This window comes from Trichoplax adhaerens, genomic scaffold (genome assembly GCF_000150275.1).
Source record: "Trichoplax adhaerens TRIADscaffold_25 genomic scaffold, whole genome shotgun sequence".
Classification (NCBI taxonomy): Eukaryota; Metazoa; Placozoa; class Uniplacotomia; order Trichoplacea; family Trichoplacidae; genus Trichoplax; species Trichoplax adhaerens.
Window position 1 is genome coordinate 433,524 of NW_002060966.1, and position 68,255 is coordinate 501,778.

The following is a 68,255-nucleotide window of genomic DNA, read 5'->3' on the forward strand; positions in this document are numbered from 1 at the left end:
CCTATCAATGCTGTGTAATGATGACTTTAATTTCATTACTTTCAATTCTGATTTATCTTCTAATTTCTAAATTCATTAGTGCAATTGCATTAGTATTATATATAGCACCGTTTATGTTTATGTCTCACTAGCATGCTCATCTGCTAATATTCTGTTTAGAATCGTTTAGCAATCAAGTTTTAAGATCGGATAATTTTTCATTTTAATTCAAAAATACGAAGGCTAGTTTGCTATGTTACACGGCCTTGAGGTTTAGTTCTGTTAAATAAGCAGTTCTATGAATCCATTAGTCCAAATGGCGTGTTGCCATGCAAATTGCATTATAGCTATTACTGCGTAACAGCGTACACCGAAATTTTTTAATTAAGTAAATCATCTAATTTCCATTTAATTATTTAGTGGGTCTAAGGCAATGTCCATGTCGTCTGATAATTGTAATGAAGACTTTTCGGTTACGGCAAAACTGCCCCATAGGCGACGAGAACTACGTAAGTTTCACATTACGCGCAATGTATGTATCTATAACTTACTGCCACTTATTCTTCCTTGAATGGTTACTTGGTAAAGTTTTCGGGATACATTTATCTGAGACATCAACAGAGCTGTTTAGAGTTACTCTATATTTTATGTTGACATACCTTATAGCTATGCTCATTAGAGCCTAAATATTATTTTTGCATTAAATTTCTTGCTCTGTAACATGAATCTTTAAAGAAATCGGCTATACTAAATGAATCAATTTTTAAACCCTAGGCACTTAACATTTGCAGACGTCTTTTTGAATAGAATCTGTTATAGTTATATAATTCATTTTTCTTACATTTTCTAGGTGGTAAAGAACTACTGGCCGACAAAGGTATTAATTTGATGGCCAATTCGTTTACTGGATTATAATGGAATAATTTGGGATAGCGAGACAAATTAATAGCTTATTGTAGTAAAGTTGCGCTCATAGATATAAATTACCGAATGATACGTTACCATATCTCTCTACAAGTACATTTATTAAAGCGAAATTATTTCTGTGTTAATGCTAGCATAAGCTAAATAATTATTGAATCTCTCAGCTGTAAATTATTGCTCTGTTATATCCTGGATAATCATTCATTAGATTCTAGGCCGCACGGATCTTCCAAGATTGGTACAGCTTACTGACTATCAGATGACATCATATTTATTTCTATATAAATTTAAGGCATTTTAAAGATTTAGAAGTAGCTTTTATTTTCCTTTATTTGAAACTACCACATCTACCTATTGAATTTAGAAGCTGAAAAGTATTTACCCAAGTTTGCTAGCCTATCTTCGAAAATGCTTAAATCCAGTAAGAGACTAGGCTTTTGTTGATTTTATTCATTGTTTGATTGTCGAGCCAATGCTAACAATTATTCGTGTTATTTTGTATAATTTTTACCGCCAGTAGAAGATTCAAAGCCAACTGAAGGTAGTTACTACAAAATGTATTGATTAAACAATGCGCGAAAAGTATTTTTGTTTTAATCTAGTTTAATAGCAAGAGTTTTTTGGACTTTAAATCCGAAAAGCTCTGACAGAACTTTCTCTTGGAAATTTCTTGCTGAGGATTTCTACTATTACAATTTAGTTTCCATAGCAGTATTATTCTGTATTTGTAAAGTAACTTTAGTTATTGGATTTTTAAATAAAAAATTTCACTGAAAGCTTTGCAATTCAATTAGTAAATAGACACATTCTTATAAAACTTAAGATAGACTTGATATAGTAAAGGACAATCAATTCTTTACTAATTTTTCATTTAATAGATTCTAAGAAGCGAAGACGTCGTAAAGTAATGGATCAGTCATCAGGTATTCTGTTATTGACAATTGCTGTAATGCGATGCTCATAGAATAGGTATATGTGCAGGGTAATTCGGAATTTTTGCTAGTAAATTCGTGAAACATTTTACTAGAGTTATTGATCAATACTTTCTTTTGGATTTCAAATAGCAGCAAGTCTTACTATGCCACTTATAACTTTCGTTTATATAGCAGTGCTAGTCTCAGTATCATATTGTTATAATTAACAATAGTAATATGGTGGATAATTATTTTGAGTAAAATGATTGCATGATAGATATAAGCATTATAAGTGTTGCGATATTCCATTCTGCCATCGGCTTGATAGATTCTGTAGCATCTAAAAGTCTTTTTGGAGGCACTGAGTCTGCTGGTTACTGTTTCGGTGCCGATACTCTCAACGAAGGTAATTAAAACCGAATTAGGAAAGTATAACTTTATCATTTCTGTAATTTAATTTAATAACACTATTTCTAGAGCTAATAGAGTATGAATTCTATTAAGCGCTAAAATAGTGAACTCCCACCAACTACAACAGATTTTTATTACTTCATGGACTCTCTGTGCGGTCGATATGATGTCAGTCATATACGGCAATTGCGATTTGACATTTTACAATTGGATTAATAGATTCTACGATATTTAAAGGTCTTCTGAGAAGTGCTCAGCCTTCTGGCTTAAGCTTTGGAGGACGTGCTGCCGGATCAGGTAATTGTAGCCGAATTAAATGCTACATAGTTGTAATGCCGATGAGATAAAGAAATAGCCCTTTAGTTGCATCGATTTTTTAATGAATTTTTTTTCCCTTTGACACCTATCAGATCGATAGCTGATTTATGATGTTCGATGCAACATAATAATTGTGATCTTCATTTCATAATTAAATTGTTACGTTTTACAGCATATGAAAGTCTTCCTGAAAGAACTGAGTCATTTGGTTTTAGTTCTGGTTCGGGTATTTTCATCAAAGGTATTTATATCTGAACTTGAAAACGTTAAATGTGTTGCTTTCAGTTTGTTGTGACGGTATCATTTCTGTGATTAATTAATTTCCGGTGTCACTAAATCGTGAAGACATTACTACACATGACATATAGTAATCACATACTAATCACAACAGTTTTGTATGGCGAATATTATTTTACGCCTTTGATGGCTATCATTTTATGTATTCCTCATTCTACGTAGTTCAGAATTCTATTCTTGTTAGAATTGTATATCGTAGCTAAAAATTAAAAGCTAGTACACTAAATTTGGCGATATACCAAAAGTACCAATTTGCAGACTTATTTTATAAATAGCGATTCATTTAGCTCAGCAAATTATTCTATTTTATATCCCCAAATTTCCTTACTTTGATGGCTTTGATAGTGATATCGTAAAGCATTACTCTTGAAGGTTACTGAATAATTTTATGACTGCATTTCCAATTTGTAGCAACCAATCTCGCTAAACCATTAACAGCTTCCGATGATAGCGGTATCAATATTATTATTACTGTACTAGAAATAGGATTTACAGTAACTAAATGATAGATGAATCTACTTTGTGTATTGGTTTCCTTTTTGATGCATTAAAGCAATTAATCATATACATCGTAATTGGTATCATGCTGCAGGTCCCGCAGTGCCAAACATTCTTAAAAAACGTGGTTGGCGCCCCGACTTTGCTACTGGTGCTGCCAATTTAGGTAATAGCATCCAGGATTCGACGGCTTCAAATTCTTTGAAAATTTTTGTTGCTATAACACTATTCGCAAGATAAATTTACTATAAGTTCGATTTCTATAAGGTAGGATAAAATATAATACGTCGTATGTAAGGCCAATTTTACCTTTTAGTGATGCCAAGACAAATTCATTGCCAATTTCGTTTCACCTCTTTGATAGAAATCACTTTTTGTAGTTCGTATTCTAAGTACAGTACTTAGAATCTTGAATTGTATATACGATATTTAGTATACAATTGCAGGACAGTAAAGGCTACTTCCGTAAATTAGCTATGAACTTAAATCTATAGGATAGTTCTCTTAGTAACATATCATCGCTGTCATGAAATCATTCTCTGCTATGTATGTCCCTCAATATATCTTTACTTGCTTGTAAAGTATTGCAATCCCTTTTGAATTAGTCTGCCTAAATTTTTTTACTTAGGCATAATTTAAAACACTACACACGAACTAGCCGTAGTTGTGAACTTACGCTCTCTAATTGTACTAACTATAAGATAGTAATAGACATAGTACTACAAAGAGGGATTTAACAATCATAAATGTCACTTTTATGATTCCTTGCCTCCTTTGCGCCAACGGAGTAAAGTGTTTAGTTGCGTTCACTCGTTCGGATTGCAAAATTAGTTTCCAATAATAAACAATTTTTAGCCTAATGTTAGCGAAAACCGAAACTGTAATTAATGCAAAGTTTTTAAGCTATTATCTTGAAGTTATAAAATGCTTAATAGCTGCAGCACCATTGGAACACTCAGAGTATCCGCTTCTACCGCCGTCTCTACCATACAACAGATTGCTAACTTCTGACGATCAAGGCAAGTTAATTTATGTTACTATTTAAGAAATTGATCAACTATTAATTCAATTACGCTAGCAAGTTATGACCCATTTAGTGAATTAAATAAGATGTTTAAAAATTGATGCTATAAACGTATGACTTAGATGATAATTGTCATGCATGAGTATTTGGAAGAGGATTCACCTGCAGCACTCTCTATTTATACTTATAATGTATTTTCACGTCTCATTTATTATATCGAAGTGCAATATTAAACAGTATCTATATCTATATTCATATCGATGACAGATAGAAACCGATGTACTCAGCAATTCTCAAAATAAAGTATATTATATATGATATTGTAATTAATGATGCACCCAGTATTGTGTTACTAGTTATTTGAAATTAGTAGTGGCACGTGCAACTTACAAGTATTATAGCCTGAGGTATTAGTAAATGGCTATTAAAGTGAACCGTAGTTAAACTAGTCACTAACGTTGTTCGAATCATTTGCGTGATAATCAATTAGTGTCAATGAATTCATCAGTGCTCCCTTCCCATTAATAGTTATCATAAATAGATTTTCTAATATCAATAAATATTGTATCTATTTTCTCCTTGCTCATTGATCGTTTGTAATGAATGCTATTCGTAGTAGGTGTGAAGAAAAAGATGCTTTCTCCAAAGTCAATATCGATGTTTGCTAAGTCTCAGCAAAATAGTACCGCTTTTCCTGTAGAGAAAGAAGTACTTCGTGATAGTCGCCGCAGTGATGACGTAAATATCGGAAGTGAGCTTTATTCTGCATCAACCGTTTTTCTACCCCTTCCCCCCGCTACCGCAGCTTTGAATCGAACAAGAGGTCAAAAAAGCACAGCATTTAGGCGTAGTAGAGGTATGGTAGTTACTAAAATAAAATTTTGTATCATATATATGTACGTATTTACATTTAAAAGATTTAGAACATTCAATAATCGTGTTGTGTACGTTAACTGAACTTGCAGAATAAATATTATAAATAAGAACGTATCTTTAAAAATTATTCATTTTCAATAAAGCATCAGTTGTAATAGAAGCTCAAATTTACAGGCATCAAATTAAAAGAAATAATTTTTTATATAGGAAGGAATTTGCAACTTGCTAGCATATTTTTATTAGTCAGAAGGAGCATTTAACGTTCTGATTTAATTGTTTTTTAGTTTTAGCGAAAGCGCTAATCGATGAAGTTGACGGTCAAGATAAACCTCCGACGGCGCTACATTTTGGTAGTATCGGTACGATCCCCTCTTTTAATTGTATCGTTTATCATAGATTAAAGTAAACCGTATTATGTTTGTATTACAGATCAAATGGATGAATTCAGCCCATCGCAAGGTTTACTTCAAAAATACTTGTGTCAATAATTTTACGCGTGTATCTGTAAGATTTTAAATTATTCTTTATTGTGAATTTACTATTGATCTTAAAATTTAGAAGCACACTTTGTGGGTGACTATTCACCTACATCACCATCAGGTATGAAGATAATATAGTTATTAATTAAATCTTAGTTGCTAGTTATACGCTGTTACAAAATTGGTATTGTTTTTGTTTATGTAAATCATTAAACTTTTGAAGCCGAAGGCAAGTGGACAATTGATTTACCAAAGTCACCGGAGCCCAATTACGAACAGGTTTCAGAACATAATCTAGAAGCTATGTGCAATATTAACAGTTTAGGTTGATGTAGGAGGTTTTTATTCAATTTTTTGCTTAAGAATAAATTATTACGGAGTGAAAACATAAAACAGTCAATTAGTTTATGTCCGTACTTAATAATTGGATCTAAGTCACTTATTGCCTATGTGTAATGTTTTAATCAATCGCTAAATCTATGTCATGATGAATCATTGGTTTAAATAATGAACTACAATCAGATCAAGAATCTACAGTCTAAGGTATGTACGTATGCTATGTTAAGGGTTATGGTGATAAGTTAGTCTATAGTTTTACGATCAAGGTAAATCGGCTGGCTACCGTCATTTTATAGGAAGGATATTGGGATTTAACGGATGAAATTGCTGATGTTATCAACACAACAAAGGATTATCTACGATCAGTTCTTCAGAGTTGTGGCATTCAATCATTTGGTATAGTACAACGAGTATCGCTAATGCTGGAGTATACTTTGTTGCATCTGTACTTATATTAATTCTTCTATCGCAATATTTATATGCCTATTAAAATTTGAGTATAGAACTCTGACACTCTATATGGTCGACTACTTCAATGATATAATCGTTGTTTTCGTTTATGTAATATCGATGTTTTATATGTGCATTGTATTATTAGGTCTAGCGGCATATAATGACATTGTTCGCATGGTTATAACCATGCTTATTATAGTCATGTTCAAGGACATATCTACGCTGACTGAAAGTGTCCATCGAGGTAAGAAATGGTTTACAGGCATGGACAAGAGATATCCATCGCTACTCTATCGAATGGAATTGGGTCAAAATTGGGAAAGTGCAAAATTGAAACTAATTGGTAAAGCTTAACATGCTCTAGCAACAGTACCGTCGTGTACAATGCATAATTCAAGTAGATCGTGTGACCAGAATACTACATCTTGTGTACTGTTTATCGCGGCCGATATCAGGTTTTTAACCGTTTAATCGATTCAAAATTTAAAAATTGCTATCGCTGCACATTTATCGAATAAGTATTTAATCGTTGTAATAGTCAATATGTCATACAAATATGCTGAGTAAAATATAACAGATACAATGTGTAGATGATTTACTATCGATCGACGTAAGCACCATTAATCGTATCAAGGAATTACTTGTAATAATGTGATTTAGTAATTATAACGACTGGTGTTCATTCTAGACTATTTTATTTTCTATTAACTCTCCTAAGGGTAAATGTTAACTTATGATTTGGAAACTGAAGTTGTGAATTTCATATTGTAATGAATACGTATGTAAAACTGATTTTCATTAGCTACTTAAACGATATATTTCAAGTTTATAAAATTTAAGTTATGGTTATAAATTAAAGAGACGAAAAGTAAGAATTTGACTCAAGCGTAACTCTTTATAATTAATTTTATTCAATGTAACAATGAAAATACTCATAAAGCTACTTATTTTTAGTTATTTATCACTAACTTGATAATCAATTCTTTGTGATACCGTGTTAAGATATTGTATTGTTACTTTATCTAATTTTTAAAATTTTACCTTGAGTTTTAATGAAGTTAGATAAGAACAAACCCTGTACGTTTATTCTATGATTAAAACTGGGAATATTGTACTAGATAAATATAGTCCTTGTAAATATCACTAACGAATGGCAGAGTGCTACATCTTATCCTGTAAACAATAAGGTTCGTTCTCTACCTTCTACTGTATATATACTGTGGAAAGATGTCGATTTGGAAGTATAACTGTTATACCGGCTGAATATACGCCCATCGCGGAGCACTCTCACGCCATTGACTTGATGAATTGGAAATAGATTGGTATCGAGTAATCGCCTTGTAATTGAAGAATTTAAGCCTATATTCATTTTGATCGTATTTTCTGCTGGAATAGGAATCTTTTCAAATTGCACCTTTACATAATAAATAACTTATTAGCTTACTTCTAAGAAGAAACAAAAAATACATCGATTAATGGCCGATCATCGTAGTACCTTCCCCAAATTAAAAATCAGAGGTAATAATATAATCGTCACCCGGAAGTGAAAAATCTTCTAATTAAAGCAGTGTATACCCTATATGGATGTAGGGGTACAATCATTAATTTACATTCTTATTTCAACTTTGAGATTTACAACGTTATCATTTTCTATCAAATCTTCTAATATTGGGTTCTCGAGTTTATGTTTCCGTGTAGAAATGACCCATGAATATTTTCATCATTTACGGCATTAAGTTAAAGCACTAGCTGAAGTAAGAATGGATCACTAGAAGAGATTACCTTATTTCCTCCAGTCTTCATCGGCTACTTGAATCTTTGATCATAACATATTGCAGTAACTTATAATTGCTCAATATCAGCGCTATATCTACGCGTCTTAAAATATAAACTATTTTTTTTTTATTGACAATCAACACTAGCATATTAAATTAAAATTATTGCGTGAAATCATCAACAATCACGCGCACCTTAGAAGAAGAAATTTATCTAGCAGTTGCGTCAGTAATTCTTTTAGGTGCTTTTTTATCTTTATTGTTCCTGATATAATTAAATGATTTTCCCCAGGTTAAAATTAGAATTAAAAAGAAATTGCTCACTGTTGTAAAGCCCAGTTTTAAAAATATTACAAGTGCTAACTATATCATTCTGTGTTTTTTAAACTGACTATGCTTGATTAAAGCTAACATCTGTTACTTTGTAGTCTAATTTTATTAGCTCCACCTCTTACTATATAATATAAAATAATTGTGTACGATTTTATTGCCACGGTCCTATGTCGTTCCAATCAAGTTGACATGAGTGTTTCTGATTGGCTGAAAAGGGATTACCGTCACTGTAAAAAAAGAGCTTTTCAGAATTTACCGCAAAAGCGAAGAGTGTACAGAAACTTTACTGTTCAATTACGGGAAAATGCCTTTTTAATCTGAATCATCTGTATGATATCCAAGCTACTAACAAGGCGAGTCTTGTTTTTTATTACAGATCATTATATAAACAGTACAATCCTTGCAATCTTATCTAGATAATTTTCATAACTACTACATTAAGAGTGATTATTATGGTAGGATATTAATGTTACAATACCACGGTGAATACCATTACCACATAATGAAAACCCAAAATATCGCAAATTAATCAATTAAATTAATCTATCATTACAGTCACAATTTTGTTTTGTACTGTGTTACACAATATCCAGTATACTGTACTGTAATATACCTTACATTCTTTATATATTATATATATAATAATTCCACCCTATCTTGTAACAATCTAGAACCTTAAGTTTGCCCAAATTTTTGGTTATTTATTAAAAGAATTGTGCTTTACTTCACAATAATTAGCAAAACATACTTGTACATATATTCGTACACTATAATAATCCTGCTTTTTTTAAAGTTTACGAATATTTTTTATCCTAAATTTTGCAAGGAAAAAATTTATATTGAAGTGTAAAAAATGTTAAAGAAAGTACACAGCAAATTATAATAAAAAAAATCGTCTATATAGTACGGAATAAAATAAATGTTTGTCTTTACAGCGAACACTATCTTAACTTCAGTTGTCTATAGATTGCATCGTAAGACAAACATACATTTTTAAATCTTGCACTACCTTATCTTTAGTTATCTATTAACTACATTATTAATTAATAACAGTTAGTAGGTAAACAGTTAATCGACCGAAGATCAATCGATATAGTACAGTTTAATTGAATACACTTATTATTGGATTTCTCAAAACACATGAAATGTTAAAGCAGGAATTCAGATGAAACTAACAACTACGTTCGGTCGAATATTTTATACATTTTAAACAAACGCATGTCATCTTTACGCTAACACTACTATACGTTTAGCCATTTGTAGACCATATTATAAAACAACCGTCAGTCTTGACGACTAAGACTATTTTCCATTCAGTCGTTCATAAGTCGTCTGTAAACTTCATTAGAAATAAATGGATATCTTTACGGCTAACACTACCTAATCTTCAGTCGCTTATAGACGGCATTATAAAATGAATGCATATCTTTAACGCTAACACTACTTTTAGTACCTGTTATGGAGCCAAGCTCCAAAATAATAAAGGCCTTGTTAATTAAAATATATAATATAAATTGTTGTTTATACCCCACTGGTCTAATAAGCGTTAATGAATACATGTTTATTGATAAGGTTAATGTCTAAGTAATTAAATACTAATACCTAAGTGTAAGGCGTAATTTATACTGAGCCTCAAGGCTCTAATTGGCACAAATAAATTTATTATTCTTAATTAGCGTTAACTTATACTGATTTATGTTAACTTCTTCTATCTAAATTCCTACACTAAACAGCGTAACTAGTTATGTCTAAGATACTAACATATGCACCATCGGCGGAGGCCGAGACTATATAAATTCGAGCACTAAATTAGCTGTTCAGTTCCTTTTAAAGCATTTTTAGATTCACTTAATCATTTTTGCTAGGAGTTTTCTTAGGATATATCTCAATAAAGTAAATTCCTGAAACCTATTACCCGTTGGTAGCTTATCTGTGTAGTCGAGAGTTAGTTCAACTACGATAAATCGCCTAAGTCAGTTGGGGACACGAGTAGTCGTGACAACAGCGTTTAAGACCTCTTCGAAAAGGTAATTCGTAACAGTGCCATACCTTTACATCCTGTTACGAATTATAAAATACGAAATAATTGACAAGTAAAGTATGAAAAATGGCTAGATAATAAATCAACTGATAATTAACATTATACAAGAACCAAAAAATCTCTTCCTGAGCTGAATTTCGGACATTAGCCACAATTTTATCATAAAAATAAAGCTACGGGTAGGGCAACAAAATCTGTATTGCTCGCTTTATACAACATGTAAATCACACTAAGAATAATTGCATATTTTATAACTGCTCTCTGGTGATTTGATTAGTCAAAAAAGTTCTTTATATCTATAGCGGAACTTCAAAATCGAGGACGAACAACAACACTCGACGGCGCTCTATTAGCACGATACTTAAATTGTTTACAACATACAGATTATAAAATAAGATGAAGTAAACTTGCAAAACTAAGTAAGCCTTTTCAAATCTAAGAATCTTCTTCTACTCACTATGTTAACAATAGTATATTTTTGAAACAGCTTCACTACTGTTAGTCAATTGCATAAAAATGATCAAATTTATAGCAATAAGATAAATATTCGGATATTCATATTCTGATCGTTGTTAGTATCAACACGATTGGTAATTTGTTACCTATTTTGGGTTTGCAACAATGGGACTTTTGGCGAAAATATTTCCAATGCGTTAATAATTTAATAATCAATCGAGATGGAACAATGGAATATTAATATATATTAGAAATTTCTTGTTTTATTCATTATAAGTAATTTCAATAATGATCTATAATTGGAGGGAGATCAGTCATTTCTTCCTATAACCGACTTGATAGATCGTATTGTCTTACAATCAATGAATTGGTTGTCAATCACGATCAGTAATGAACAAACTTTTATGATTGAAGTGTAGTTCCCACATGATACAACAATTCGCAGAACTTTCAGACGTATTGTTTTGATTCCATATTTAAGTAAACGTATGAAATCATGTCAAGTATCTGATCCTACGGGAGCGGTATGTAATATCTTTCAAATACAAAAATACACGATTCGAAAATTATTAATTCATTAAATCGCTTAAGGCTATAACTTAAGGCATATCATGATAGTCTGTTCATATCAGCTGGACTGTTGGTGCGTTGACGCTGTAACGTTTAGTAAATGCAAGCATCCGTTTCCGTGTACCATCCTTTTATTTGGCAAATAGTCATCAGTAAAGCAGTAATTAAAAAAATTACAGATAAAATAGACTCTACAGTTCAAGGTAGAAATATTGGAATTAATTGACAAGAAGAGCTTGCAGAATTAGCAATCCATCGACAAAACTTTTGAAATTGATTCCTCTTTCTTGATTTATTTACCACTAACATCGATATTGCGGTATTCATTTATGAAAAATTTAAACATTTTAATAGCAAAAGAGCATAACCCTACCAGAAAAGATCAAAATAGCCAAGCAATCGTGTGAAAAACTTAAAATTGATTGTATTTTACGATTAATATTGATGATTGATACTGATATTGATAATTCATTAACTGATATTAGACATTGATATTAATTGGCAAGAAGAGCTTGCAAAGTTAGCTATCCATCGCTGCTGGGACTTTCGAAATTGATTCCTCTTCCCAGATTCCAGCTGTAACTAATATTGATCTTGTGTAAGGTATTCATTTCGTAAATTTGGACACTTTATTACCAAAAGAATATAACCTTACAGGAAAAGAGCGAATATAATCAAACTATCGTATCAAAAACTTGAAATTTGTTCTATTTGGCGGATAAATATAGACGACTGATACTGATTTTGAGAACCCACTCAGAGCACAAAGAATTTGATATATAAAATGAACGCTAGCTTTAATGACTTTATTAACAAGACCCAATCATTTTATAGTAATATTTGGAGCGATATAATTAGACGCACTGAAATCATGCAGCCGGCTTTGACTGTGATGGCCTGCTTATATATTATGATCATGGTTATAGCTATACCTGGTAATTCATTAATCTTATGGATTACTTTGGCCAATAGGCACCTGAGGACACCGACAAACTTGATGGTTTGTAATTTAGCCGTAGCAGGATTGTTGTTAGCAAGCATACAGATACCATTTAAAATTTTTGATCTTTTAAGCCCAATTCAGTCAAGATATTACTATCCGTTTAGCGTTTCTGTATGCAAGATGACTCTAATGATACCTGGAGTATGTGTTACAGCAATATCGTTTACCTTAATGGCTATTTGCGTCGATCGATATCGTGCGATTGTAACTCCGATCAAATTTAAGTTGATAACCCATCCAGTTAAGGTCGCCATTTTTTTGCCATTATGTTGGTTATTTGCTTTCTCGCTTTTGGCGCCTTATGGTGCTTTTGCAACCATTCACCCATGGTTTGAACAACGCCAAGTTTGTGTTGTAAATTGGATGACTAACCACCATTTGGATATCATCTTCGTTAAAAATAGAATAGTGTACTTTATACCTTTCTCCAAGATGATCCTCTGGCTATTATTTATTATTCTAGTCTTTCTTGTGCCAACAATCATTATGACAATGTTATACAGCATTGCCGCTCGAGTGTTGTGGCGTGAAGGGCTAGAAAAGATGCGAATGATGACTTCGATGAGTCTAGAATCCAGTTCGATTAGCCGTGAACGATGTGCTAGCTTAAGTTTGGATGAGCATCGATTAAAAGCTCGAAAACGAACTATTAAAATTTTGATAGCCTGCTTTATCTTGTTTATTGCCAGCAATTTACCGTATTATACTTTGCTCACGTTGTTTGAATTTAAATTAATTCAACTTCCAAATTATTTCGTACGTTATGGTCTGATCAATGCATTTGTGCTCTTAAATTATACTTGCATTGCTTATAATGCCATTATTTATGGCTACTTTAATTATAACTTTCGGCGTAATGCTCCTCGATGGTTTCATTTGAAGAATTATTGTTCACAGTGCAGATGAATTAATGCACAAGAGCCGTGATAGGGATTCTATATTGTGGTAGAATGTCAACAATTTGCGGTTGATCAAAAACTACAGATAACTGAAAGTATCTAATGCAACTATATTAGATGACTAAAATAAGTAAGAGCTTTTAAATTGGCAGTAATTTGAATTTCCTTACTCTTTATTGATCTTATGTTTTGGTATTGAAATTGAAATAGAAAGCTAAATCTTATTATACGATTTCAATGATACTACTCTTTCGAACACCACCGTAACTGTATTATTTAACTAATTGATATCTTTAATTTGGAGATGGTATGTTGATTCAAATAATTGCGACTTAGTAGTTCGTCGATGATGATGACGAAGTGAAAATAACTTCGAAAATTAACGTAAGAAAGCGTAATTTGGGAATATTGAATTTAGTCAATTGCTTACAGTTAATCAGTGTTGTATAACGAATGTTAATGACAATACAAAATGTTTTCAGCTCAGTAAAATAAATTCTCTAGACCTATCTGGAAAATGTCGCTAATTCTACGTGTTTTAATTAAGAGTAGTTTTTGCTTGGTTGGTAAAGTAAAGTTAGCATTTTATATTCAAAAGAGCAAGAGAAAATCTATGATCATTTGAATAAGTAAGAAATCTGCATACGGTATTAATTCTTAATGTTTAAACTATCGGAAAGATGAAATTATCTAGTAGGAATAAAAATATCTAATCATTGTATGGAATTCAAAGGAATCTCATTCTTGCATGATAAATTAATGAATTGCTGATAGAATTTCCAAAACTTTTTGGTGCATGGCTTTTGAATAATGAAGCGATAATTACTTCTTACACGACTTGATCGGTTGTGAGATTCTAGCCAATCTTTCATGGTCGATGGTAGAATGGTTTCGAAAATGTGACAAACAAATTTTAAATATAACAGATAATTAACTGATTTTGTACTAGGAGTTTATCGACTAAGATACATTTACTCTTGCATTTAAAACTGATTCATAATTTAGTTATGAGTGCACTGATAGAATAATCTATGCCGTCTATGCCACTAAACCGTTAACAGACTAAATAGTCTGTAGAGCAACAATATTGATTTTAGTTTTTGAAGTAGTTTAAATTTTCTAGTTATAAATTTCCATTTGTAATAACAGTATTAAACGATAGCTTAGAGAGATTGGAGATATTAATTAATTAACATTTAATGTAACTTACCAGTAAACTATGCTTAAGAATACTGTTTCTTGTTTTAGTTATTGCTAACGTTAATACTAAATTTTGGCTACTTAAAAACTAATGAAGTAAATTGTAGATGGTGAAGATTTTCATTTATTATAGCAATAGAAAGAAAATACTGAACGCCAGTTAATAATGTAAATAAGTAAGAAAGCACAAATAAAATAAATAGGGTTGAATCAAATTGTCATATAGCATTAATAATCGTTATTAGTGCAAATGATTATACGCGTATTTCAATTTAATTTCTTAATTTAATAATTGTATTTAGATCCTTCTTCAATCATGTTAGCAGGTTTTGCTATATTTGTGCAAATACCTCGAGTGCATTACCAAGTAGGTAATTAATACCGGTATGTAGTAAAGGAATATTAATTTTGACTGACTGTAGGAATTTCTATGTTTTATGAGCTAACTCTTAACAATTTCAAAAGTAGACTTAAATTTGAGATTACTCGCTTGCTTACGGTATGTCGGCGATTTGATCATTCAAATTATTTTAATTGATGTACTGCATAAGTTGCTGTCACAAAACAGCTTTGCAACAAGATAACGCAATGTACGATCAATAAGTCAATTCCTTGAACCACGTATCAAGGAACCATATCTGCACCATCACAAACACTTTTGCTCTACTAGCAGACTACATAAAGACTTAAACGCCTCGTATTTTACGTTAAACACTAAGTTTGAGAATTCTCTTTATTCCAATATATACTGCATTTATATACTATTCCTCAATAGTTCATGAGTCATAGTTAATACAATTAACCTCGGAATCATTTACTGAATTAGATATTAATTTTAGCTACTGCTCCCTTAATGCAGACAACAGTATTTACGAACATAGACATGTAATGACTAATACAGAATAGTCAGATTACGATATGTCCTATCACGGAACATTTCCATGATAATTTACAATCTGCCATAAGTAAATTACAATCACAATGATTCGATCTGTAAGTAGATGATTTGCATTCCCTATTATAACTATTAATTTCAGTATGTGTATAAGTGTCACTGTGATAAAAAGTCAGTGCTATATTAAAACACAGTATATCCAAATCAGAAGTTAACTAAATAAGGATAGTCTAATAGAATTATCCTAACATAGATATTTCTACTGTAATACAGTATTTAACACTATAACAGTTGCCAATTAAGATCAGGTGCGAACAGCTTTGTAATTAACTTGTGAAATACAACGATAGACAACGCTGAGATTATGCATTGAATAGGCTATATTGTGATAAACTATTTTTCTCAAAAATAGTAAATGAATTATAGTTTACTGTTATGATATATACAAATCACGAGATTCCAAATTTTAGAAAAATAAGGGCTTTATTGAATCTTTACAAAGATTAACTACACACAGCTCTACTTTAGCCGAATACTACTACTAACGACTTCTAGAACGAACTAACAGAATAATCTGAAGTAGCATGCTTTTATACTTTTCGTAGCATTCGTAGCTACAATCTGTATGGCAACCTTTTACCTTATATTACACATAGTTAAATTATTCTTAGTAAGACTATTCTACTGCGGACCATCATTAATCCAATATGGATACGACTACAGTACTTACGTAGACATTATTTACACCAGCCAAAGTACAATGAATTAACCATATCCTAATATATGATTTACAGTTCTATTTTTACCTAAAGCCTAATTAGTAACTCAACACCTCACCGTATATAGTCATGTGTACTCTAGCATAGAGTCTATACCACTACAGTCTATAGTTATAGCTACCAAATATCTGTTAGGATAAATATCTACCGTATATTAAACTTGGCTAACAGTCTACAATCACAATACTAGTTACATTACAACTGTAAACTTGGATTCACAACCTATATCTGGTTTATCTTACACTTATTCATATTGTGGCTTCTAATTGAATTATCACAATGTGAATTTTATACTGCTAACGCAAGCTATATATAGTATATAACATTAAATAAAAATTTTTATGTTTTATTAACGATAAACAACTTGAATAATAGACCTCCATGTAAAATCCATCGTTTATTTGCGTTACCTTTCTATTAAATCTCATTGGTTTAATTGATAAATACGTTGTCAATCACGATAAGGTATGAGCAGCTGGTTTAAATTAACTCCCAAAATATGAATATATGTAATTCAGAGATTATAACTCTATAAATGATTTGAAGCTATAAAATAAAGCTAATCACAATTATCTTTTCATATCTGTTTGGCCACGATACATTGTAATTAAAAGTAGAATCATACGTTTTCGTACAGTGATTATTTTATTATACAGAAACATATTAAGATAAAGAAGACTCTGTTTTGAAAATTTCGATAGACTGACTCTACGTTTCATAGCAGAGACATTGGTATAAACTGACAAGAAGAGCTTACAAAATTAGCAACCCATCACGGAAAATTATTGCAATTTATTTCGATTTCTGGACTACTTTTGCGACTTATAATTATATCAATATTGTGAACGGCATCCAGTAGCAAATTTAGATATTTTGTTATCAATAAAGTATCGTACCATCTTATCAGAAAAGTGCTAAGGCCAAAATTAACTAATCGTCTTAAAAGCTTGAAATTTATAAAACTTTATGATCAAGACTCATCGTTAATACCGATATTGAATATCCATTTAGAACACGAAGACTCTATAATATTGAAATTATCTATCATTTAGACAAATATCACTAAGTAAATCATCAAAATGAATAACAGCATTAATGACTTCGTGAATAACTCTCAGGCAATCATAAATAATATATCCGGTTATATTGAAAGAATTGAAGTTATACGAACAGCTTTGACCATAATAGCCGTCATATACGTTACGCTAATACTTATAGGTATTCCTGGCAATTTATTAATTATATGGATTACTTTGGCTAACAAGCACTTGCGGATACCGATAAATTTATTGGTTTGTAACTTGGCCCTTGCTGGATTGCTAATAGCAAGCTTACGAATTCCAATTACAATTTTCGAACTTTTATTCCCCATTCAATTTGCTAATCACTATCCGTTTACTCTTTCAGTCTGCAGATTGTCTGAAATTGTGCCAGGTGCATGTGTCATAACAATATCTCTTACGTTAATGGCTATTTGTATCGATCGATATCATTCGATTGTACATCCAACAAAGTACAAACTGAGAATGAATCCAGTTAAGGCCATTATTTTTTTGATATTATGCTGGTTGTTCGCTTTCTCGTTTTGGATACCATATGCATTTTTTATTAGGATTGGTAGCTCTACGAGATATCGCTATTGCTACACAATTTGGCCTTCAAGTCCGTTATTGGATGTAAGAATTCCTAATTCCGCTTATGGAAATATCATAATACCATACTCAAAAATGATTTATTTGCCACTCTATTTCATTCTGATCTTTCTTATCCCAATTACCATTATGACGACATTATATATCATTACTGCTAAAAAATTGTGGCATACAAGGCCTGAACATATGTTAACAACAGCGCTTAATAGTACAAAACCCAATGCGACTACTAGTAAACGATCCGATAACATATCTCAGGATGGACATCGACTTCATGCTCGAAAACGGATCGTTAGAATTTTCATAGCTTGCTTTATCTTATTTATTTTCAGCAATCTGCCATATTACATGATCACAATCTTAATTCAATTTGGATTAATTCCAGTTTGGAGTGGTAACAGTGAATTTGTACTGTATAGAGTTTTTATTCTCTTGAATTACTCCTGTGTTGCTTATAATGCCATTATTTATGGCTACTTTAATTACAACTTTAGACGTAAAGCTCCCCGATGGTTACAGTATAAATGTCCGCAATGTAGATCAGCAAGGCTATCAGCAAAGTAGAATAATGCCAACAATTTAGTGTTCATGAATTGTTTTCGCAAATAAAATCACAGCAGAAGCGATAATTACAGGATGAAATACATCAATACCTATTTTTAATTCATAGTAGCTTAAAGTGAGGAGCTGCTTTTTCCATGCTTCACTATTTTAAGCTATTTCAACTTTGCCACTTCTTTCACGAACTGCTATTTATCGGTATTGTTTAATTAATTTATGAATTCCTCCAATTTTGTCTTAGTAGGTTATGTTAAAGAAAAGGCAATGTGATTATCACGATTATGTGAAATTAAAGCTAACAATATGAATCAGCAGTTGCAATTTGCGGACATTAAATTGCGTAGAACGCTTGAAGTTAATTTATTTTGGACAGCTCATGTATAGTTCAATGTAAAAATGATCTCAACTCAATTCAAGCAACTAGACCAAGCCTTTCAAGAAAATACAGTCCTTTTTGCTTTCTTAATTGAAATCTCCATTTAAAGGCATTAATAAGTTAATGACTGCTAATGATGAACATGAGTCAGCTCATATCTAAAGTAAACTTGAAACTTGCTTATCATGTAATTCCTAATTTCGTAATTCCAATAAATAGGAATTATCTATAATAGCATAATAAGAATATCCAAGTATTGTATGTAAATGAAAAACCTAATTCTTGCAATATAGATTGCTTAAGTTCTGATAGAATTTAAAAAAGTATTTGCTGCATAGTTTAGAATAGCACAGTGATAGGTACCGTAAAATACTTTATTGGCAACAGTGAGAATCTAATGTATGCTACCCTGGGCTTGACCTGAGATACAAGCTCCAATTGGCATTTCTTAATGATACTTCTGGCACAAGTACAAATAACAGATACATTACAAAATCATATGCTATCACGACTAAAACTGAAAATAAATTATGTGTCGGCAATACGCCAGTAATATTTCGATACAGATGAGACAAGTGAATTAACTTATTCGATAATATTGCTATTTAGCAGCAAGGGCTTCGCTGAAAATAAGCTGTGTGTCCGTAATACTCAAACAATATCGTCGATACAAAATAAATATAAGCTACTTAAAGATAATTTACATATCAATCGGTATTGCTGTTTTGTGTCTCAGATTTAATTGAAATCAAACTATGAATCATTAATGAACGAACGATATTGTCTAGGCAAATGAGACAAGTAAATCAACCTACTTGGGTAATATTGCTATTGGCATCACGAATTGCATAGAAAATGCGTAAACTATGTGCTGATAATGCTGTAACTTAGATACAAATAAGACAATTGGTTGACATTTTCGGCAATATTTTAAGTATTAAGCATTTTACCTCTAGAAATGAAGTGGTAATAAACGGTGCAGTAATGCTTTAGTAAAATCGAGAAAAATATTCAAGTTAAGCAGCAAACATAACAAGGTTGGTATTGAAAAATTATCTCGTAGATCGTTAATTTCTGCAAGTTTTCAATTTAAATAGTATTTTATGCTAGAATGGCAAGCTTTTCAAATGATACGCTATGAAGAATTTTACAACGACACATTTTATGAGCCTTCTTCAACCTGTTGAGGTACGAGTAATAGTATAGCTAGCAAGGATAGCTGGAAAAAGATTACTTACAACAATATCTGCTCTTAGAAATTAGGAACTTAGAACAATACTCTAAAGAAAAAGCGAAACTGCTAAAATATGAAATTAACGTTGTGTATATCAGATTGTGAACAACATCAATTAAACTTTCAGAACTTAATTTGCACCGGAGATTCTATGATTATACTTGTACACTAGCCTATCTAAACAGCTTTACTACAGGCAGTCAACTGCATAGCAGTTATCAAATTCATAGTTTTCGGATAAATTGTATTATGCGAAACTCGTATTCTGATATTAAAACGAATTGTATCCATATGAAGTTTGTGGTTGAGGCGATATATTACATTAACATATTGATAAATTAAATTGTATTTCAAATTTAACATCTGGCATTCTGTAGACTTCCATTCGACTTAGTTTACCTATTTGCCAATAAAGAGCTATCATATCCTCCTATCTTTCGTGCATCTGTGATAATATTTATTAGGTTAAACAGGAACTATTAAGACTAAAGATATAGATTTGACAAACAAGAAGCTAAATATGATATTTGCACCGATGTTGCTATTGATGAAGATGAGCATTGAAAAAAATACTACAGTAATTGAGCGTTGTGCTGTGATATTTAAATGGACAGATGACAACAAAATGTATACTATACTGCTTGTATAGATAACACAGCTGTTATGGAGTTTGTTACGATTATTTACGGTTAGGTACGATATTATGTAACGTAATTGTCCATTAACGGTCATGGCTTTAATTAATCCGAACACAAACTAGTCCAGTAGTATAGTACATATACGCATTGAATATGTATGGTAACAGTTTATATAGACGCATTACTTAAGGCGTTACCATCATAGCTATCTTAATTATGGAAATATTCAGGATCGTCAGTAAATGACATTTAACGATACTAAATATTTGCCTAGATAAAATACCGGCTTTCTTGTAAATAATTTATAATTTCTTACTTGGTAATCCCTGATCTTTAATATCTTAAGAGATCTCAATTTAAATGAAGTAATTTAAAGGGATTTTCATTGATTCTAGAGCACGGCAGGTTATACTGAATAACTTAGTTAAATAAGATGACCAGGAGAAAATAACCTTAGCAGTTAGAATCAGGAAGTGTAATTTGGACATAGTTAACCTAGACGATTACTTAGAGTTAATTGATATTGGGCAGCGAAAACTAACTACAATATAAAAATTTGTTTCTTAGCTCAATTAAATAGACTATACTACAAATTTAAAGAAAATATTACACTTTATCGGTATTTATTTAATTCAAAGCCCAATCATAATATTTGAAACAGTACAATTAGCAAATTTGTTTGAAAGGTCGAAAAAAATCAACTTTCATCTAAAAATAACCGGAAATCCATATACGGTTGTTATACTTCTCTTACTCTCTGAGACATAGACTCCTTACAAACCCCAGCTTTTACTCCAGCAACACAATACGCAAATCTTAGAACTTTAAAATCGCCTTTTATTCACGTAGCCTTTGTAATGAAATGAAATGTGTAGGAATCAAGCTACAAAACTTTTAACTAACTTCTGATCCTACTTTCTTTGCACTCTGGTCGACTTAATAACACTTTGACACCTAATAAAATTGGGTAAACAACGGATCAACAATTTATTAAGAAAATGAGTGATAGACTAATCAAACAACCTTCCAAATGCTTAATTCTAGGTATTATCAATAACGAAATAAAAAAGCGACAGAACTGATACTGTCAGCAACCAAACAACCTAACAAATAGAAGAACGCTTTAACTTATATCAGTTCGACCCAGAAGGTCTTTAAAATTTAACTAGTTCTTCAAATAATCATCTTTTACTCTCTACCTTAAATTTTCTGATTGCACTATTATTTATAGGCTTCACAGAGCCCCTGGTGGAATTTAAAACTAAACATTTACTAATCAATCATTCTGACGATCCATTTTAGATAACTACTTTGCACCGCTTAAGAAAACAAAAATTATTGAGACACAGTCTGCTCTACGATTCCTTACAAAACACTATAAAACCAAACAAACTATCTATGAAATACTCTAAAATTCATCAAGCTTCACTTTCAACATAATTTGTAATCATTATTTCGGACTTTACTTAATAATTCCAATTAGCAGATTACAATATTACAATTATAACTATAATTACAATTTCAATTAGTATTATTATTACTAGAATCATATTATAGTAAATTTTGTCAATCAATTCGGCTTACTATTGACAAACATGTAACTTATATCATATCTATCTTGTCCAATACTTGTAACTGATTTAATAACTGGTCTATGATTTACAGGCGCTAAACAAGTAATCATCTAATTTGATGGCATAGAGGTTGTTATAGGACCAATACTACTGCCCGTTACAATTCTAAATTTGTAACGGAAAAATTTCATTTTAAACCTAGAATCTAAATACTACCCATATTACAATTCCAAATAATGGCGATCATCCATCGCCAGGAGGAACAGCAATGTATTTATATAGGAAAGAATGTATAATGTCATAGATAAGACCATTCTCAATAAATATCAAAGGATGTTATCTCTAGCGGAAATAAGATATGCGTTACTTATCAAAAAATCGCTAAGCGACAGCTACTGTATATATTGTCAGATATTGCTAAATTTAGTTTCTTTTTATCTTCTTTTACAACCTAGATTTATGCCATTAGCTGGAGACATAGTTATGCCACACCTTAATGGTAAGGGAACATCTGTTTCTTCAGTAGTAATTAATTCTACACTTCGTAAAATTTTCACAAGGGCCAATTTAACCTCTAGCAGAGCCAATCTCTTTCCGATACAATTTCGTGGCCCGTTGCCAAATGGAAGAAATGCGCAAGCTGCGTGCTTGGATTTCTCCTCCGGCGTAAAGCGTTCAGGCATAAACTGCTCTGGATTAGGCCATAATTTAGGATTATGATGAATAGCATAGATAGGAATAGCAATCATAGCCTCTTTTGAGATCTGATGACCATCAATTGTAATATCATTTTTGCATTTTCGAGTAACTCTAAATGCGGGTGGATAGATTCTTAATGTTTCCAATATAACCATTTCTAGATAGGGTAAGTCCGATACACAATCATAATCTAAAGGATCAGTATCGTTAAGTTTTGTTTTAATTTCATGATATAATCGACGCTGTATTTCAGGGTTTGTTGCCAATAAGTAGGTGGCAAACGCTAATGTATTTGCTGTCGTTTCGTAACCTCCCACGAGAAAGACCAAAGCCTGAGCGATAATTTCTTTGTCGTCTAATTTATCGTTATCACCAGCTTCGATCATCTGTTGTAACATATCTCTACGGCATGAAACGCCTTCAGACATATTTTTCCTCCTTTCCTTAATTACATTTCTGCAAGTATCCGCTAAATAATTTAGCGAGTTCATAAACTGCCCACCAAATAGTGGCTCTAAAATACGAAATAACGGTGTTGCAAATAATAGCAGTATATGCAGTAAACCAGGTGAATTACTCGTTAGCTGACTAGCAGCACCAGTTAATCTCTTTTCTTGTTCTTTCGATTCAAATTCTATTCCAAAGGCAGAAGCAAGAATAACCTTCATTGTAAATTTGCCACAAATCCTCCATAACTCAATAGAACGGCCTTCTTTTTCTGCGTTTAATAACATTACAACAATTTCATTACTAGCCTTGTCAACACAGGGGAAAGTGAGCTTCAACTTTGATGTGCTAAATGTAGGTATTAAAATATTCCTTACACGCTTCCAGTCGGTATCTCTCAATTCTACTAACGTTTTATTAAACGGTTCTAAATTATTAGCGATACCGAAACGGTTAGTGAAATTGGAGAAGTCCTTGATTAAGACTGATTTCAATACTTCTGGGTCGCCAATCCAGATGGTAGGGACGGAAAAAAATAAAGTGCCATACACATGACCGTATTTTTCTTGTCTTTCTACTTGGACTAAGTGCTGCGAAGCCGATTTACCATCCAACAAGTTGCCAAAAAGGGGTTTAGGACGGGGACCACTTAATCCCAATTTTCTCAAATGACGATAAGGTTTAAGGTAGTACTTGTAAAAACACCAGGCCAGAATTGTACCTGATATTAATAAGATTTGCGATATTGATAACTGCAACCCAATCATGTTCACAGTTTTCCTGTACTGTATACTGAATTTCTAGTTAAAAAAAGTCATAAAATACTCCAGGAAGATATTAACACGTTATTACTTTTTCTCTGATGAAAGTAAATGTTACAGGATGCTATATAATATGAAGTTAATGCTTAAAGGCGATAATAATTCTTCAATCTTCTAGTCTATGCAGGTTTTAAGATTGATAAATTGATTTCAATTCTGGGAGATTTTGTAAACTTTATAAAGGCATTAATTTAATACAGGTATAAAAGCTTTAGTGTTTTTTTACGTCGATGAGTAAATATTCTAGGGGGTAGAATCTAGTTTTAGATTAAAACTTGAAGATGATCGACGAATTTTCCTTTGGCTAATTCAGCCAGATTTTCAGGCTTGATAAAACGATTTTAGTCTGAGAAAAGTTGTAAATATTTAAGGTAAGAATGGCGGAGAACGTGTATGATAGGGAATCTATTTTCCAATAGTGAATTTTATAGGCTTGTGCCGTTCCAATTACCAAGGCAGGAATTTAGCAAAGCTAATAGCTTACTTTAGAAGACTAAATAACGATTTTCTATGTAACGATTTACGTTTTTCAACATTAACTAAGCAATAAGCCAATGCACAGGATCAACTTTATCTCGCTACCAAGATTGCTAGTGCATACAGTTAAATGTACTGTATATCAGTTCTTTTACGCTGCTAAAAAGAGATCCAGAAGTGGACTGGAATAAAGAAACCTGTAGATAATATAACTGTACTATTGGAAGAATACAATTTGATCTACTTTAATACTGTGTCAATAATGGACTTAGCCTATATACTGGAATAACTACGATACTTCTTGCTCGTTTATTCGCGATTTGATAGCACATTTCTGCAGATTTTAGCTTATACGAGTATGGCTATGTGCTCGGCTGATAGAATATCCTTTACAGTCTTTTAGCTTATTCCATCTGTCCGAAGGAAAGGTAATTTTATGCAAAAGATGGTTGCTTTCTAAGTTCCTCGTATCAAAATATAGTGTAAATCATATATAGCACATTGCCATGTATGGGCCCTGTTGATGCTTCTATTTGTATACAAATACTGCAATGTCAATAAATTAAATCATTCGACATCGTATAACCTTACCTCCAACTAATATCTTGCATTTTACTATCAAAGGCCTGACTAATATAGCGATATCCTCCACTTAGTATCAATAGAAACTAGACGTTTAAACTTACCAGTATAGGTCAAAGATGTCGCTATTGGCTCTTACTTGGTATCAATTGCTGAAATTAAATAGGGTTCGAATTTCCCCCATTTAATGAATGATCCTACGATTGACGAGTATACGCGTATGTCTGCATGTTGATAGCTCTATGGCTACAAATTACTGCTATTCTATCTGTGATGGAGGGTTAATGATTTTACAGAGGCAGATCTATAACCAATTAGAAATTGATAACAAGGCATTGCGTAAGAAAATAGATTCTTTATCATAGACTACAACTGTGAGATAGTTACGCTAGAAAAGGGTGTAAACTGTTGTGAAATAATGTAAGAATAATGAATACTGTGACTAGTTTCGCTTATCCTCAATCTCTCCATAAATCTATAATCATCATATACCCAAGAAATTGACAACGCCTCATCATCACCACAAAGTCCAGCAATACAGGCTATGGTTTATAATAAGATGTAAAGCTACTGCAAGATTTCATCTACTATCTTGCAGACTGCAGAAGTAGAAATTAATTTCTATTTAATGAATTAAATCAATGGACAATATGGATGAATAAGTATCCTTGTTTACCGCAGTTGCAAGCTAGCTAGCTTTCATGTTGATCATGTCATAAGTAGTAGCAGTTGCTCGATGCCGAAAGTAAAGTAAATAAAATAAAGGATAGGATGTAAAATTACTGCTGTGAATGTAGAAGAAACTCTGTCTGTTGATAGTAAAAAAAATAACAGCAACGATGAATACGTAAGCTTAATAACTCTAGCTTGAAGTTAACTAGCAGTCATTCAAAGGTTAACTTGATCGGTAAATTTAGGTTATAAAATTAATGATAGGAAGTAGAGCTACTAGAGATTGCCGCCGCAGATCCTGTAGACTAAAGAAAATAAACTCATTTCTATGTAATAATTGAGCTAAATAGCTACATTCATTCTTGTTCGTTTTAATATGTACAGCATATAAATATGTAACAGTTTCTTGCTATGAACGTTTATAATGCTAAACTATGTCATAGAGTTTGCCCATCATAGGGCTTGGACTGCTAGATATGTCTAGTAGTCCATGCATAAGGTAACTGGATCAGTCAATGAGGGTTATAAAAATAATGATAGGAAACAGAACTAATAGATACTGCCATTAGAGATCACGCAAACTAAAGAAGATAAGTCTGTTTCTATAAAATAATTATTGAACTGAGTGAAGATATACATTCGTTCTTATTTGTTTAATACGAATATGTAACCTATTTATAGGATATCACGGTCTCCCTACATCAACCTATATAATGTTACTATTGAGTAGCATTTACCTATCAGAAGCTAACTTGATCAGTTAATGCGTAATCTAGTCAACAGTAACTTTAACTCGGTACCTTCCAGTATATATCTATATATATATATAGATATACATGCGCACACCCATTACACTTACGCCATCGACTTTATTAGCTGGGAATAAACCTGCCAGCGATGCTTTTGTTTAATCGAGAGAAATAGTCTAGTTATTCATTATTAGCAGCCATGTTATTATTGAGTAATCATTTTATAGATTATTAGTTTTCAGTTTTGGATCACTTATCTAGGATGGGAATTTTTTCAAATTATACCTTTGCCTTGCAACTGAGTTATAGCCTTCCTTTCAAGAAGAAACAAGAAATACGTCGATTAATTACCAATCATGATGGCACCATCTCCTATATCATCAATCGAAAAGTAAGAATGTGATTATCACCCGGAAGTGAAAGAAAGTGCTGTATGGAAGATCTTTTAATTTAGAGCCAAAATGAGCATACAATCACTGATTTATTTGTAACTCTAATTTTAAGAATTAGAAAGATATCATTTTCGATCAGATCGTTTATAATTTAGATTCTGTATTAACTGTTGTCCGTAGAATGCTAGCGACTCAAGAATAGTTTTATGTTTACGTTATCAACTTTAACTGCAAACGAATACAGAACATGTGCGAGGGATTTGAATAGTTCCTTAAATCTGTATTTGCTTTATGAATCCATTATATAATCATCGTGTGCTCTACGAATCGGTAATGGCTATATATTATCAGTATTAGGTCCATCAATAGGGGTATACACCCTGTATAAGTGTTGATAATTTGTAAAGCTGTTTCGTGAGACATTGTGAACTATCACGCAGAATGTAGAAATAGAAATTAATTCCTGTTTAACGAAACAAATGAACAACATGCATAAATAAGTTCCCCTTTTACTCTATTAGTAAGCTAACTAGCTCCAAGTTGATTATTTCATAAGTAGTATTAGTTACTCAAAATAGATACTCGAATTGTTCGATTAGTCAAGAAAATGAAGGATCAGATATAAAATTATTGCGTGATACTATTAATTATTTATCACTTAGAATGTAGAAGATACTTAGTATATTCACAGTAAGATATCCTTGTATTAACAACATGGATGAATGCTTTTGTTTGGATACTCTAACTGGATGTTAACTAGCAATCATTCGACGTAAACGTATATAATGTTAATAAGCTACTGATTTTGCCCATGATGGGGTAATTTGATCAATCCATCAATGTAGGCTATAATATTATTGATAGGAGTAGAAATACTGCATACTCTCACCAGAGATCAAGCAGACTAAAGAACGTAAACTCATTAATATGAAATAATTGAACTACGTGGATAAGTACGTTCATTCATTTCGTGTAATAAGTAATCTCCTGTAGGATAAAACGATCCCCGATAATAACATATACAATTTTAATATAAAATGGCATTTGCTAATTATGGAACAACTTGATCAGTCACTGTAGCCTAATAAATTAATGATAGGAAGCAGAACTACTGCATACTGCCACTAGAGATCATGCTGACTAAAGAAGATGAATACATTTCTGTGAAAGAATTAAATTAGATAGAGAAATAAATTCATTCTTTTTCGTTTATTATGTAACCTCCTATATAATAGTTTATAATGTTAGTATCAACTGGTAACTGCATTTGGCGGTCATAGGATAACTTGATGAGCCAAAGTAGGCTATAAAATTAATAATAGATGAATAAAACTATCGTATACTGCCAGCAGAGATCAAGCAGGTTACAAAAGATAAACTCATTTCTACAAAATAATTAAACAGCACGGACAAATGCATTCGTTCTTATTTTCTCATTATATCTTGGCTACTTTAATTTCCATCCTTTTGCACAGGCTCTATGTTTTATCTATATTCGGATGTCAACACAGAATTTCACTTATTAAATTACTTGTAGACGTAAAATCATGCTACTTATCCGTGAATCCTTCAAACTCTGATCGTATCGATTTATCCTCTTTAGACTCACTTTCTTGTGGTCGATCAGAATGAAGACTACCTCGATAGTTATAAAGGTAGAACAGCTGATAAACTGGCTATCCCCGTAGTATCAGTGGATNTTATACACGCTTGTAACGAGAAGCAAGCATTTCTCAATCATCAAGAATTTCTTGTATCCGTTAAATTGTCACCTGAATTATTCGCTCAAGGCAAAGTGGTGGGTAAGTTCAACTTTATCAATCAGTTTGAAACGGAAGAGTTTCCTGCTTAAATTTTCTCTTATAAATAACACGAATCACCATATTAAGACTCAGCTAATCGAAGACAAATAAAGACAGTGCTGTGACAGCCATGATAAATTATCGTAGCAGTCATATTGCAGCGTAATAGTCCTGTACTTATTTAGCCTGTATAGTATTTTATAGTACTTGTATATGCTATTAACAAAAATGCCTAGAAAAAGCTTGGCTATTGCATAATGAACTCTATCTTGATTTAGAAATAGCTATTCTCGAATTTGTGATACAGTAGGGTATCCTGCTTACTTTATAAGAATAGAGAGAGAGACTATAGTGAGTCAAGAGTGATAACAAGTGATGATTTAACCGAATATAACTCTGATTGCTTCATCATGCTTCTTTAACAAATTAGATTTGAAGGATAGGCAAAGCTTTTGGCTCTGACTTGTCCATATTTTATTTATGTAAACGTACAATGTCTCTAATGATTGCAAAATTTATCTATATTGCAGTACCAAAAGTTTCCTTTCAAGAAAAATCTAAATATTCAGCTTTTGATTTAAACAAGATACCGTAAGTTCCTATTACTATTTTCCTTTCTGTCTCTGCAAAGTTATTTGCTCATCAAAGCAAATAGTATTCATGAATGAAGTATTCAACTTCTTTTTATATTTGAGATCTTACGTTTCCATTTATTTTTGTTATAAATCTCAAAGTTCTCTGCTCATTGAAGCTAAGCTAAAAGTAAACAAGCGTTAAAACGCAAATTATATCTAAATAGTGAATGACTGATTTACAGTAGTTCTTAAATGTATTCAAGAGTCCAAATTTTCATCTTTTGTTTTATATTATTGACCTTCGAGCTGCATTTATTTGTTATATATCTCCAAAACTCATTTTATCATTTAAGCTAACCAATTACCTAGTAAACCAACCCACAAATAGATTTCATCTCCATAAAAAATGAATAATTAAATATAACTCTTGAATGCACTCTAAGACTCCTATTTGGTCATGCAATGCTCAGCTCAGTAATGGACTAAAGTATGCTTCGTAAAATTGGGTTTTCAAATACCTAGTTCAAGATAAAAGCATCCAGTAAATATAGTAGATATGCTGTATAATTCTTCTCCATTGACTTGGAATGTGGCTATAAGCTAAACGTTCATAAAGCCGGTCAAGTTTTCCCTGATTTTGCCTATCTTGTCAAAGTAGTAAAAGACATGCATTGGAACTCTGTAGAGCATTTTGAATTATAGAAATTATCACACAACCGTAATCATAAGTCCGTAGTAAATTATTGTAACTCAATCCAAATAAATCAAGTATCCAATTTGCAGTTCCGTGCGTGTGCAACACCATTGGTAAATTAATCGAACAAACCTTTCGCAGCCATCCTTTAGGTTTCATATTTTATTATTAATCTTATAGAGTTTGGACTGACAATGATCGCCATAATGATACCTTTCAAAGCCGGTATAAAGTTCTAAAACTAGTGCTATTAAAGGTAAGTTTAAGTGGAGTTACACTAGCCTTAACCTGTAAATTTACATTAATTTTGCATAATAATGGCCCTACTTTCAATGCTATTCAATTTTAGAATGATTCAGGCAGTAAGGAAAAGAAATTTGCTGGCATTGAATTGCAGCAAGGAGAAACTGAAAATTTATCCTTTCGTGTCTATGTGCATCGTAAGATTATTAAATACGAAAAGGAAGATGAAAACATCAATTTGAGAAATGCTCATTGTCAAGAAATCAAGGAATATCGATATTGTCCAAATCTTGATCAGGCAATTCAGTTATACTCCCATCTATATAATTTACACACCAAGTCACCGTATCATATGCAGAAATGCTGGACAAGACTTCCAATTTGTATTGGTTCAGAAAGAGCAAATGAGGTTTATTAATTATTATATACTATGAGCTTTCAATAATTTCAATAGTCCACCCGAATAAAATGTTAATTTGTCAAGTCTTGATTAAATAGAAATTAAGTTAAACTTCAAAGCACTGCAACGATTACTTGCTAGGCATAAGAAATAAAACTATTTCCTACCCAAACTTATAGCGTAATAAAAGCCACTACGTCTAAGATAGCGAAAAAAATACAGATGTAACCTTAGATTATGACAGATTTCAATCTTAAAGCTAAAAAAATCACAGTATCTGATAGAGGATAGCTTAACAATAGGAAAGGATAATAAGAAAAATGAAGCTTTAAAATTGCAGATTCCTGCAAATCATCTAATTCTTTTTCGAACTAGATCATCGTTGCTGCTATTGTCGATGCATTGTTGATTTTACCTTTCATTTAATCTGATGCTACTAGGTTTTAAACTATTTCCAATCTGAAACCACAGACACCATAGTATCTGAAGATGTTGCTTCGTTAACGCAATGTTTATGGGCAGAAGCCGTAGGAGAATTAGATGAAATATTATCATCATCCGTGGAAGAGATTACGAACGAAAATATTGCATCAGCGGAAGGGATTCTCCTCAAATTAAAGACCTGCCTATCCGAAAACCGCTATGATCAAATCAGCAACCTTAGTCAACAATTTTACTCCTTAATTCCACACAAAAATGATGATAGAACTATTGATTCATTCCGATTAATTAGTGATAAGCAAGATCTTTGTCAATTAATACGGGACATCATTAATGTTAGTGAATTAACCGATTGGAAGATGGATAGTAGTATAAATGCCAAGTATAAAGCATTAAAGTGTGATATTCAAAATTTGGAAGAAAACAGCCATGAATTTAAATCCATAAAGAATTATACTTTATCATCCTGGAAAGGGTAAGTTAAAGTTATCTTACTTTACAGTAAATAATGTTCATTACTTATTTGCTAGAAACGGAAATTCCAAAACACTAAATACTGATTTAAAAAGTCTATAAACTTTTACGATCACAGCGAGCCTACAACAATAAAAATTAATAGAATATTTAGCTTAAGTCGGCAGAGCGAAGAGAGATTATTTACTCTTGACATTGGAAATAAAAAATTACTCTTTCACGCTAGCCATGTAAGTCCAACTCTAATCTATTGCTAGTCAATGTTGAAACTGTTTTAGAAGATAGCGAAATTGACTTATTCTGGAATTCTATTCTATAATATAGGTTGCTAACTTTGTTGGGATCCTTTCCAGGTGATCTTAATTTCAATAAACCTCATAAATTGTTTAAAATCGGTTGCTTAGCTAATTTCCAAGTCGAGTTAATACGAATAGTCAGGAATAGGCAACGATATGACCATTAGTGCTACAGGTGATGGAATTATGTTTTAATAATCTTTCAATTTATTTTTTGCAGAGGTTTATTAATGCCTAGAATTGTCGTTAGCAGTCATGGTGGTAAAAGGTCTGATGTTGGTCATCTCGGCAGTGGAATTTATTTTGCTGATTCACTTAAGTATGCAAGATTATTATTTTACGACCATAAGATATCCTCTAGTTCCTGTATTTAATACCCTTTAAGAAAATGGAAGTATAAACCCGTGATTTTATTGAATCACTAGCTCTTAACCATTTTCCAATAACAAAGTTTACTAGTGATCAGATTCGCTTTTTTTCCAATCAAATAGGAAAATTTCCGTTACAATTATAATGTAGGCTTATTATTTCTGATATTAAAGTAGGAAGCATTTGATACTCTCTGAATAGTGACTATTGCAATTTTAATTACGATCTTCAACATTTTTATTTGATATTTATTGACAACTTAAATAGCAGTAAAATTAATACTATCAAGCAATGATTATTAACTATTCGAATATCTATCTAAATTTGTTTTAGCACCAGCTTGCAGTTTACTGATGTTGGGAAAATGTCTGGAAATCGAATGATGATTATTAGTGAAGTTGCTTTAGGCAAGAGCAAGGTAAGTTACGCTATGGGTATAGCAAAATGCTACGACTGTTAAATACTCTATATACAAGCAAGAAAAAATTAACTATTACTAATGTTTTCTAATTGTAATAGGAATATACTAATAAACAGACAGAATTAAAGTCTCCTCCACAAGGTTATGATAGCGTAATTGGAATTGCTGAAACTGAACAACAATCATCCATGTATAAGGCAATACTAGCTATTTACGAAGTACTTGGCGTTATAATCACCTTATCAATATCGAAATTTATTCGACTTATAACTTTTAATTGCAGAATAACGAATATGCTATATTTGATGAAAAGCAACAAAAACTCAGGTAATTCTTTATGCGTATATCAATCTATGCTTTAAAGTAATATTAACTAGGTTAAAATTTCTTTTCAGATATTTAGTCGAATTCAACTTAGCTAGCGATCCGAAAACGACATCAACGTTAAAATTAAATTATCCGGAAACTTTGCAAGATCAGCCTGCGCCTTCGCATCTGTTTCTTGATAATTCAGGTCAATATTAATATTGTAGCAATATAGAGAATCGATTTCATAGCAGGATACAACTTATAAGTGTTCAATTCCTATATTCATACCGTCAACCTTAGCCGAAATTGATATAACCAAGCTACTAAATGGGACAGCCAAAAGAGTCAGTGAAGCTGGATTAAAGACTTCAAATGATATTTCCATACCATTAACAGACGTTCATTTCAGAGCTAAATTATTGGATTTAGCCGCAGAGGTAGACATAATTTACACTGTGAAAGGGTACTAAGAGTATGAATTAGGATAGAGAGTATATATTTTAATGGCCTTTGTTATAATAAAATAGTTAATTTAGAATTCCCATTATAGTGTAAATTGCATATAACTTTATTAAGAGCTAAATTCGTTCTGAAGAGATCGAATTTAAACTGAGATATCGATGATGGCAATTGACTAACGATTATTTAGTGCCAATGCTGATATTCTAAATTTCATTAAAAATTGATTTATTAGTGACCTTGACTAATTATTCTGCTAATTTATTTATAGGTGGTGGTATTACAATGCTATTTTAACAAATCATCACAACCAATTGAAGCAAAATATGTATTTCCTCTGGATGATAGAGCAGCAGGTAATTCATGAATATTAATTACGATAGTTTGTAATTTGAGGTTTATGGGTGATAGGTAAAGCTCACTTGCATGAGGTCTACCAGGCTATAATTACGGAGGAAAATGAAGCATTTCGCACAGCTAATATTAAACATAAACTGAGTGCTTAATTGTATTTTGCAATTAAAAGTATACAAATTTCTATTACTGTGCAGTTAGCTAAAGTATAATTGGCTAGTATGAGCAGTAATAAAGAAAAAAAATGATATCGAAGATTATTTTTTGATTGTTTGACGAGCTGAAATGCCCATATGTAGTACTAATTTTATTCCATCCCTACAGTATGTGGGTTTGAAGCCTTTATCAATAACAAACATATTATTGGCCAAGTCAAAGAAAAAGAGAAAGCGCATAAAGAATATGAAGCTGCTGTAGCTAGAAAAGATGGAGCTTACCTAATGGACGAAGAATCACCAGTATGAACTTTCAAACACAACATAGCTACTATTTCATTAATGAAAATCATTTCAACTTTTTACGTATTTAATGAGAGCGGTTGCGGTAATTTCCTGTCTACAATAAGTTTATGTTAACATACGAGTATATAAGTTAATAACCACAGGCAATATTAGCCATCTTTTGAAATTCACTTCCTTTCAATGCATAGAAAGTTAAGCAGTATTGCTTTATATTTACCATTTCTTTAGGATATTTTTACTGTCAGCGTTGGGAATTTACCTCCTAATTCTAAAGTATTAATCAAAATAACTTATGTCACCGAGTTGTCTATGGAAGGTGACTGTTTCGACTTTTTCCTGCCATCTAATCTGGCTCCGTGGAAAAAACAAGAAGCACTATCCAATGTAACCCAGGTTTGCGTAGAATTTTTACTTTCATCGCTAGACATATGGTTAATTAGTATCTAACTACTGAAATTTAAAATCTCATTTAGGATGCAGTGAGTACGGTCAAGATTAACGAAGTCAAATCAGTGTAAGGCAAAAACTTTAAGAAATGATACTTTTATTATTGAGTAGAGTACATAGCAATAAATATAGTCGGATTATAAAGTTAAAATGCAATAGTTATTTTACTAAATAATACCTTCTTGGACGGTGTACTGGTAATTTAAGCGCCAGCGAGATTTTAAAAGCCTGACAGTAATTTGCTAGCTATCGTTTATAGAGAATAAGATCCCCTATCTTGCAATTATTTTACTGCACTCGAGGGTTTATGTGCTTGATTATTTCATCATTATTGATAATAGCAATGCAACGGTTCAGGTTCGAGTTGAAATGCCGTTCGAAATTAGATCGATTAGCTCGCCAACACATCAAATTAGACAAAAAGTAAGCAATTCATTCTTTATCCAATAAAAATAAATAAAACGAGATAACGAAGCAATAATATTTACAGACGACTGCTACTAAAGCTGTGGTGGAAACTGGACAAATGACAAAGTTCGATAATGGATTTCGATTATTAATACGATTAGCGGAAATTCACGTACCAAGAATGTGGGTTGAAAAATATCCAGATACTGATAGCCAGGTCAGTTGTTTCTATTCTATCTCGAAGTCAGTGCGAGAAAATAAGGATAGAAGTGCTTAAATAATTCATAGTCATTCTTAGTAATGGCCAATATTGATAGAGAAGATACCCAGTCAGGCTTTGCCGTTTAGTATAATTGTACGCGAGATATAATATCGAATAATTTAATATTAAATTCGATGGTCTTAAACTATCTTCAAATTCTGATTCAATGAGTATAGTAGAATCAAATTAAACCGGTTTTGTTCAGTATAACCGCACATAAATGTCAAATAATTTAACTATATAATCTTGATAGTATTAAATGCTATTTAATAGTCTAATATTTATTGAACCGTTATAATACAGATGCATCTTTATGTGTACCTCTAGGCATGCATGTTAACTTTCTATCCAGAGTTTGATGTAACAGAAAATCCTCGACCAGAAATTATCATAGCTCTAGATATGTCAAATTCCATGAAGGTGCCGTTATTACATCTATGAATTAGTTATAAAGTTTGTTTGATTACCAACATTCTATTCTATGTTGATACGTCATAAAAAAGAAATTTCAATTAGGCAAGAGCCGTTATTGCCCGTAATCGTAGACAAGCAGTTGTAACCACGATCGTTCCTCTAGTCTAGAAATGAAGTAATTAAAATATGAGTTAAAATGAGAAATATAAGATAATTAATAAACACTGTATAATGAATAGATCCAATAATATCTCCTAGTATATTCTTAACTAATATAGAATTGACATACATCACATTATCAACGCAGTATAATTAATATATGTAGATGCAAGATTACAGTAACGACATAAAAGAATATTTCTTTAAGATTCTTTTAGTCTACTTTAGTAGTAAAGAAATCGGAACAACGATATTTCCAAATGCCATCATCTATATTTCGAAAAGCTTTATTTATGTCTTATTTTACTACTAAGCCCAATAATTCTATCAATAACTGTAGCAATGCTTAATGGATACCCAGAAGATTGCAGCTTTAATCTTGACGAATCTTCCTCCAGAGTGTCGATTTAATATTGTTGTATTTGGTTCAGGTAAATGCAACCAAATTACTGTTGCACAAAGTAAATCTAAAAAAATTGACATAAGTTAAATCGTGTCTTGATTGTTTTCTTAGCACATAACGAGCTATTCCCGATGTACCAAGAAGTGAGTAAAGAATCGGTTAATATGGCAATAAAATTTATCGGAGTAAGTAGATAATAAATCTGGAAAATAAATATTCATAGTAGTGTTTAAAAAATTCATAGATAAAGGATTAGAGCTAATAGATTTACGATTCTAGTACATGACTATTGCCTTGAGAAGCTACAATCATCAGTTAACATAATTATTTTATGATTTATAGTCCTTGTCGGCGTCTTGGGGAAATAGCAATTTTTACCACGTTATCGATAATTTTACGCATATCGTTAAAGAACTAAAAGCCAATTCCGTTTCTAACGTATTCTTAATTTCCGATGGACATTTTGGCGATGAAAATTCCATTACTGCCATTTTAAGGCGTGATAAAATAGACAATTTGAGATTATTTACCTTTTCTACTGGGTCAGTAGTATTTTTAATATTTCTGATACTCGATTTTATGAACCAAGTCATTTAATATTAATGATAATCCAATAAGATCTGATATAAAGAAGAATCCGCATAATCGGTTTGCTAATTTATCTTCTCTACGCATACAATAGAGATACGAGTAATCGTTATTTTATGCGTACTTTGGCGAAAATTGGAGCTGGCTATCATGAACACTTCGATACAAAATTTAGATCCAAATGGCAACAAAAGGTTCAAAAATCGTCGTATAATGAGTGATTGAAGGGATAAAATATATTCTGGCCTAATATATTTAAAATTTATCCTTTGTTTATACTATTTCACGTGTTATATCTAATCTAACCTAATTAGATACAAAATCAAATTTATAAAGCTTCTCAACCAACATTAACATCAGTAGCTGTCCACTGGCAGCAATTTGATGATAATCCTCAACAACTTATGCAGGTGATTATAGTCAAATTCTGTATACATTCAGTGAATCTATCGGCTGCTAGAATTGAATAAATCTTCAAATTTAGCTCCTTGGGTATCGATATAAGAGAAGATTTAACACTATTACTTCAATAAAATAAATTACCTTTGATTGCAGACAATATTTTAATTTTCTTTTACAATAGGCTCCCGCTGATATCGTTAGTTTGTTTAATGGATCAAGACAAGTTATATATGGTTTTGTTTCCAATTGTACGCAGGTTAGGAAATAGAATCTTTATCTCACGAGCATTTGTAATTTTTGTAATGATCCTGTTAGTATTTTATGACATGAATTATGCCTGATTAATAGGCTACTTTGGAAGCCAGCATTGGTGAAATCCAAATTTCTACTGTCGTATCTACATCCGAATTGTGTATCACAACAGGAAGGGTGGGTCTTAATAAAATTAAAACTTGGGTTTCACGCAATAGTTATCCTTAGGTTGAAATGGAGACTTTAGCTTAGTCGTTGTTCGATTTTCAGGCTTCTATTCATAATTACATTAGTAAATGTCATTTTACACATTAATTGATTGGTGCATTGACTGTAATAGAGCAAATAACGTTTAATCTAAGTATTGGTAATTGGTAAATGAGGAGATAGATTTGCAAATAATGTAGAAAATATTAAAAACATGATATTGGCACTTTAACTGTGTCATATTTAAATTCGATTTTTGAAATCTATTTTAAACCTTAAATTTACTATCAATATCACTAGATTCTACATCAATTGACAGCGCGAGCTCTAATTCGTGATTACGACGACGGAGTCTATAATATAAAGCGCACCACCCATGAGGTAGCTATCAAAAATATCAAAATGGGAACGCAGTGTAATCTATATTATAGATAATTAGATATTATGAATAACCGCTATGACGATGTACAGGCTTTTAAAATAGATCGGAAAGAAGATATCATTAAAATAAGCCAACGCTATTCTATTGTCAGCCCATTTACGAGTTTCGTAGCCATTGAAGATCGTAGCCAGGTAGCATAAATGAGATATCTTGTCGCAGAGATTAAAATAAACAGCAGATTTATTTATTAAATGTAAATATAATTTACACTTTCGTACAGGACCAAAGTGACCGAAGAGAATCCTTCGATTTAAGTAAATTAATAAGACTTGAAGACATCGATGATCTATCTTATGTGGGTTGGAGAGGAAAGACGGTAAGGCGATCCTATAATTGGCAGTACTAATTTCAACGTTAGCTAAATGGACACGGTAATTATTTTGTTATTCTAGCAGTAGTTGTATTTACATCCAAAAGACGGAAGTAAAATAGAACACCGATTGCTCTTAAATTTCTATATTAAAACTTATCTATCATTTAAGTAGTAAACTATTTAAAGTAAATTAGCTAGATTCGAATTATTCCAGCAAGCTTGTACTTCCAATGCTTTTAATCCACTGTCAACAAAGTATCAGTAACCCTAGCAATCAATTCTATATCGCATACTCAATATTGATATGTTACTATGGGTATAAAATTTGCTTCGGTATGGTAGCTTTTGTATCTAGTTTATAGTTTTAATAATTTGCGATCTCTAATATGACGATCATGTTCTATTCCATTGGCAATATCAGTTATCCATTTACTTACTTGAATGGTAACTTTGTTTCATGTATCGGCCAGGAAGACGATAATAAAGATAGTATGATATCTGGTAAAAAATCTGGAATTGGAGATTCACGACAATCTTCCAGAACGAGAGAAAATGTGATTCGGTGTTATACTCCAAGTTCATTCCCTTCAAGCTGTGCAAGTACGTCATCGGATGAATTCTCTACAAATAGCGAATCAAACTATTCTATAATATCGGAAACGGAATTACCGGAGTTTTCCGATCCTGAGGTTACCATTGATGTTATCAATAAAGATGCGGAAGAGGAAGATGAAATTGAAGAAGAAGAAGCAGCATATTGCTGTGGAATAGATGAAGATGAAGAAAATGATGATGATTTATGTAATGAATATATATTAGAGGCGAAAGAAGGTACTAGGATCGTATCAGATGATTTTAATGGTCTACTTTTAGGAAGTAATCAATGGATAAATAATAATTCTAATACTTCAATACATGAGAATAGATTAATAAAAAACTAGCCTTACCTTAGTAACTAATTTTGGCTGGATTTGAAATTAATATAAATCATTATAAAGTACCGTTATCACTTAAAAGTTTGAATTCCTTGCTTAAACATTAAATTTGATTAATGACATCTATCGAGCCAGATGAGTGTGAACCAGAAATTTGCAAGGCATTTTCAAGTAAAGCAATTGATGACAGCGAAGAAGGGGAAATGCTTGCTTTACCTAAAAAGGTTTTTCATTGCTTAAACTAGAGCATTATTTAGCCATGATGAGATTATTTACCAATAGAGCAATTTACAACTTGGTAATATAGATATATTGTCCGTTTTTCTTCCCTACGTATAGCATTTAATGCGATTTACATTAATGTATTCAATGCTATTCATTATTCTAATTCTCACTCAAATATGAACTTCTGATTAATCATTAGTACAATATGCATAATTATGAGACGATAACAATATTAAGCTCATTATTTAAAATTACAATGATAATTACAGGTAGTACAGCATTGATTCTTATAGTTTTAAGTTATAGCCCTCTTAGTAAAGGCAAAAATCGTCAACTTACTACAAGTTCATTTTTAATTTCATTCTGCTTTTACAATAACAATGAATCTTTAAAGTTGCCTTCATAGCATTACGTAACAAAAAACACCTTATAGAACTTGTTTAGCAATTTCATTGCTCCATCTTATTTCATTTTTAGAAAGAATTTTACGCGGCTGCAGGTAAACATTTCAAAATTATACCCACCATGAAGAAGAAAGCCTTATCCAAAAAAAAAATGGACAGGAGTAATCATAACTTCATACTAGCTGATTCGATCTATAGAACTCAAGGCATCATTAGCTTATTCTAGTCTGTCAGGTAAAATTTATTTTATATAAGAAAATCTTTTTATTCGTTTAAAAGGGACAGAAAAGGTCCTTGACGATCAATTTGGGAACTTTTATGATCCATCGACCTCATCAAAGCACCTTTCAACTCGAACGTCTGAGAAGGTGAGCAATTACTCTTACTGAGTATAAAAATTAGGTTTGGACATGCTTGAGGAGTAAATTATCGATACAAATTCAATTTCCGTCTTTAGCTTGAAAGAGCAATAGTAGGTAGTTCTGAAAACTTCTCCATGGAAGAACAGACGTATACGGCAGAAATAAAAGATGAGAGAACGCAAAGTAAACAGTAAATCTATCTATGAAATTTCAAATGATATTCAATATGTATATATAGTATATATCTATCAGATAGAAACTGTCTATTAATCGTTATTTTTATATTTCCAATAAATTAAGAACTATCTATAGGTATGAAGCAGACTAGAGGTGCATTAGATTCTTCTATAGAAGCAATTTCATCATTTAATTCAAATTCTCCACGTACTGCTCAAGATGGCCTTCAAGCAGGGGTTAGTAAAACTTAAAGTGTATTCAAACAGCTTCAGAATTTGAATTTTGCTCTGGGAAGTCATCATCCATTATATTATATTTGCTTTTTATCAGCAGAAATTAATTCGGAAGTTTAGAAGCCTAGCTACTCTCAGAAGAATGGAGGAGTCAAGTAATAATATAATTGAATTTTACTTATTAAGGCGATATTTTGCGTAGAATAACTAAGCTGGCAGTTTCATTTTTGGATAGAAAATGAGCTTTAATAACTTGTATGCATTTATATATCTATGCTATGTTCAATTTACACTCGCACAATAGATTAAGGTATTTTATTTAACTGAAATAGCTTAAAAAATTAAAATCATGTTATATACAGCTATCCCACCTCCTCCGTCATCTTTAGGACCCACACCGACTTTAAGATCTCAACATTTTCGGATAAGTAAAAGTCGGATAGCTTCAGGACCTCCGCCAGCACAAGCATCTCAACCATGTCCACCTCCTCCACTTCCAGGATCTTCAGCATCTGAGCTATTCCCGCCTCTTTCATATTCACAATCTAAGACTAATGAAGAACTATTAGTTCAACAAATACACAAGCCTAAACCAAGTTCGTCTATTGAAATAAACAAGCACAAGGCGAAGATAGAATATCAATACGCTAGTATGAATGGAGCTAAGGAGGATATTGTAGAAATAGAACCTAACAGGGCGGCTAAACTTGGTTCACTGGCAACTTCTGCTAAGGCCTTAAAAGGATTCTTACGTGTCGGGAGACAAACTAATAGCTTTCTATCTAGAACTAACTTTAATTCTTTAGGCGCAAGTGCTGATGATCATTCTAATTTAGCTAAGGAGGAAACATTAGACGATGATAAGAAGGTAGAATACAGGCAAATGAAATTCAGAAAATCTAAAGCGCTAGCAAAAAAGTACAAATCTGCGAATACTAAAGACAATCTTGTTGATGAGCCTGAAAATCCAAGTAAGAATTAAATTGCAATATAATCAATTTATTAATAATTTACCCGCACTAAATTATGTTCTAATAGCCAGTAAGTTAATCTAAGAAAGAGTTTGTAGATAAATTATATTAGTCGAGAAATTAATCCTAATCGTTTTAATTATTCATAGAGGAAATGAAAAATTTGACCTATATAAATTGCAGGGAATTGATGATGTTTCAAGTATCGGTACGAAATAATTTAATATAATAAAGTCATGATTAGAACATAGACTTACACTATCGATATAAGGAATCTTTTTAAAGATACACTAACGATAAGCTGTTTTTTATAGCTGCCGATGTTTAGTATAACAGGATATCGTAAACTGATATTTCTTAATATTTAAAGGATGGTTATTGGGAAGTAACACCGGAAATAGCTGCAATAATAAGAATATCTGTGGAAAAGTTATTTAGATTACTAACTGAAGCTGGAATTTATTCATTGGGTAAAATCGAATTAATCTACAGTAGTACTTTCAATACTATCATGCCATTGTAACTGATACTTTTATACCATGTAAAGTTTGTTCTAATATTTAATTTTATTCACTTTATTTAGGCTCTAAAGCTTGTAAAGATATTGTTCGTATGGTATTTACCAAGATTGTAATCGTTATTCTTGGAAAGATTGCACAGTTGCAGGAGTCACTAGCACGTGCTACGAAATGGCTGGTATTCATGGATAAAAAATATCCATCGCTGCTATATCGTTTTGAATTAGGATCAAATTGGGAATGTGTGGCTAGAAAATGCCAGCTTTAGGAAATTACATGATTTTGACTACGGATGATTCCATACGGTAAAAGAGCTAAAGAATACACTTTAAATTTTTCCTTAATTCACAAAGCGATACGTCTGCTTTATTCTATCGTCGTTTATTTAATGTTTTATCTCTAACCAAAATGTGATAGGTATGTAAAAACTTTGCTTACTATGTCGGCCAAGTTTACTGGTATTTTTAATTTTATATTCTATAACTAATCTCATGTCCAAAGTTTTGGCTATGGACTCCTATGATATGCTATAACACAGCAAGTAGATTCAGTTCTGCGTACAATTTTACATTTGAAATGTATTACTATAAAACTAATTACGACTTCAGGCCATAAAACTGTATTATCTGCTTGATGCGAATTGATCAAATCATTTCCAAATATATCAATTTGCGACCATAATACATCAATAATTTTGAAGGAAGTTTAATTTATTTGTAATAAATTGGTGTTATAAATCTTTGAAATAATTTTTGGGAGTATAATTGATAGAGCTGATGTCACTTTTCGGTATATTATACTTTTGGGCCTAAATTTTATATTTCAGAACATATTGAGTTTATGCATACTCGTATAATAAACAATTTAATATTTTGGTCTATTTAAGCTGTAAAAACAAAAGCAAAAGCAAAAGCATGTATTCAATGCAGGGAGTTGGTTCGCATTGCAAGGTGACTTCTTGCTCTTTCTTACCTATGAAGTCGCGCTTTCGTTACAAGTTATGACTTAATATGGCCAATGAAGTTGCCACTAAATACTGATTCTCTCCTTAGAGCATTAAAATAGTTATTATCCAGTGTTATATCACTTGCTAATAATATTCTTTGCCTTATGCTTACGAGATTCATAGAAGCAAGAACAAGTTAATAATCTCATGATTTCTGATATACACCAAAATTCATTGAAAGGCTACTACACCTAAATTTATGTTTACCAATAGAGCGTCTGATAGATCAATACAAGGAAGTATATGTAATGACTAGCGCGTATTTCCTCTTCATAAAGAAAATAGATAGTTATAATTGTTGTACTTATCAATATAGTGTATTTTGCTTTAGCTTTAGCTAGAGAAGATACGCATTATTACTAAGAGACCAATTAAATTTATTTTTATGTCAATTATTTTTGAGATAGAATATTGTTTGTAATCATAGATGTTATTTTGTTAGGATTATCGCAGCAGTCAATGTTAACGAACATTAAACTTTAGTCCTGTACACTATTGACGACTTGGAAATTCTCGAACTCTATAGTAATCACATTATGCAACTTATTTAATATGGGAATCAAAAGCTGCTGATGATTGAACTGTGTCTTGGACATTTATAGTTACTAAATTTAAAAGGCTAAAACTTTAGTATAATTGGATAATTATATCCTTAATTTACATTAGGCGCAGTTTAATCAAAAGTATAAAAGGAGAGGTAGTAGCTAAAAATATTAATTTGACTTACCTATTCTTGAAGACTGAACTAGGAAATGCGAGTCTAACTCGTAAGTTCTTTTATTATACGCAAGCAACTATTATTGGTGTTTGGTGGTGATTGAGGCTAGATGCTGTGTCTTAGCCCGTAATGTTATTCGCTATACTTTTATTAATGCTTGATGGAGACTTAGTCTAGGCGCTACGTGTTAGACTTACAAGTTTTAAATTTCTATTTTCTTCTAAAATATTTTGTTTGAATGCTTCACGGTTGCTTTGATTGAATCATTTAATAATTTGCTTTATTGCCTCTATCAATTAAGTATTTTATAGAATTACTCACAATAATATTTAGTCTTAGCACCTACTGACATGCACGCCTACAGTACATATTAGTGTTAGGTAGAGTACGATTTTAAGCCTACCGAGAGTTATACACTGCTAGGTTAGAGAATATCTGTCTTTTGAGATAGAGAGGTTTTAGCTTATAGCGGCTTCAAATAAAGAATTGCAATAATATCAAATTTATTTAATAGCAATGCTGATATCAATATCGGTAGGATAATACATTACAGTACTGTACTAGTAATTGAACTAATTGTTCACTATGGGGTAATAGACTCTTAAAAATCATGAATATCAACTTTAATTAATAGAACTGCAGGTTTGTATTCAAATTGAGAATTATATTGCTAGTATCTGCCTCTTCGACAATCTGCTCATTGTAACAACTCTATCAAGAGCCACCTTTATCTGATCATCATCTAAGATCTTTAATTTTATTTAGTTGCTAGTCCTATATTTAATAAATATCTTTAATTAGGCCGTAAATGAGGCTATATCCGAAAATTTGATTAATATTCTCGATCGGTTTTTTGAAATTTCAAATAAATATTACAATCTAAGTACCTCTGTATTCACGGCCAGATAACTTTACTGAATCATTAATAAAATACCATCATTATTTAGCTATAGAAACGTTAATTAGAGAAATTACTAGACTAAGTTAAATTACAGTAATGTCAGAACAAAAATGAAATTTCTATCCTACTGTATGTTAATAAATTTTTATGGCTATTAAAAAGAACGACTTATCCCAAGAACTTTGATTCGTTACAACTACTATTCTTATATAATTAAGTAATCACTGTCTACGAATAATTTAACGTTATGTCTGAGTATTATTGTACTGTATATGTACTTCGAATAATAAGATACGTAACTCGTATAAATACATAATTCAATAATTAAATGCTTAGAAAAATTTGCAACTTAACATGATGCATTATATTTGCAAGGTTAGCGCATTGAGAACGTCAATTAAAATATTAAATTGGTAGTACTTGTATTGCATTTGATTTAAGAATTCTCGGCCTAGTGTTAATTAATTAATTTCATTGGCAAAATGTCTATTATAGCTATATACGGGTACTAAAAATAAAATTTATCTTAGTTTAAATTTTATAGTAAGATTATCTAGAACATTTAGACGTCAAACTCTTCATAAATGATATGCACTAGAGTGTTGGAGCGTAATAGAAGCAAATTGCCACGCATTTAGGCTTTTACTGGACTCACATTCAGAATTTGAAAAAGAAACTCCATTTAGTGTCGCCTGCCAATGCCAAGCCATGCCTTATAAATTGACCTCTGATCAATCAAAGACATTTACAGTAGAAATTTTAATCGATGTACCGCTCAAGCACCATCTATATTCGGTTGCAGAGAAGCTACGTGCAGCAGTACTCAAAGATGCAAATAGAAGCTAAGACGATATTAGAAGGGCTTAGCTATGTACAAAATTCTCGACAATATTAATCAGAGTTAGAATAGATTATATTGTACGATTATACCAGCGTGTTTTCTCGTATATATTATTCACATTACACTTATTAAAGTCCCAATTGCGTACATGTTTATAGCCTATTATTGTAGGTGATGATGAACAAATCTATTTTACTTTTTACCAGGCAGGGTATGTTACGGACATTACAAATATTGGTATATTAAATTTGCTTTATTGGCGGTATTTGAATTAAGCGCTGAACAAATAGGACTAGAACAGGATTACTAACTCGAATTTACATGATTTAAACGTTATTGATTATCAATCAGTTTATAGCTAGTTCTTGTTAGTTTACAATTCAATTACCCTACTCATACCATTGATGCAAGCTCAAAATACTATAAGGATCACTGATGATTATTCCTAGTATTAGATGCTACACTTAAATTACTGCTGAATAGTAAATTTTTACACGCTAATATTAAGTAGAAGTTTTCACCTACCGATAAGAGCAAGACATGCTAATGTAGAGCGCTGCCACATTGTTTATACGAATAAATTTATTTGCATTTTGTATAGAAATTGACCAATATTAAGAGCGAATAAAATAGATATATGTAATTGTAATCTTCTAATTTCTGAGAGAGGTTGAATGATAAATTTGTACTCCCCTAATATTACGTCTGCCATTAGAGTGTCTAATAAAATAATACAATAAGTTGATAAAACGTCTATTGCTGTACTATCTGCCATATACTATTTGTAGTTACTAAAAGGTTAAAAGACATCTACGATGATTGCTTGAAAATACCCGTTTGGTTTTAAGCCTATTTTATAAGCCATGCTCATATATAGCACTAAATTATCAACTCACTGTCAAAATAATTGGTAATGTATGCGCATAAGCTTGTATTTATGTTCTATTTTCATATATATATATATATATTTATCTTTTGCTTTATCGTATGATGCAATACCAGCTGACAATAAGGACATGCACCAAGTTCCTCATAATCTGATATCAATATCTATTTGGTAATTACAACACGTAGAAAAACCAACGGCTAAAGATTAAAGTCAGGTAGTTTGATAAGGTATCATTCATTTTCAGGTACTGCTTTTTAATTTGTTTATCTAAATAAGAATTTTATTGCTTTAATGTTTCTTGTACCACTAATGATGAAAGCTATAAAGTTTAAAGGCAGGAACTACAAGATTACGTTATTTCTGCTGAATTGTCTATCCTCTACAAATCAAACAAATAAAGACCATCATGTAAGAAACTTTACTAAAGTATGAGTCAGTGATTGATAGATTCCACTTCATGATAGTAATTGCAAGAAAATCTACCAATTTTATGAAGACAAGCAAAGTATTGAAATAATTAGCAGGAGTGCGAGATTAATTTGAATATTTTCCACCTCCGTCCCGGTGCAGCATGATTTTCTTGTAGCACTCAGTCATGATAAATAGGTAATGGTTGATAAACTGTTAACAAACCATTAAAACAATCTGTAGGTAGGATAGATTAGTGGATGCATCTTTAAAAATTTAAACTCTCTAACGCCATCAACTTACCATTTAAGTGTTGATTAGTGCAGCAGCAAGTAACTTAATTATTAGAATTGTAACCCCCGTAAAACCACCAGCTTCGCTAGATATTTTTCAAAGATTTACAATTTCTTAAAAACGACTATGCAACGTTTTCATTGCCCATTGACTCCCATCGCCACGAGTTTCACTGACTTCATTGATGATTGCAATCTGAGGTAGAATAAAATAGTCGACGTATCATATCATGAAACTGAGCTACAGTAAAATGCCATGAACTAAACAATATTATCTGGGTTATTGAATAACCTCTACCCTCATTTTTATAGCCCTTTATCGATGGCGCATGAAACAACGTCCAGGAGAGATACCTATCAATCTAGAGAGAACATAAAATATTAAAAATAATGGCTAACACGAATTAATATGCCAATAGATACTCGAGGATATTAGATCCTCTAGAATCAGTAAATTCGACTGAAAGAGTAGCTTTTAATATATTTGTAGTAATATTCTGACTTCATACTGGTACGTATCCATATCACATAATTTTCAGCTTTAAGTTGAAGTACAGTGTATCGCTTCCTTGCTCTCTTTAGTTACCTCTTGTTCGAATTAAATTTTCATTTAGTGCAAGCCCCAATGTGCCATGCAGTTGATATTTGATACGCAGCAACTTAATTAAAGAAATTAAAACAATGTTTGAATTGAAGCCAATGTTCATTAATTACTTATTCGCTTAACTAAATAGATATCAGCTATGGTACCCACTATATCGTATCGTTTCTACGCCTGAATTTTTTATTCATTTCATTTCTTTAAAGTTGATAGCCTATAACCAACACACCATGTGGATCATTGAATTGAATTTAGACTAGATCATGACCTATAAAGTTACACGGGTTAATTTGTCAACTTTGGCTTAATTAATGTTTACGCATAATATAATTAAAAATAGAAATTTATTTGGAGAAAAACTAAAACTACTACAAAAAAAATAAATATTATGGGCCTACTGTCAGGATTGTCATCTCTAAAATCTAGCTGCAGTACCGGTACGACTCTAAGTCCTGACTACATCCACATCATTAGCGAATTGCAGTAAACCAACAATCTCTCTAAGACAATAATTGGCCCAAACTTTATTGAAATGTCAGCCAATTTAGAGTACAGTGATAATAACATTAGTTATCAGCATATAGATAATATTATACAACTATGCAGTTATCCATTAAAAAATATGCTAACCGTCATAGATAAATTGATATCAACTAGATAATTTAGCTTTCACGAGCACGGACTTCTAGGTATCTAGTAGTCTATGTCACGAGTCAATTATCAATATAAATAACATAACTTAGTTCTGGATCGTAGATTATTAGTCATCTTTGATATGAAGTGAGGCAGCAGAATTTATTACATTCATCTAAAGGCATCCATAGTAGCTCAGAGCCATAGAATATCTTATAGATTTATTAGAGTCCTGATGATCATACACACAGTAAGGTATTAAGTCACTACAGATATTTGGATAAGAATAGTATCGCAACTCATGTATTAGGATATGGTTACTTTATTGTACTTTAACTGCCAAATATGATGTCTAAGTTAATACTGTGACTATTACCACACTGGATGACAGATTAATCGCTGTAAGATATTATTAGTTACTACCAATAAATTGTAAAATTAGGTAAAATGTAAATATGCGTATACTGATTATAGCCGCAAATGCTACGAAAAGTATGCAGGTACAAGCAGTCAACTTCGGAATATCCTGGTACTTTCTTTTAGAAGTCTTTCTACTTATTGTATTAGGCTAGAGTAGATGTGTGCAGATTATCTTTGTATTAGCAATCTAATAAAGTTCTAATTCCCTACAACTTTTTAAATCCCCTAATCGATTTTATCGAAATAAATTGCGTCATAGCCAATAAGTTCTCGGATAACTACCTATATATTACGATTTCTATGCAAAAGTTACTCTATAACAGATATACGACTATACAGTAGAGAATTTCGTTAACGGTTTACTTTAATTTACGCATGTATTTTTCTCGATATGACATAAGGAAAATGAACATGTTTCGCAAGACATAACGATATGTATGTTGGGTAGTTAAGCTAGATAGTTCCGTTAATTGTTTAAAATAATGCTATTACTGGATTCGTAAATTGGATTCAATTTGAATTAATACTAAAGAATAAAATTTTAGATAGTTATCAGTTAGCAAGTGAATTTGAGAATTCTATCTCTGTAACACCTGTATTTGTAATCTACTTAATTAGCTACATAGGATACTAAATAAATGTTTTCGTAGTATATACTTCCCATTCAGATATTTTACGTATATCATTTAGCTGTCTGACCTTACTTGAAAAAATATTACCTAGGAAATTAGAACAGTTTGAAAAGAATTAACTCCAACGCTACGCTATGACTGGACGCCGGTTAAGAAATTTGAAAGAGAAAATCCGTTCAACGTAGGCGATCAATGCTTTGAAATGCTCGATACACGCAGCAAAAATAACAAATCTGCGCTTATAATAGAAATTCTAACGGATAAACTAATTGATTGCGGTCTTCGTTCTGTTGCAGAGAAGTTATATTCAGCAGTATATAGCGATCCAAACAAAAGCTAATGTAACTTATTAAGGGTTAATAACTGCGTATAAAAGTAGCTGCTTTGATCAGATTTAGTATCGATGAAATAATGTTATTTACTATAAACATGTACATGCACAAAATTTATTGCAATATAGATTATATTATACTGTAGATTGTAGAATAGATCAATTTAATAACCGTAACTAATAATAGTGATAAGCATTTGACTTTAAATTGTCTTTATAAGATAGTTAGTGGTAATAGGATTAATTTCCGTAATTAGTGCTTATAAAAATGAAGCCTCAAGCTATTCTAGATTGCATTTTGCTTTAAATTGCTGAAATAAAGTGCGGGCCTTTGACTAGAGAACTTATTCAAGTCTCAATTATATTCCTGATTTTAGGCGATAGCAAGCAAAATTACCTAACTTTTCATCAGATGTGGTATGGTACTACTAATTGTCCACCCGTCTATTGCTATTACTTCATTATTAAGATTTGAATTAAAAAGCTAAAGAAACGGGAATTAAAAAAACTTATTAACTCAAATTTGCTTATTTAAAATCTTGATTAATCAATAATCAATAATTTAGCTACTTTTTCTTAGTATAAATTTCAAGAACTTGTACACGGGTGCAAGATCAGTACATTATTTAAAACGTTGATGATTACTCCTTAAATTAGATTAAGACACTAAATTACTGCCTAGTAGTACATATGACAGCTGAATTCAAGTAGAAATTTCTTAACTGTTGCTAGAAGAAAGATATCTTAGCAGAGAACATTATAGCATTCTTCTGTTAGAACTGATTCATTTGCATTTTTATCGGAAGTAGCAAATGATAAGAGCAGATAAAGTAGAATTGTCTTTTTATTTTAAACTATACTAATTTATACAGATTAGGATACCCGATTAGACAATTAATTAAATTTATTAGAATAATTGCGTCATATTCTTCTCTCGTTATATAAGTACTTACTTATTATTCAGCGTTATTTACTGCAACACTTTAACATTAGGCTGTACTAAATTAATCTACAGGCTAGCGAAGCAAAATAATCTATTTAAATCGTGACTATAATGATTAATCTGGTGGCCGAGCCGTTAAGAAGTTGAAATAATAGAATACTAGTAAAATGGCCTAATTTGAAATATTGCAAACTACTACAGAGATAGTCTATCGTGGTAAACTGGTAGGACTGGCTGGTATTCAGATTAATGAGAAAAAGTTATTCATGCAATACAGTTGAAGCTTCAAGCTCATGGTCAATTTACAATCCAAGAAGTAGGAGAAAATGTTTTTGTTTTTAATTTTTAACACCTCATGTTATAATCCTTCCATATACTGTAAGTAGTCAAAAGAATCTCTTTCTAGCTAGTACAATTTATTACGCACACTGACTTCGAGGAAAAGTTAATTTCTCCATTTGATCCTGAATATTGGAAATTCAAGTGATCTTAACGAGACAAATTCCAATCGATGGACCCAAAGCCGATAAGTTAAAGTGTCCTATCAAACTTTGTATCGAATATAAATAGGATTTGTAAACAGATGTTGTGATATCCGATAATTATAGCATGAGTGCCAGCAATGTAATTCAAGATAATATTGTTGAACTATGAACACTAATACTAATACTTTCGGTTGTATTTGTTATTCAATTAAAATGCGGAAATAAAATAACGAATTATTTTATGAAACAATAGAATTACTTCTACTAAAAAGGTTCCAACGTTGGAAACCCATGGATAAGAGGATGCAGTATCATAAATATATATGTTATGGCCAATATCAGTAACAATATCTCTCTTAAACTATATAATAGTATCATATACTGATATGAATAATTTAAAGTTATGATGCTCAATTAACTCTTTAGTCCTACATGGCGGCAATTGTCATTAGAGCGTTCGGTATTTTATTGTCTATTGGATCATCCATATTTTAAGCGGTGCACACGTAGCAGTCGTCATATTACCAACAAACTAGGTAGCTTTTAATAATCCTGTTGGACAGTTAAATGTGTCCTGCGTAGGTTCGTGATATCAAAGATAAGCGAGAGCAGTCTCAAAATTTTTCACTTAATTCAAGATTAATTTGGTGAGTAGATATAATTAGCAGTGTATGTACTTGGATTAATATACGATATGATCAGAAGAAATATAGCAAGATTAGGTTAAATTAAAGCAACGTTAGAACGAAAACGAAATTTCTGTCTTACGCTAATCAATTTTTGCAGCTGTTAAATCAACGACCTAACAAGAAACCTTTTATTCGTAAAAATTATTATTCTTGTATAATTCATTAATCACATATTAGGTATTATTAAGTGTTATGGTACAATTGTATTTGTACTTATTCTGAAAACTAAAATACTATAGCATAAGAACTATCTTGCAATTAGAGAAACACCCATCCGGCAATTTTCAAGATCGTTAGAGTTTTAAGAACCCGCATACGTCACAATATCGATGTAATTTACTAGAACCGTAGAATAGTTAAATATATTCCAAAATAAAATACCCAGATTACTTTCTTTCTATTTCAATCTTTACAAATGAGAATGATTATTTACGTACGATGTCAGAAAATTTTGTTTTGTATAACTTAAAATTTTACGATAGGTAATGGTTATTACAAGTTTTCTTGAGGATGTATAAGCATACAGTGCTTTATTTGCTTATTATACTTATTGTCTGATAATTCGAATTTAAAAATGCTATAGCTGGTTATAAAATGATAGGATATTTTCATAAAATAGTATATACTTCAAGGTGTGGTAATGTAATATTTAGAATCTGTTAAAATTGCTACGCTTGTAATACTTAATATCCTATTTTATTTTGCTATGTAACATTATATACTCTCATTACGGACTACTTCCTGACTAGTTTACTAGTCTAACGTAAAACAATTACTTTGAGTTGCCTCTACAGATTACTACCCTAATCTATCGAAATATCTAGTAAGAATATAGTACTGCAACTATAACGCTTAAAAAGTACCCTTCTAAAAGGCTCACAACCAGTAGATAGACTATACTATAATCTACAAAATATTGACTATTTTTAGCCAAAATAACAATAATCAGGTTATCGATATTCTACTATCTTTACAGATAAAAAATACTTGATTATCTATACTACGGTAGACCACTTACATTTTATTATGGTATAACAGTAGATACCTTAGTAATTTAGCGTCATATGTCTTGCCATCAACACTCAAAGTAAGCTATCTTTAAAGCATCTCTGCAAGTTTTCTTAATAGAATATTATTCATAAATAATATTGCTAACAATTTTTAGGAAATTTCTGAAATGTGTAATAGTGTCCTTATCACGATACCCGTACTACTGTGAGTAGAATAATGCTGCGATGTAGGTTATCATTTAATATAGAATTGTACAGCATATTCATTTTTGGATAAGAGTAAACGAATTAGTCAGACACCTAATAATATTTATAAGAAAGCTCAAAGGACAGATTATCTTCATATCATAGTTTACCTCAAGTTACATTCGTACGCTAACAATTTGTAAAATAGCGCACTAAATTATACTAATTTATATCTAAAATAATAAGGCTAATTTAGTTTATTAGTGTAACATTGCATGTAAATAGATACTCTGTAGCTGCTCGCGAATCTAGTTAGAAGCTATAAATAAGGGGGGGGGGAGGAAATGTTTTAATACAAAGTGTTCTAATTTTCATCTTAGTAAAGATTGGCAGTTGTGCTTAGTCGCCGTTGAAAGCAGTCTCTGTGTTATACTTGGGGTTGTAATAACAAAATAGTTTAAAAATCATCAATATAGAAATTACTTTTGCCCTTTCAGTAGAAAGTAAATGATGCCAATGATGATAAATTTCAACACATTAGATATTTATATTTTAAAATAATGATAAAATTTAGAATATTAACCCTTACGTGACATTAGGTTAGTTGTCTTTCTGTTATTCTTAACTGACTTTCATTTAAATCTTTACTACTAACTAAAATCATTCTTTTAGTGATTTCTAAACAAGTAAGACTTATCATTTATTTCAGATGGAGAATACAGGTATTTAAAAGTTTATTAATTAATTTAAAGGCATGCAGATCAATAATTATCACATTTACTTTATAAATAATTTTTGATAATATATTTCAAGAGGTTAGAGTTAACCTATCATTTTAAATCTATGATGCAGCATTAGTTGCAACTGTCAAGACATCATGATTACTGCAAGTCGCTAACTGTAACTTATTCCATTGTGTACAGACTACCACATACATCATAAAAAGCAAGGAGAGCCTAAATTTTTAAAGCAAGGTTTGATTTCAGGCAGAATTACTTAAAAATTTAGCAAAATATTTGTGCTTCTCTCGCTTAATGCATACTGACGTTACGATAAAGACTAAAATATTGTTTATATAAAGGAATTAAGTAGAAATAAACTGTTATCAGTGTAGTAACGAAATACGTTCTATTGCAACCAGTGTCATTCAAAAAACCTGATATGATGTACTGGATTCGTAAATTAGATTCAATTTGAACGCATATTAGGATGTAAAATTTTTAGTAGTCTTGGTTTAACATTTGAATTTTAAGAATTTTACCTCTGTCGCGCATTTATAATGTTATTTGCAATCTGCATAATGCAGTACATAATGATGCCAACAGTAAAAGTTGTCGTAGTGTGAACTTCCTATTCAGATTATTTAAATGTATTATTTAGATGCCAGACCTTATTTGAAAAATACTACAGAAGAAATTGGAACAAATTGGAAATAATTAGCTACGAAGCTGGGCTATGACTGGACCGCGGTCCAGAAATTTGAAAAAAATAATCCGTTCAGCGTTGACGATCAATGCTTTGCAATGCTCGATAAACGCTACAAAGATGGCAAATCTCAAGTTACAGTAGAAATTCTAAAGGAAAAACTTGTTGAATGCGGTCTTCGTTCAGTTGCAGAGAAGCTTTATTCAGAAGTAAATAAAACTAGTAACTAGAATTTAATTTGTAAACTAGCTCTTATATTTTGCTATGAATTTGGTTTTCGCTTGGTTATGTTGCACCCTGTCTCTTGTTAATTAATAATTTGGGTCTTTATTTGACTTTGCTAGTAATAAATATAATTTACCTCGTAGAAAGTTAGAGTGGATTTCAGTGTTATAGCTCTCATAATAAATGAACGTATGCATGAAAATGCTATCACCATCAGAAACTAGTTTTGATTCCTTCAATTCGATAAAGAAATCAATTTGAATTATTAACATAAATATGAGAATTACAAAATCGTGAAGTATTTATAGTATATTGCATGGACTATTGGTATAGTTAAGCCTAAAATAGGCTGCAACTTTGCGTAATACAATTATAGCTGGATGTGGCACATCTGGAGTTAGGGTAAGGATAGACTTCACCTATTTATCTTTTCGTGTGCAATGTTTAATAATATGTCGTTGATCGGGACTGTAAGCTAAACATTTGACTGTTAGAACAACATTATGATTCAAGGTCAGAAAGTGAACTAATAATGCTTTCATTCATCTATCTAGCAAATCTATCTCGTAGCATGCTACTATTATAATTAAAGATGTATTTCTAATGTGTTTGCTACTGTACTGAACTAATTCTACTTCTCAATCTTAACCATAAAATACTTTCGCTCTTATATTTGGTAACATTAATTACCAATATTCGAAATGATGCATAGACTTCGATAAAATTGATAGCAGAATAAACCGTAATTCAATACGAGAAATGCTTATTACTGTAATTACTTATAGTCTGAATGAAGTATTGGTGCGAGTTAATGAACTCCCAAACTTTATGTAGCCATAATCTTTCGTAAAAAACGCATGGAGTCTTACAGATGTCAATGAAAGGCGAATTCTAAGTCTTTCTCAGACATTTTTTTAAATAAAAATTTTTAAACGCCATAGTTTAGATATTACGATACAAGTTATTTGAGTTCTAAAATGTTTCAATTGCTATTTTTACTTAAAGAGATGTTTAAAAATGACATACTAGAAACGCTGAAGACAACAATAACGACCATTAATATCATAACTACTTATTCCATATAACTATATCTTACATGATAGCCACCAAATCCAATTCGATCCACAATAATTATCCTAAGAGATAGATAAACCGCGTAATTGTTCACGATCTAACATTTAAAAAGTTCCTTGCCTTATAATTGGAAAATCCTGAACATTTTGAATATTACCTCAATAAATAATTGGATACATAAATCCTCTACTAATTAGTTTCAATTACCTTAAATTTAGCCGAGAAATACATAACTATTTCGCAATATCACAAGGCATTGCAGATTTTGGTAAAAGGATTATCGGGGTTCGTACTGGCTGCGACTAATTTTAGTAATTTATCGGCTTTGCTAAGATAAAATATAAAATAGCAACGTAAGCTTAGATAATTAATAAATTTATTCATAATATTTACAATCTATTAAAAGCAACATTTGCTCGCACGTTCATATTACTATATTAAGTAAACCCTTTTAGTATTTAACTTCGTTGCTTAACATCAGCTCACATTCTTGCGTTATTAAGCATGCTAAAAGTTAAGCGTAATTATTTCCAGAAATCACTCTGCAATGGCTATCTTCAGACAGCAAAATAGAGCGAAATAGGTGTCAATAGACTATTAGCAAACTAACCTTTCTGCAATTTATAGAAGGAATTAATCTACTGACAAAGAAAGAGAGATCTGCTACTAATAAGATATAAATTATACAGTGATATATCTCGATAACGTAGAGAATGGAAACTAAGGATCACGTCAGACGAGATTGCATTGGAATATTCACGCTCTGATAAATCAAGTACATCAAGTCTAGAAAAGAGTACTGTGAAATTATATTATCCGTCTAACAGATTTACTAAATACTTTAGTAAATGATGATTGGATACTTATCGGTACCAAGTAATTGTTATACTTTATTCACATTGTATCAATTGAAGTATATCTGCATAATTAGAAATATAACGTACTTTTATTGAAATAGAAGAATAAATCATCTATTGTAGTTACAATTAATTACATTATTATTATTATCATCCATGGACTTCTACCTGTTATTAATTAGTGAGCAAAAAGAATAGTTACAGTTTCCAATCGTGATATATAATACCGTTCTCAAAACACGTGATGTGAAAGAATCCAACTGTTGCACTGATAAGTATATTTACGGCCTAAAGTTGATAGTTTATCTAGTAGAAAAGATTCCGATAATAACAAGTCTAGACCATTGTAATAGACCTACTGCTACTTCGTTAGGTTGGTAGTTTAACGATCTTCCGGTCGTAGACAAACTTCGATTCTTAAATAGCGTAGAAACGCCTAACTTTAAAGAATAGTTAACAAACCTTAAGTTACTAGCACATTTGGGCATAGTCTAGAAGCTGTCAGTCCCAGCTCTCAGAACGTGGTATAAGAGTGAATACTATACCGGTACTTTACTGTTTCATTATCAGCTACGGCCACTAACATAAAATATTTTGCGCAAACCATTACAACCATAAAATGATCATTGGTCTTCGAAATCATAGAAAAACGAATAATAACGTTACACAATCCAAGGTAGTCAAGTAAGACGAAGAGTAACAGAGTATACTCGCACTGCTCTTTGAGGCTCTTTTATTGTTAGAATTAGAGATAGAAGAAATGGTGAAGATTTAAAACATGGAAAGATAATTTCATTGTTTCATTTAGTGAAAAGTCGTTGGATATGGCAAGTACAAATAAAATTGATAGCCTTACGCCTTGTGATAGCCAATCTAAGGAGAAAAAATCCATCATGGAGGACCTTAGAAACTTAATTACGACTGGTGGAAATGAACAGCAACAAAACAACTACGAACAGGCTTTAATAACCTATAACGAAGCTTTAGATCGAATTAATTTCGTAACGATGGTCGAAGACAAGGACGAGAATGAATATTATCATGGTCTTTATTTAGAAATCTATCGAGAAATGGTTAAAATTTACAAGAAACTACTTCGTTATGAAGATATCCTGTGGATTTATCAAAAAATGTTAAAAGTGCAAATTGAAGTATCCGGAGAAAAAAGTCAAGATGTAGCTAAAATCTATGAAAAGATTGCGTATGGTTATGATAGTCTCAATCAAACCCATAAAGCTATTGCCATGTTTGAGAAACATCTACATATTAAATTAGAATTATATGGCGAAAATAGCCATGAAGCTGCTGATGCTTATTTTGATGTTGGATTAGAGTATGAGCGCCAATCACATCATTATAAAAGTTTGTCTATGCTTAAAAAATCATTACGGATTAAAATAAACCTTCTTGGAGGGGAGCACTACGATCTTGCCAGTATCTATAGTATGATTGGCGATATATATACTGATCAAGATAAATTTAAGGAAGCAATCGCCATGTACGAAGTCTGTTTAACTCTTGAAGTACGTCAATATGGAGATAACCATCTTTGTATTTCAAATCGTTATAACTCTATTGCATGGGCTTATCAATGCCAAGACCGATACAATGATGCATTGGGCTTGTATCAGAAATCATTAAATATAGTTGTTGAATTATTTGACGAAAATGATGATCATATCCTCGAAATCCAAGAGCAAATTGCTTTAATCTCTAAAGAACAACATCAGCAAAAAAATTCTAAATTGATACCACAAGATAATCTTCAGAGCAATGAAGATGCCGCAACAGTAAATGAAATTATAATCAAGGAAGGTGATCAATCAGTAGGTAATGCTCATTAGCCAAAAAAAATATTCATTTAGTCTTATCTTATCGATTTTATTTATACCAATTCTTAGCCGATTTAGAATTTATAAATATATATTCCTTACTATAGTTACCTGTTCTTGAAATTTCGTTATTGGTTTCGGTTCTATCTCACTTTAATTGCGGTTATCACGATATCAGAGGCGATTCTTAATGTAAATTTAATCCAATTGAGATTAGGTATATAAATCAGTTCTGATAAAGCACCGATGATAATTATGAATTTAACATAACGCTAATTAATCATAGTTACAAAATCTATTCACTAGCTCTATTAATGGCTACGATATTTCTTGAATGAAGCACTTGAAATTGTCGTATTACAGTCAAATCAATCATTTTGACTATAAAATCATACACATTAAACAAGAAAAAATTAGCCAATCATAAAATTGCTACATAATGTTTGGTAAGCTTTAAATTGCAGTATAATCAGCTTGATTTAAATTAGTTTTCGTTTACTACTGTCTCGCTTATGATTGGAGTAATTCCAGCTATCATGCGCTGTAATCTAATGTGAAGTCAACTTCTTATTCTAAATGGGTAGTTTCTACAGTACAGTAGTTAATACGGTTGAAATTTCACTTGCCAGATAGCGAATGGGGCGCTGCTCATGCTTACAAAGTTTGAGAAGTTTGATTTTTAAATGAAATTGATATCGTCAAATTTTCTGAATCATCAGCACTAATTAAACTAGTAGAATTTCAATTCTATCATTTACTTGTATTTCTACAGCCATTAGCTTGTGTATATGATAGTGAAATAAAAATTGACTAAGTGCTAGTAAATAGATACGCGTATTCTGTATATAAAATTATCGCTGAAATACTAACAACTAAACCAAATTTGATGTAGTTTATAATTTGGAAAAAGAAGAAAGTACAAATGATGGTCGTTATGAAAGCCCAGTGGCTAAAAATGTACCTTTTAATTCTTTTAAAGCTAAAATTAATCCAGCCGAAAAGCAAGCCGGTAAGATATTTCATGTCTCTAGTTTGGATCTACCAGTGTTCCAAGGTAATACTGACCGAATTATCAATATAGTTTGCAGTGCCATGATGTAGGTTATTACATTATTATTTTTCCTAGTATTAGAGAAAATTTGCATAACCTATATTCATATTCCTAATAGGGAAAAATATTCTTACAAGATCGAGTCATTTATTACCTGAAGATGATCATAGTATGAATGACAACCGATTACAAAAGGCGACTAGCTTACAGGATAACGTACCAAATCCTAATAAGCAACCAAATAAATTAAAGAAAGTTAATATTATCAATTCAAGGATTTATATTGTTGACGAGTTACAGGAAAAAATATCGAAAGGAGGCCTGAATCGCTCCGAAGAGAATGAGAGCAACTCTAGCTTACCAACTAGTAAATCGGATTCCGAAATTAGCACTAAAATTTTAATACCCGAAAGTAATTATGACACTCCAGGGCAAAATAAGTCTATTAGCGTAATAGATCCCAAGTACGATAATTCAGTATTTGATAGCATTGTTAAAACTGAATTCAAAGACTTGGAGAAATCTGAAACTAAGCTGTTTTTACCTGAGAACAGACCCTATCCGCCGATCAGACAGCCTCGCCGTAAGATGAACAGTCATCCAGCAAGTACTAATTTAACTACTAATACAATAAACCTATCTAGTCACAGCGATGATAGGCATTCAATAGCTGTAAATTTCAGTGAAGTAAGGAGTCAATCATGCATTGAAGAACTACAAAATGATAGTAATCAGTCTATGAAAAAATCATCAAGCTGTCCAAACACAAGTATGAATAAGAGTCCTACTAGTCAGAAGAAATCCAAATTTAAACCAGACGATTTTTGGCTTAGTAGAAACCTCGCTACATCGAATGAAGATAGCGTAGCAAAGTCTAGGAATAATACTATGAATAAGTCTCCAACGGAGAATAAATTTAATAATAGATTAAATCTAGAGCAGCAAAATAATTATCAAAATGTCAACACATACAATCAATCAAATCTTAAACCTAGCCAAATTCGTGGAAAGGCCTCACAGCAGAGTGACCCTGAAAGTTCTTCTCATGATAACATTCAGCAATTAAATGGGAAAAACACATTGTCTAATAGCCAAAGTAATCGATCTCCCAGTAAAACATGGCAAGCTAGCAAGAGTAATCAGATCATCGAAACTACAAGCAAAAATGACTGGAGCCATCCATTACAAAAGGAAATTACTAATCCATCATCTACTAAGAAGAAAGTCGTTAGTACTCAGTCTAAGCTAGATAACCGATCTTTAATAAGCAACCCATCGAACGAAGAGAAGTCCGTTTCGATTGAATTACCTGTTCTAGACTACACTAAGTATTCTCAGGAAATCAAATCCAAGCGGAATAATAGCTCTGGACGCCAACATGATAGCAATACTTTGATGAAGCACAAATTCCAAGCATCTTCAACAAATAATGACACGTTTGATAAGAATAGACATCAGCAGAAAAATAATGTGAAATTTAGAAAGGGTTCGACATCAAGCAGTACTGAATTTCCAGATGAAGGTATTATTTGGCAGAAAAATACGAACAAGATTTCGTCAGAAAAGAAAGCGCAATGTGCTAGTCCTGAATCTCCTAATGAAGTTCAATCCAAACATAAAATAAAGCTAACGTCAGGCATTAAATCTAATGAAACAGACTTTAAAGTTCAAGTAGAAAGCAACCAACAGCAACAAGATTATAAATCATTCAATTCTGTAAATAGATGTAAATCAAATAGCTCATCATTTCAGAACGATGGCGGACCAATTCCTAAAAGTAATACAGGAATCTTGTCTACCGACTTAAAGCAAAAAGATAGTGCTAAACCAACCTCAGCGAACCACTCGAAATTAATTAATTCTAGAATAGGAAATGATGGTAAACCTATAATTAAAAGTAAACCTAAATTGGGTCCTGGCGCCAATTCAGTAATGCGAAATAAAGGTAGCAGTTTATTTCCTAAAGATTCTTTCAAATCAACTCATACTGAGCCTAGCCAAAGCAACGAGAGGCCAACTGAAAATAATTCCAAATCTTCAGTGAATAATGATGGTCATGATTCATGGCCCCGAAATACGTACCTATCCAGATCAAGGAGTTCTGATGTTGTCCACCTAGATAAATATTCGTCTGATGATATAATCAAGCTTACTTCTAGTTCTCCCCAGCAGAAACTAAATTTTTATATAAGCGAATCAGAAGCGAACCTTTCCGTGACGGGAGATGTTTGTAAATTGGATGATAAATCGGAGACCTCACCACAGGACGACGTTAATATCGTAATAAATCAAAGTAAAAATCGCAGAATGCATCATACTATTCAGATTACGAAAAAATACTCAAAGCAAGAACAACTTGATCAAGTGAGTAAGGTAAATTCTGATGTACCTAAAGGAATTAAAATACAAGATAATTTTTGCGACCCTTCGACTCTGGTATCAACCGTTGCAGCGAATAAAAGTCGCGACCAAAACCGTAAAGAACTTACGCGTATGCCAGAAAATCAGCTAAGAGAAAGACAAAATATGGGAAACGAAATTCCAGCCCATCAATTCAAGCAAGTGAATTTACAAGAAAATAAGAATGCACAACAATCCAAGGCTCAATTTGGCAGCAATCAGGACCATTCTCAGCAAAATCAACTACCAAATCAATTCAATGATAAAGAATCTTTAGGCTGGCAAAATACGAACCATAACTATACTCCTGAATACCGGTCTGTTGAAATGCAACAGTTTGACATACAGCATGCTCAAAATTCTAAAACGATGTCTCATAAAGCCTCTATTACTGGCAAGAAAGGAAGTGCATATTCTAATTCCCAAGTTCGCTCATTCAGTGCTAAAAATAATTACCATGGACAAAATAACAATAATGGGGATCAAGCCGAATTTCTAGTTAGTAGGCAATTAAATCAATCGAAATTAGAAGGTCAGTATAACTATTATAAAATGATAGTAGCATTTCCTACAAAATACAACAGCAATATACTGATTGTAATGATCATGTTCTAGACACTAAGGATAAGCCCGTAATTAAAAAGAGCATCAGTGTCCAGAATGAGCATAGCGGAAAATCAGGTAATAATTCATCTAAAGCTCAACAAGATGTTACTGGGCAAGAAAAGAATATTAATAATGACATCAATCGTTCGCGTAATATTTTGATAACTGACACAGATACACAAATAGTAGCATATAGGCCAGAATTACCACAAAAAATGCAAGTAATAGCATCATCTCCAGGTAAGTCTTTAGGTAATCAAGAGTGAGATACGTCGTAACTTAAAATCATTGCCAATTTCATTTCAGTAATCTATCCATACATTTATCTCTATCGAAGTAGGAGATTCGGCTGTTTCAGCCCAAATAGTGTAATTTCTATAATTAATCTAATTTATTTACGTACTTTTCTCTTTGTAGTGTTATGTTTTCATATCAGATTTACACGGACTATTTAGCAAAACTTATAAACTAATCTTATCACTTCTATAGAATTGATTTAACTGTACAATCTGAAGATTTTAAGTATACGGTAGCTAATTATAACTATTGCTAAAATATCTCACATGTTAATATTTCATTAGATCACGATGAGTATCCTGAGCTATCGGCTACATTCGAATTAGTACCTAATAAAGTCTTCTATTTCGAAAACAGTAAAATTTCTGGCCTACGAATTACATTTCCAGCTCAGGAAAGATCTAATAAAATCCGAACTCGCATGGTTATTCATTATGCTGATCCTCCATATTCCAATGAATTAAAGGATCAGTCGATCATTCAGTTATCTTCAATCATTAAATTAGATAGCTATGATGCCAATCGTGGTTATAAACCTTCCATACTCTTACGATTACCAATTCCTTTGGCAACAAGAATTCTTGAAATATATAAAATTGACTCTGTGCAAGCATTACCGGTGAAGGTTTTATATCGTATTAGCGAGTATTTTCCTACGTGGGAAAAGCTAAATATAGACTACCAGTATTGCTTTGAGAATCAAGGTGGTCACTGCATAACAATTCCAATCTATCGTACTGGATATTACGTTCTTGGATACCAATATCAATCAGATAGTTTCAATTCAAACTCATATCATAGTCTATATTATGTCTTTCCAAGTCTACAACAAGAAGTTAACGTCTTAGCAGTTCTTTCTGCTATTCAATCACAGTCTGATCATGTTCATTTAAAATTTTTTGTGATCCGTAAGGGAGAAAACTCACAAAGTATAATTGACAAAATAGCACCACCCTACCGGGAGACTTTATTACAACATACTGGACTTGAGTATGCCATTCTAAGCAATGGCAGATATAAAATGAATTTCTTACCAAAAGATATTACCTGCGAAGATAGATTTCAAGATAAAAACATAACCGTAAATTGGAGCCTTCGCCATTATATTTGTATCGATATTCAATGTCAGGTTATTAATCGTGACAAATTGAATAATTTGTGTGTAATAAAGTTAGAAAGATTGGATGAGAGTCATGACATTCTGGAATGTTATCAACTATGGTTAGTAAAATGAAGGCTTTCCTGTAATCTTAAAGATACATTTACACAGATTTTACTTGTCGCAAATCTTGAGCTGATTCCAATCTTCCCTCAATGCAATTTTAATGAGCTCTGCCACCTTTCTTTTTCAGCCTAAGCTTTCAGATCATCGCTCTAAAAAGTTGTCTAGAACTAGACGAAAACGACTACAACAGTCAATACTAGTACAAAGTAAGTACCAGTACCTTAATTAGTAATTATTGGATAGGTAATCTGTATCAGGTAGTGCAATAGCCGAAAAAGGCGTGGTATGTTGATGCTATAAGTCATATATAGTCATATTCTAGTAGAATTAAGAGTAAATTAAACTGTCAGTTGAATACGATGACTGACTACCGTACTCTTTCTTGATTTCAGATTTCTTAGATAATTCAGTAAAGCTTATCAAAACTGTAAAATTTATTGTAAACTGCTGCATTAATCGAAATACAAAGATATCTTAATATCTTCGGTGAAGATATTAAACTACTGCTTTATTTATTTTGCTACTTGTAGAAATCGCTGAAAATTTAACAGACACTTCTGAAGATGAATTTGGTGAGTGTATCATTTTAAGTCAGATCTTAAATCTAAAGCTACGTAATTTAAATCCTATTGAAACATCGCTTCTGAAATATCAATTATACTGGTGACCTGACACTACTCTTAAAAATTTATGATAAAACACTTCTCAAGATTAAATCATTGTTTATATTAGCGATAATTATTCTATCCTTAATAGCTAAATACTCGAATATAATATGTTAGAGAAACTCATGATATCCGTGATATAATAAGGGGAAAAATAGAATAATTATAGTAGCGACTTGACACCGCTCTTCAAAATTTACTAAATAATTCTCAATATTAAATTACTGTTTATTTATAGCGTTAAATTTTCTAACATTAAAATAATTGTTCGAATACATAATTTTTAAAAAGATATCGTATCATAGCAAGGGAAAATTGAAGCTACTATAGTAGCGAATTAGCGTCACTCTTCCAGACTTGCTTTAATAGTTCTAACGATTAAATTATCTTTACAGATGAAGATAATTATTTCTATCTTCGATAAAACATTCTCAAATGCACAATTTAAAAGAAGCATTATATTAAAATAAGTGCCTATAAGGACTATATTGCAAAACATGTGGTACAAGATTTATCATACATTAAAAGACATTCTATTGCGTCTACCAGATCACTTTTACTTTAGGACAAGTGACAATAAATACAATCGATATTAAGATAAAATTTTTATTCTAGCAGTAAATTAAAAGCAGACTTGGATATTAGCCAGATCTTTTAAACTGACTCCTGATTTAGCTGTAATATAATAAACCATATCATGGTTATAATTTATCCATGTTAATTTGAAGTTAAAAATTTATTGGCTTCGAATTCAATTCATATCGAAAATGTAATTGTATATAATGTCTATTTTTCTCTGCTCTTAATAGCTCATAGGAAATTAGAAATGAGCTTGGACATCATTCGAGTCATAAATAAGCATTTGAAAATTATTTTGGAATCCATTCCATTGCTTGAATTAATATATGATCTAAGAATAGATCGTGTACTTAGCGATGATAATGTCGTCTATTTGAAAGAAATTCGAGGCCAGAAAGAGAGAAATTATGCCTTTATTTTACTTTTGCAGCAACGGCAAGATCGCGATTTTTACAAATTTTGCAAATTATTGCAAGAACATCAGGTTAAATCCCTTAATAAACTAGGCATGCTATTAGAAGCAGAAGCCCGAAACAGAGACACTATCGATTAAACCCTCTCAAACTGTACAAATGGAATGCTTTAACAAAAAAATATAATCAGCTGCCTTTGTAAGTAAAAGCGTATTGCTCAATTCAAAAAATTGTAATAATTTTAAAGTAAATGATCCTTCCTGGTGCAACAGTATCTGTTGGAGTTCTATGATATCATAAACTTTAACAAATTGATTTTATGCTACAATTACTCATCCAAAGAATGATACTGCGATATAATAACATTTAACCGTTTTATAAGAATTCGCTGATTTAAATAGAGGATAAAAAGGGCAACGTTGTGTAACTACAAATCAAAACGTGAATTGTATTTTTATAGCAAATCACTATATCTATGTGCATGTTGATAGCGACTATCGGTTGCTGATATCAGAAATGGCTTAATGTAAGTAAATTGTATTTAATTGTGTTATGTTAGCACTTTATTATTAATTAATAGGCATATAAATATTAGCCAAGTGCCAAGATTGATAAATTATACTTAACTATTTTTGTAAAGATATACGAAATGATAGCTTGCTTTTATGCTCTGTGAATCTTCAATTAAGATTTAGAAAAGATTCTTCCCCATGGTATATAATTTGCAACCAACAACAATTTCAAATTTCTATTAAAATTAAAATCATTTACTGCAGAATGATATAAAATAACTTAGTTTGAGCAGGTAAAGATCGAACAGGAAGTAGTTGATAAGTACTAATTTCGAATCGGATTAAATGTCTGCATCTTAGCTTAGTTAATATTTATTTCAATTTTTGTTATAGTTTAAATACAGAAAATTGCAGACACTCTTTTAGAAGCATACTTCGATATCTGGCCAAAAGTTTACGATAAATTAACTAGGAAAATATTGGATCAAAACATATTTTCTAGTATTTCTAGCTTAAAGCTCAAGAAGCGATAATTTAATCCATAGAGTCTATAGCTCACAATCTAATCAAATTAAACCTTTGAGGTATGGAATATTTGCACGATTGCATATTTCCTGTTCCTTTACAAATGCAAAAGCAAATCAATAGATTAGTCATGGCAGAATCCACATTTCTGCATCATGCAGCCTTTATGTACAGTTTTCCTGTAGACTACTATAAAAAGTGATAGCAGTACTTACTGCGCGATGATTATTAGTTATCGTCGGTAGTATGAGTAAAGAAAGATATTGAAAGTTAGCTTATAGTGCAATCTGACAGTAAAGGAAATATGAATGTTATTATCCACTGAAAGATTTGCTTGAACAGCAGCTGTAAGATAAGCGATCACTTGATAGGAGAATACTGTAAGCATATATGCATTTATTGCATGTATGATTGACAAACGTAATTAAACAAGCAAATTATGCGCGAATATTAGCCTAACTGGATGACAAAGTAAAGGAAATATTCTATTAAAATAAAAAATTTTACCATTCATCTCTAGTTAGTGGATAATGATCTATTCAGCTCAAAAAGGTGAGTGATCGAAGATAAGACTTAATACGCCAGGATTAAGCTGCTTATCATTCATTCTAACTAATCCTGCTTCCAGTCAACGCTATACTATACAGAAAAGTAAATTCAGTTTATCGATAACATTCTGTTCACATTCAAAGAATACTATTGTCAATTAATCAAGTCGCAAAATATACAAATATGCAAATATAGTCTAAGTCAGTGAGAGTTATTATTAATGTATGGTAAAGCAAAATAGTGTATCAATTGCTTAATCCCATGCAACCCACCCACA

The 68,255-nt window shown here is 31.6% G+C and overlaps 6 protein-coding genes across 6 annotated transcripts; 5 read left to right on the plus strand and 1 right to left on the minus strand.

Moving 5' to 3' along the window:
- Window positions 1-4,998: 4,998 nt before the first annotated feature.
- TRIADDRAFT_61583 (uncharacterized protein) lies at window positions 4,999-6,050 on the plus strand (the record flags this gene model as incomplete). The annotated part of the gene is made up of 4 exons (XM_002117490.1): window positions 4,999-5,221; window positions 5,526-5,600; window positions 5,800-5,841; window positions 5,944-6,050. The coding sequence occupies 4 exons, from the start codon at window positions 4,999-5,001 to the stop codon at window positions 6,048-6,050; spliced, it is 447 nt and encodes a 148-aa protein (XP_002117526.1).
- A 6,508-nt stretch (window positions 6,051-12,558) lies between these two features.
- TRIADDRAFT_61584 (uncharacterized protein) lies at window positions 12,559-13,596 on the plus strand (the record flags this gene model as incomplete). Its single annotated transcript, XM_002117491.1, has 1 exon — window positions 12,559-13,596. One exon carries the CDS (start codon window positions 12,559-12,561, stop codon window positions 13,594-13,596), a length of 1,038 nt encoding a protein of 345 aa, XP_002117527.1.
- Window positions 13,597-22,932: 9,336 nt separating this feature from the next.
- TRIADDRAFT_32665 (uncharacterized protein) lies at window positions 22,933-24,411 on the minus strand (the record flags this gene model as incomplete). The annotated part of the gene is made up of 1 exon (XM_002117547.1): window positions 22,933-24,411. One exon carries the CDS (start codon window positions 24,409-24,411, stop codon window positions 22,933-22,935), a length of 1,479 nt encoding a protein of 492 aa, XP_002117583.1.
- Window positions 24,412-27,207: 2,796 nt separating this feature from the next.
- On the plus strand, window positions 27,208-39,046 carry TRIADDRAFT_61586 (uncharacterized protein; the record flags this gene model as incomplete). Its single annotated transcript, XM_002117492.1, has 32 exons — window positions 27,208-27,336; window positions 28,941-29,139; window positions 29,670-29,730; window positions 30,589-30,664; window positions 30,758-31,060; window positions 31,492-31,967; window positions 32,085-32,196; window positions 32,291-32,319; window positions 32,483-32,581; window positions 32,965-33,049; window positions 33,151-33,270; window positions 33,336-33,379; window positions 33,448-33,566; window positions 33,662-33,798; window positions 34,092-34,176; window positions 34,499-34,632; window positions 34,864-35,028; window positions 35,109-35,149; window positions 35,424-35,505; window positions 35,573-35,707; window positions 36,080-36,172; window positions 36,666-36,756; window positions 36,840-36,913; window positions 37,071-37,270; window positions 37,411-37,510; window positions 37,631-37,726; window positions 37,900-37,974; window positions 38,067-38,147; window positions 38,478-38,558; window positions 38,649-38,750; window positions 38,840-38,935; window positions 38,978-39,046. The coding sequence occupies 32 exons, from the start codon at window positions 27,208-27,210 to the stop codon at window positions 39,044-39,046; spliced, it is 3,789 nt and encodes a 1,262-aa protein (XP_002117528.1).
- A 272-nt stretch (window positions 39,047-39,318) lies between these two features.
- On the plus strand, window positions 39,319-41,052 carry TRIADDRAFT_61587 (uncharacterized protein; the record flags this gene model as incomplete). The annotated part of the gene is made up of 5 exons (XM_002117493.1): window positions 39,319-39,763; window positions 40,003-40,091; window positions 40,570-40,591; window positions 40,776-40,864; window positions 40,954-41,052. The coding sequence occupies 5 exons, from the start codon at window positions 39,319-39,321 to the stop codon at window positions 41,050-41,052; spliced, it is 744 nt and encodes a 247-aa protein (XP_002117529.1).
- A 565-nt stretch (window positions 41,053-41,617) lies between these two features.
- TRIADDRAFT_61588 (uncharacterized protein) lies at window positions 41,618-45,216 on the plus strand (the record flags this gene model as incomplete). Its single annotated transcript, XM_002117494.1, has 7 exons — window positions 41,618-42,239; window positions 42,389-42,447; window positions 42,610-42,709; window positions 42,823-42,935; window positions 43,175-43,215; window positions 44,430-44,530; window positions 45,116-45,216. The coding sequence occupies 7 exons, from the start codon at window positions 41,618-41,620 to the stop codon at window positions 45,214-45,216; spliced, it is 1,137 nt and encodes a 378-aa protein (XP_002117530.1).
- Between the last annotated feature and the right edge of the window lie 23,039 nt (window positions 45,217-68,255).